Here is a 72,089-nt window from a genome sequence, read left to right on the forward strand (position 1 = left end):
CTTTTCCTCAAGAATCCTTTCGATTCTCATAAGCCTTTTATGCAAAACATGACGATCTCTGCTAGCTCAAAACTCAAAGACTATGGACCAAATTTTTCGTAAAGTTCATTTATTCCCTCCATTTATAACACTTCTAATCGGACCGCTAATCTCATTATTCTTCCCATCTCGCTCAGTCTCAAATTCCCGCAACCGCGTTCTTCATTCGAACGACTGAAATTATGTTTCTTTTCCTTGATCTTTTGACTTTGGGGTTTGATGTGAGTGATTTTAGACTCCTATTAAGAGATTCTTCACGTAAACATATAGTGGTTGTTCGGAAGATCACTCGGGAAACAGAAGGTTTAGTGATCAATCACAATTGCATTGTCTTGCACTTAAACCCTAATGTAATGACCTGAGCCCACCACTCGCTAGATATGTTCGCTTTGGACATACAATCCTCACGGGTTTGTTTCTCCGAGGGCCGCCCATACAATCTTCAGAAAACACGTATTGCAAGTTAAGGGGCACCCAACTTTATATAAGCTAGCCTAAGACCTTCCCCCTAAGCGATGAGGGATGAAGATCGTGCCCACCCCCTTCGTGGGATGTCACATACTCTCCTCCTTAGCGGGTACAGCGCCCCCGCTGTGCCCTCAACGGCACCAGCGAACGTCCACTACAGTCCACATCTATCGAGAGTCGGCTCTGATACCAACCGTAACGACCTAGGCCCACCACTCGCAAGATATTGTCCGCTTTGGACACATAATCCTCACGATTTTGTTTCTCCGAAAGCCGCCCATACAACCCCCCGAAAACGCGTCTTGCTAGTTAAGGAGCACCCAACTTTATATAAGCTAGCCCAAGACCTTCCCCCCAAGCGATGACGGAAGAAGAGTTTGCACACCCCCTCTATGGGATGTCACACCTAACGAGTCCATCAATAGAACAGATCGATTCATTTTGGACTAAGATGTCTCATCCACGGCTCAGTACCATGGAAAAAATGGAACCAACTCAATTTGACAACCACGACATTCAACTATGATATTATTAATAAATTACGAAAAATTTGTTCAAAAAGTCCTAAATCTATTACACTTTTGCTAATTCGGTCATAAACCTTTTAATTTTATCAATTCAATTCTAAACATTTTACATTTGAATCAATTCAATTCTAAAACCTTTTGTATTGGTACTAAATTCAATCCATCAGATTAATTTTGGCTAACTAATGCTGACGTGGGCCCGACCGGTGCTAATGGGGCAATTTTTAATAATTTTTAATTGTTATTTTATTTTTTCATTTATTGTTCATCTTCTTCCTCCTTTCTTTTTCTTTATGTTTCATTTTACTATTCATCTTCTTATGCTTTCTTCGACGACAACCTCGCCGGCCACTTGTGCCACCGCCACCGGACGAGGCCGAGCCACCCCATGGCTGGACAAGGCTAGGCCGAACCAGATCTGGGTGGGCTATTTACGGCTGCACACATTACGCAACCAATGTCGAAAGTTTCGTGCTTTCTTCATTCACGACCATCGGAGATTCAGAATTATTGTGCTTTGCTTATATTTGATGAACGATATTGCAAAAAGATTGTTCCATTTCATCATGGCCCAGCTCATGTTCATCGGACTCATCGTACCATAATATTATCGAAAAGGAAAAGAGTTGGCCCATCTTGGTTTATACCAACTTCGCTAGTTCCAAATTCCATTCGACGGAGAAACTCCTGGATACGTTGCTTGCCAAAGCCGTAAATAGCTCGCAAACTTGATGAGCAGGGAACGAACGAAGGAAGGATTCGGCAAAGTTGATGATTTCTCCGCTTAGATTTATCGGCTCTTGTTTCGCTATCCCAGGCCTGATCATTTTAACCATTGAGATTTTATTTGTTTTAGGCTTACGTTTCTTGTGGTCTCGCCCAGATCTGGGTCGATCGAGCTGAGCCCAGCCATGGGGTGGCTTAGCCTCGCCTTGCCGGCCTCGTCCAGTTACAACAGTGTCGTGGCCTCATCAACCCTTGACTCCAACCGCTCATTGAAGAAGGCATAAGAAGATGAATAGTAAAAAAAAAAAGGAGGAAGAAGATGAATAGTAAATAAAAAATAAAAAATAAAATTGAAAAATATTAAAATATTATTAATAATTGCCTCGTCGATGCCAGCCAGATCCACATCAGCATTAGCTAGCCAAAATTGGTTTGATGGACTAAATTTGCACAAGTACAAAAGGTTTTAGTATTGAATTGGCACAAATACAAAATGTTTTAAGATTAAATTGGTGCAAATGCAAAAAGTTTAGGACCAAATTGATAAAACTGCACTAGATTTAGGGCTTTTTCTACTGTGCATCCGCGCGCGAACATCATTCAATGTTCATGTGAATTTACTAATATATTAATGATTGACCGATTAACAAAATGTTTTTGAGGACGAGTAGTTGTACGGTAGAGTGGCGATTAGTCTATGCCGGTGAGTTTATTTATTTATTTTTTTGGGGTTGAACTATGAAGGAGTTTTTTTTTTGGTTTTTTTGGGTCAGCGTTCCCGGGCATGGAAACTACCCGCTTAATTATTTTCATAAGAACTCATTAAAAAAAATTTGGTCTAACATTAAAAAAAAAAATGAATGTTTCCACAATAAGTCAAAGAAATACGGTAAAAGTGCGGATTTTGGAACGATTCGGGTGATGTTTTGTCTGCCCCCTTGTATTGCCCAATGAGGATTTCCATGAAATCTATGTACTTCCTATCATGCGCACGCGAAATTTGTGCACGGAAATTACTGAATATTGATTTGAATCTCCCAATAATTATGATTGAGAAGTTAACAAAAATTGTTTAGTCAGTGACTCAGTGGGGAGCAATTGTACACGCTAGAGTGGCACTGGCCACACATCAACGCTCTAGAATTTCGGAAAAACACACAAGAGATTTCACAAATCTGAATCTTTCTTCCGATTTTGTACTCCTAAATTATACCTAATATCGCCGTTGCCTTGACTAATTATTTGGACCGATCATGGAGTTGTTACTGTCTTTGCATGTGGTGATTAAGGATCTTAATCGATCACTTATTTATTAGCAGATTAGTATGTTGGACAGGACATATTGATGTCTGCCACAATCGAGCTAACGATGGTCGCATTTTTTTTATGTCTTCTTAATTCCATTATTTTGACAAGTGTCAAGTCAAAAAATTGCGTTTGGAGCAAAAAGACACAGGAGTGAAGCTTTGATATTGGGCGCCAATCGTCAATTCAAGGTCTCAACCTGATTATCTTATTTCTCTCTTCCCATTCATTGGACCTCAACGAAAAAGTTAAATTTTTTTTTTTCTGGGTAACTTCATGAAAGTTTTTGCCTTCATAACCTTAATTAGGGTTACATGTTAGTAAGACCATCATGTAGTTGAGGCATAACTAACTAAAAATGCGTCTTTAACTTGTTTTGGTGGGCACCGGATATCTCTTCGATCCGACATTGTCCAGGTCTAAGTTATTGCACTGGGTAGATAGTCCCGCATAACTTTAAAATAGCACGACGTGCTTTAATGCCGTGTGGACACAAGTTGAGCTTGCGACGCTCTTGTTGGGACTTTTCCCTATCAAAATCAGGATTGACATGTTAGGCGTCAGACATGGCTGTACTCCCCTAACACCCAGATTTAGGTTGTTACATTAGTACGTGAATCTTGCTTAGCATTAATCAAATAAGGTTCTAAAGTGGGTCGGCCACGAGTGTCGCCCTCACTTGATCTAGTGCTTGCTCATTCCACGCAATCACCTTAGTTTGAGTATGACTTTACCTATATTAAATTAAATAAGGAAGTATTTTAGCAATACGGATTGAGTTGAGTATTGGTCACTAGATTTATATTGTGAGGAAATGGGTCAATTTAGATCGGACTATTTTCGACCCGATCCGATTCACCTGCCCGACATCTACGGATCCAATCACAATCTTATAATAAAAACAAGATATCTTTCTTGATCAATCTCGTTGCCCCTCATTCTTCGAGAATTAGAAATATATTTTTCATGTTTAAATTGGTTCATATGAAATCTGGGTTCTTCTACTTCATATTTATTTACTTATTTTTTTAATTATTTTTCCCTCTCTTTTATTTCTTTTTTAATTTTTTTTTAATTCCCTTCTATCATTCTTTAAGTCCCATAGGTTTGATCCCGTAGAATTTGACCCATTTTCTCATTGAGCCATGAGTACGAAAGATTGATTTTTCGATCAAAGTAATATGTGAGTGAAATTTTCAGTTTTTTCTTCTTTCTCCATCCCTATCTCATAAGTATAGCTTTTGAATCAATAAAAAAACCTTTTCTTCTGCATTTGTATGAATTGAACCAGTTGCGACCAAAGCGGAGAAGTCTTGGGCCTTGTGCGGCCTAGAAGTTCGAATAAATAGATGATATAATGATTAGGAGCTGGACTTCAAATTATACCCATGGCGAGTGGATGGATTTGGATCAAGACTAGAGTTGATGAACGACGCGGTTGCAGCAGAATTAAATGATGGACAAGGTGCTTGAGATGAATTATGTTTTTTAAGAGGAAAGGGAGACTAAACAAGCATTAACCCGTGTCTGAAAATTGAAATGGACTCGACCTTTTCGGGATATTATCGAGAAGCACGACTAGAGTCCATTACCTCATGTCCAAATTCATTCACACATCTAATTAGACTCAATATCACTCAAAAGCTTTAGTATTGGAGTTACGACTTATTAGTAAAGTAGATTCACAAGCTTATTCACCTGGGAAAAATGACCAAAAGTCAAGAGTTGTGTAGAACTAATTTTCCATGAAAATAACAAAAAAGTCCTAATTATATGACACTTATGTTATGTCCACAAATATATATATATATATATATATATATATATATATATATATTGCACTTATACCAATTCAGTTTTAAACCTTTCAATTGTGCCAATTGAATATTAAACATTTTCACATTTTACCAATTGAGTCTATTCGATTAATTTTGTCCGAAAAATGTTGACGTGGTGGCCGGTCAACGCCGATCATCCTATGAGGCGTACATGCTGACATGGGCAATTTTTTCAAATATCTTTGAAGTCTTTTCTTATTTTTTTTGCTTTTTTTTTACTTTCTCTAATTTTTTTCCTTTCTTTTTGCCTATGGCTGGCCACCGATGATGGTCAGAGAGGGCTAGGGGAGGATCACTCTAGCACTATCTGGGCAAGGTTGCCCTCGATGGCCACAATCGGGAGAGGGCCGCCCTAACAACCACAAATCGAGGGCTAGTCCGGCCTAGGCGAGGGTTGCTCTCGCCCCGATCTAGTGAGGCCAGCATCTCACCGACACTTGGTCAAAGAAAAAAGTAAAGAAAAAAAACCAAAAAAAAATGAATTTTAGTGTTATTTAAGAATGTCTAGGTCGGTGCCGGTCATGTCACATAGCACGGTCGGCGTCCATGTTGGCGATTTTCGACCAAAATTAGCCGAATGAACTGAACTAACAAAATATGAAAATGTTTAGAACTCAATTGTCATAATTGAAAGGATCAATACTAATTGCCAACAATAAGTTTAAGACTTTTTATGGTCATTTTCTCATTTTTTGTACCCTTATGTAGCATTTTCGATGTTTACAAACCTTGATTACTGCTTCATTTACTAATTGTCCTTTCTGAATTCACTTTGCCAGGCTATCCTTCCGAATGGGTTGGCAGAAGAAATTACAAGAGAGCTGGGTTCGGAGAATGGGGAGAACTGGATTCATTGTCCTCTCACGAATTACCTGCTTCTCTTAGCAACCACAGGAACAATTGAACCTTGAAAGACACAGGTGGTGATGGGAAAGTCAGCTACCTGAGTGTACGCGTGAAATAAACTTGTCTACGTCCACTAGAGAACTTAACTTCCGGGTTTCGATTACTCGTGGAATGGATTAGCATCCCACAATGCTTATTGGGTACAGCATTCTTTTTCGGCTATGTCTTAAATGATTTGTGTTGAAATATAACGCGTGGAAACTAACCTAGATCTCACAAATAAATCAATATGAAAAAGCCCAGAGAAATAACGATGAACAATAAAGGACACTAGAGATTACGTGGTTTGATCCGAATATCGGTACCTACATCCACGGGAGAGCCAGCAAGAACAATCCACTATAATCGGAGAATCGAAATTACAATCACTCAATACGCTCGTGTTTCCCGCACCTAAATTATACCCAAACCCTAAGTGTTCACAAATAAACAACTTAATTGAATATAATAAAACTCACGAAGCACAAATCTTCTCTCTTCGGACTTCTTCGTGCGATCGGACTTCTTCGAGTGATTTTTCTCTACTTCTTCTTTCGTGCGGCGTGTCTCGGTCTTCCTTATGGAACAGAAGAGGTCCTCCCTTTTATATTGTCCGGTTGCAGCAGGTGTCAAGGGTAAAAAACCCTTAGAATAAGTGAAACTCTTTTGTCTTGTAGTGGCTATCATCACTTTTCTTGAAGACGTCCACTACATATGCCCATCTTTCGGTCAACCGGTCAACTCTTGTATATATCCAAGATTTTTCTTTAAATTAATTTAACTAACCGATTTATATCCGCAAACAATTTAAACTTGAGACATAAATTAACAATTCTCCACATTTGCTCAATATTTAAAGCCAAGTCAATAATGCTCATCATCCATGCTGCTCTCCATCGCCCCAATGGGCGATCACTCTCTACAGACGCCAATAGTACTCAAGCAAAGCTTGAGCTTTACCAAAGGAACAAACTTAGTCATCATATCCGCAGGGTTCTCCGTTGTCGCTATCTTTTTCACAACAACCTTACCCTTCACTAAGACATCTCGGATGAAGTGGTACCCGATATTGATGTGCTTCGTTCGTTCGTGATAAACCGGATTATACGCTAGATAAATCGCACCTTGGTTATCACAGTGTATATCAACACTTTTCTGTTCTAACCCAAAGTCCATGAGCAAACCTTGCAACCATATCGCCTCTTTCGCTATAAAGGTCGGTGCCATGTACTTCGCCTCAGCCGACGACAAGGCTACGTGGTCCTGTAAGGACGCCTTCCAACTAACCGCACCACCCGCAAGCGTAAATACATACCCGGCTAAAGACCCGCACTCATCCAAGTCACCCGCATGATCGGAATCCACAAAACCAGTGGTCTCACTGCCATCACTGTCCCTCCGGTATACTACACCAACGTCTGCTGTCCCCTTCAAATATCCGAGGATCCATTTCACGCCTTTCCAATGAGTTTTACCTGGACGCTTCATATAACGACTAACTACACCGACAGCTTGTGAAATATCAGGCCTAGTGCATACCATAGCATACATAATACTACCCACGGCACTAGAATAAGGAACACGAGACATATGCTCCACCTCCTCCTCGGTCTGCGGTGATATCTTAACTGAAAGTTTAAAATGCTTTGCTAATGGAGTACTCACAGACTTCATTGATCGCATATTAAAACGTGCTACAATCTTCTCAATATATTTCTTTTGAGACAGACGTAATAATCCCGCAGTCCTGTCACGCAAAATCTCCATACCCAATATTTTCTTTGTAGCACCTAAATCTTTCACCTCAAACTCAGCACTTAACTACCTCTTCAGCACATCAATATCGGACATATTTTTTTTCGCTATCAACATATCATCAACATATAATAGCGGATATATCGTAGACCCGTCCTCCAATCTCCTAAAATAAACATAGCTATCAATCTAACTCTTTGAATAGTTTTGACTAGCCATGAAAGCATCAAAACGCTTATACCATTGCCTAGGAGATTGTTTCAGCCCATATAATGATTTCTTTAACAAGCAAACATGGTCTTCCTTACTCGGAATAGCAAATCCCTCCGTTTGCTTTATGTAAATCTGCTCCTCCAACTCACCATGAAGAAACGCCCTTTTTACATCAAGTTGCTCCAACTCGAGATCCCGTGCAACAACTAAGGCAAGTAAAATACGAATAGAAGTATGTCTTACCACGGGAGAGAACACCTCGTTGTAGTCAATGCCCTCCCCTTGGGTATACCCCTTCGCAACAAATCTCGCCTTACATCTCGCTGCCTCGACACCAGGAATGCCCTCTTTTCGTTTGTAGACCCATTTACTTCCGACAATTTTCTGGCTCTTGGGTACTTTAACTAACTCCCATGTCTGATTTCGATGGAGTGATTCCATCTTTTCACTCATAGCCCCTAGCCACCGCGATGACTCGTAACTAGCTATCGCCTCGCAGTAAGACGAAGGCTCATCTGTTTCCACCTCGTCACCTACGATCAAAGCATACGCAATATCCGTACAACCATAACGTATCGGTGGTTTAATTTGCCTTTGTTGCCCGCTGAGTCAAAGCTTTCAACGACAAAGGTAAGGCAAGTGAATGTTAAGACTAGTTTTCTTTAAATTTCTCCCCAGCAGAGTCGATTAAGGACTCAAGTGTCACCTTGTCTTTGAAAGCAACCTCTAACCGAGATTACTTTCAAAGAGGGGCAGATGTTGACACACGATTTTTAATCAATTTACTTTAGTTTTATTTTTTAAAAATTCCCAAAAATTCACAAAAAATCAAAAAATTAAAAAATCAACATTGGAAGCCTTGGCCAAGCATAAGGAACCAATTTTGAACAAAAAATAATTTTTCATATTTTTCACATTTTTTAATATTTTCGGAAAATAGAAAAATATTAGAAAATTCATAAAAAAATACTTTTCGAGGTCACAAAAATACACAAAAATGTCCAATATTTTTCATTTAATTCCCTTTTTATATTGACCTCAATAAAAATCTAAAATTGAGTTCAATTTTAGGTGTTTCTTCACAATACCTAAAGTCGAATTTGCATAAAAAATACCAATTGAGTCTTTTTATTTTTAATTTTTGCACATTTTAGGTCTTGACATTCAATTGCAGTCCCTTTGAACTTTAATTTGATCAAATGTACCCTCAATTGTACGGATTGCATGAATTGGACAAAATTTCTAAAGAATCTTGCAATTTAGTCCTTCAATTTCTCAATTTTTGAAATTACTTTTAATTGAGGGACTATCATGGTAAAATTGGACTGTCCCCCTATGTTTTCATGCATTTCAAATCGATTGGCATAGGTCTCATAGTCCAATTTAATCAAATTAACACTCAATTGAAAATTTCCCCAATTTGGGATTTTAGAAAATTTTGGGGCTTTCATGGAAATTGAAGTGAACTTTTGGGAAAAATTGCATTTTTAGATAATATCCAGGCCCCTAAGTTCAATTTTGAGATTTAATTGCAAAAATTCCCAATCAATTTGGATTAATTTTGAAATTTTGCAAAAATCCACTGTCTGAACCGGTTCAGCAGGTGTCATCTTCTTCGCGAGCACGTGCCATTTTGCAGATTCGAGAGTTGGATTTCAATGGCCAAATTGAAGGTCAATTCGTGTATAATTGAGCCAATTGATTTAGGGTTTTTGTCATGCAGGTCAAGCTCCGTCGATTGCCACCGGCGGCACGTCCAATGGCCGCTGGAGCGCGGCGGAATCAACGGTCAAAGCCCCCGGCGTCCGAAAGTCAACATTTTCAAGTTTAAGTGCAATTCATGCTCATTCCGGCTCGACGGAAGCTCTAACAGACTTGAACGGAATCCTAGTGATTCCGTCACCGTTCGGCGACCTATTAGCACGTGACTACACGTGAGGACAGATCCGTGGCCGCTCGCTCGTGCGCGCGAGATTTCAAAAACTTGATATAAAAGGGGAAGAAGATTCCAGAGAAGAGGGAGGCTCATTCGTGCTCGTCCACCAACGGAATAGAGAGAGAAAGAGAGAGAAGTAGAGAGAGAGACTACGAGCGACACCTTCGCCGGAGCTTCGAACCGGAGCTTCGAACCGTAGCCGTCCGACTTCAGCCCGGCCAATCTAGACCAAACCGGAGCACCGGACCACCGCCGGAAGCTTCCTTGGACTTCCGTAAAGCGATCGCGCCAAGCCAATCGGCCCGAGACCTCCAAAAGTGGTGAGTTGAGCTTTCGATTATCCTACTATGCATCTATGGCATCTCACTTGTACAGGCACGATTCTTAAAATTGTTGTGTGCATTTTACCTCTTGAATGTCCCCGATCACGATCGTATTTGATTTTTGCATCGATCTTACTTGATTACCTCGAGTCGAACCTTCAACATCTCACGGTCTGACCGAGTGCCGGTCGGACCATTCCAACCCCCGCGAGCTCAATCTGAGCTCAAGGTAAGTCTCCTGGACCTTCTATGATGCTCGTATATTTATTAATTGCTTTGATTTGGTGAGATTATACTTGTTTGAACTCGGCGACCGCCGACTGTGTATGGTTCGATTCTCACAATTTAGCCGTTGAACTTGTTTGATCTTTGAATATGTTAATCTGGATGTGAAAACGAGTAGATTGGCGTTGGTTTGGGGTCGATCGGCCGAGGTTTCACCGTTGGATCTTGCCGAGAAACCTCGGCCATCCGTCGCGTCGTCGCAAGGTTGAAGACGACGAGCCGAGGTGGCGGTCAACGTGGTCGGCGAGCTTAGGTGTCATGCAAGGATAGGTCCAGCTCATCGTCGACTCGGGTCGACCGTTGGCGCGACGAGCCGAGTCAGATTTGAGTCCGGATAAATAGATAGGTTTGATTCTGGACCATCGGATCTGCATTTTTGTATTTTTAGATATTAGATAATTAGATAGAAAATACGAAAAATATAAAACGGTGTCGTTCAGTGTAAGCAATGCGGCGTCGTTTTGGCATTAGATGGAATGGACGGCCGAGATTGAGTCCAGTTTAGATCCCGGCCGTGCGTGCACTTAATTGACGCGGCGTCGTTTTGGTAGAGAATAGGTCAACGGCTCGGATTTGATCCAAGTTAGATCGTAGCCGTCCGTGTACATATTTGATACGGTGTCGTTTTGGCTTAGGTGCAATAAACGGCCTAGATTAGATCAAGGTTAGATCTCAACCGTTCGTTCAACTAGGCGATGCGGCGCCGTTTTATAGCCGAGCGAGTCGACGGCCTAGATCGCACCCGGTTTAGATCGTGGCCGTCCGTTTTAATGCAAGACACGGAGTCGTTTTGAATTAGGCGAGTCGACGGCTGAGATTGATTCTAAGATTGATCTCGGCCGTCCGTTCCTTTATATATATTTCCGAATATTAGGAAAAATGTTTAGAAAATCAAAAATAAATAGAAAAATAGGAAACGGCGCCGTTTTTGTGTCGCGAGTGGTTTGAGGGCGGTCTGACCAGGTTGATCGGCCGTTCACCGGGTTGACCCGGTCCGGAAAATTAATAAAATAAAAAATAAAAAAAATAGATAAAAATTTCCAAAAAATCCAAAAAAAAATTGTAAAAATACTTAGAAAATTCATAAAAATACCCGGATTTTCCTAAAAATTTTCTAAAAATTTTTAGATCGATTCGGGACTCTTATAGTCCGAATCGAAAATTTTTGAGATTTTGAGGGTCGAATCACATCGACCCGGAAAATTTCCAACATTTTTTAGAAAATAAATAAAAAATCCAAAAAAATTACAAAAATTAGAAAATATTCCATAAAATCACAAAAAATGGGAAATGGCCACCTTCAACTAGGCCGACCCCGATTTTGTGATTTTCGGGTCCCAAACCCCAAAAATGACCATTCTACCTTTCTGAGCCTTTCGCCTCAAATTTTCCCGAACCATTCCCGGAACTCAAATTTGACATTTCTGTGGGCCAATAGGGCCATATTAGACTCGTTTATTTGATTGATTTGATTGTGTGCGATTATGTTGATTGCGCTCTTAATTTTCTGATTGTGACTATTAGGATAGTAAAATTCCCATCCGTATGAATACTTAGAACCGTTAGGGCCTACCTCACCCGAAAGTCCGTCCGCATGAATTCATAGGTTAGAAAATCACTTGACATCGGTAACCGAAAGGGCGTTGATGAAAATCTCGACGTAACCAAGTCTCCGGACCCAAAAATCTCTAGTTTTCACGAAACCGAACGGTTTCTCCCGATCGCTTGGTAGGGTTTTCCGATCATACCCTCCAATAAATTGATCGGTAGCGACTCCAAAATGCATGTACACTATGCACATGCCACTCGACCACACTAAGGTCGACTTCGATAAAATTTTTCCCGACATCGCGATTCGAGTAATGGGTCTTGGGAGAGACCCGCGATCCTAAAACCCCGCCGACAACCAGGGTCATACATATAAAAGGATCGGCTCGTTAACTCTCACCAAAAGAAAAAAAAATTTCGGAGGATCGAGACAGATCGGCGACTCCACTGGGGACTCGAATGGTTGCTAAACCATTAAGAGGACTTAAGCCGATAAAAATGTTGAGTGCTTTCTAACCTCGTTTTCCGCAGATGCTCTTGAAGGTGAGGTATGTCCGCTAACCAAAGTGTTAAATGTTGATGCGGATGGGAGTTATAAGGGGTGGCGTCTGTGCTAACCTTTTTCGATGCAGATCCGGTGTTTTGGGTTGTGTGTTTATTTATGCACATATTGAAGCGGTGTTTTGAATATGAATTGTTGTGCATATCTTGCATATTTTGATGATCACGATACTGCACACACAAGCGCCTAAACCCATGCCGCGAATCACCCTTATAGGTCGCCATAGATAGGGATCGATATGCGAACCTCCCGTGTTTGATTGCACTTAGGTTGACCATATTTGATCCCGCTCGCTATGCGAGATTGATGATCCTACCCACTTGTTGTTTGATTGCGCTTGTGGGTGGCTTATCGATTAGTATAGCGAGAGCCTTTTTAGGTCCATACTCGAGCCTTTTTGATTTCTTTAGAGTTGAACCTCACTTGTCTCATGCGCATGTGAAAAGGACGGTTGGTATACCTAAAACTAAAAACCCAAAAAAAAGAGTAACATCGGTTGGTAAGGCTTTTTACCCTCTTTATTTTGAACTTGTAAATTTAAATTTCGCATATCATGCATTTTCACGACATATCATCACAATTTGTAAGATCGTTTAAGTGATTGGGGTGGAAGGTTGATTTTCCTTTTTAGGATAGATGGCGCCCCGAAGTCATATTGATGTCCCCGATGTATTCACATGGGAGTGGAGAACCATTCGACGCAAGGACCGAGTACCCGCTACTTTCGAGTCTTTGGATTTGTCCATGGACGGGAGCTTAACGGACGGAACCGTATTCGTAGTGAGAGTTGTAACTATGCATGATGTGCACTCCATTTGGAGCATAATTGAGGAAAAGAGAGAATTCAAGAGCTATGCGCGAGATTGATGAGGAAGCCTCGTGCAATCAAGACGACCCCAAGGCATTCCCCGATGAAGAAGAAGGAAATTATCACCATATCCTCCGATGATGAAGAAGATGTCAAGTTTCCCGAGATAGTGGAGATCTCATCCGATGAGGACACTACTTCTACTATCTAGTTTAGTGCGACTTTGGGGCATTTCTAGGGTTCATTACATGTTGAGTCGATTATGTACTTTCATTTACATCTGTTGTCCGAACATCTTTTAGATGCTATCATTGTTCTATCTCTTTCGACTTTATTGTACTAGATTTGTGAATTTCGTGGGTTGTCAGATTTTGAGTTGTAAAAATGACTTTCTACCCCAATTACACTTAAACGATCTTAATCAATTACATGCCATCTTTGGGTGAAATTTGGTCCATGATTACCCTATTTGGCTTATTTGGGTCAAATGGGAGTAGTTGACCCTCATGTTACCAAAAGATGACATGGAATTTGGTTAGTACATTTGCATCACATTTCATGCATATTCATATTAAATCCGTGGTAATTGACTTTAGGATCATCATTTTGCATTTTTAGATCATGGGGAATGGAGATATCAAAGTCATCCCGGTACCGTGCAAGGAGATTTCACTATGGTGGGATCGTCTCGACATAATCAACAAAGCATACGTTGAAGGGCGTTTAGGACGATTAGTGGACTTGATCAAAGTTGAATATCAACCGACCCTCATTCAAGCATTAGCCAAGGCATGGGATATGCGTACAATGACGTTTAATTTCCAATGTCTCGAGTTAACCCCTACACTTGAGGAGTACACTGCTATCATTGGGGCCAAGTTTGACGACCATATAGCTCAAGCCCCTCTGGACATGGATTCTACTCGTTCTTTATCGAGCTTTCTTCGTCTTAAAACTTCTGAAATAGAAAAAGTGTATAAGTCCAACTCCGGCAAATTCACATTCTCCTTCCTTTTTGACAACTATTCTTCCCTACCCACCGAAACCGATCATAAATCTGGAAAGGTGTTCATTTTAACCTTCTTTGCATTCGTCCTATTCCTAACCTCTAGGGCCACTTTTGACCCTTCTATAGTCCATATAGCTAGACAAGCATGCTGTCGTTGGAATTATTCGTACATGATTTTAGCTGAGACCTTTCTCTCCCTAAACCGTTCCAAAACTTCCAAAAAAGCCATTTTTCAAGCATATAATGGATTACTCCACATGTGGTTCACTTCTCATATAAAGACCTTCCAACTTCGAGTGGGGTGTTATGAAATCAATGAGCACGTCCACCCTCTTAAATCCTTCCTTAAATGTCAATCCCTCATACCCAAAAACTCTTTTAAGAAGTGGGTTGAGCTATTGGAGAATTTGAAGCTTGAGCATATTAGATGGCGTTTGACTTGGCCTAAGATCATCGAGGCTCGCATCATTGGTATTGAAGATAGCCCTATCCCCTTATTGGGATGTCTTGGCGCCGTGGCGTATTACCCCATTCAAGTGGTGAGGCAATTTGGAGTTTTGTAAGAGGTGCCGCCGGATGTTTGTTTTGGGATTTTCTCATTCGACATGACACGGGGAAAGCTCACAAAAGAAGCAAAGAAGTTGTATCGAGCTCGAATCAAGCTTATACTTCATGCTTTGAAGAATTCCCCGTTACAACAAGTTGAATGGCCGGATTATTTGGATGACGAGATGAACATTCATAGAGCTTCCAAGGAGTACATTCAGAAGTTTAAGGAGTATCGCTAATCATTGGTTGAGCCATACGTACCTGAGTACGTATCTCCTCGGATTGAAGAGGTGGAGTCCTACGAACCCGAGTACATAGTACCGTATGTCCCGGGAGTGGAGCCGTACATTCCCGAAGATCCGGAGCGGTGGGTGTCAGAAGAAGGAGAAGACCCATACCTGTGGGATTCCGATGGATCAGAAGAGCAAGAAGAGTGGAAGCGTCCTCGACTTGGATAGATTCATTCCCCCATTTAGATTTTACATATTTGCTATCTTTTAGATACTTTTGAACAATTTGGTCTGTAATGAATACATATTATTCCTTTTTATGAGCATTTCATGCATACATATAGAAAATACAATTACCACGGATCAACATTCCCGAATTTACGAAAATTCTCAATACCGATTTGATGTTCCGAAAAACAGGTGAGTGATAAACACGAGGACTCGTAGCAAGACGCGCAAATTAAGAATGGAAAAGGAAGAACTCGCACCTCGTGTGGGTAACTTGGAGAACCAAATGAATATGATCGCCACAATGGTAGCGGAAATGAAAGCGATGATGATTGTAAATCAAGGGAGATATCCTGTTGATCCGAATCCCCAAGCTCCTGCGGGCTCGTTTGATGGAACAAACACTAATCCGGCACCCGCCGCTAATCCTACTTTGAATCCGAGCGACCACCTAAGGATTCTCCCGTTGTGATTGATCTGGAAAAGAATGAGAAGCAAGTCCTCAAAATGGAGGAAGAAATTAAAAGGCTTGCTAAGATTGAAGAATGCCCGGCAAGCCAGGGATATGAACTCTCGAGGTTTGATAAGGTCGCGCCATTTGAGAAGATAGAAGTTCCTGCTAATTATAAGGAACCGGACTTTGTGAGGAAATATAATGGGACCGGGTGTCCCAAGGCGCACCTGAAATATTATTTGCGCCGAATGTCGCAATTCTCGGACAACATTCCGCTATCGGTCAACACCTTCCGGGAAAGCCTATCTGGGGCAGCCCCGGCGTGGTTTATCGAGCTTGAGCCAAAGAGGCTCGCCGATTGGGACAAGCGGGCAGACGAGTTCCTTCGGCAATACAAGTTTAACACCCCGATTACCCTCACTAAAGAGAACCTTCTGAGAACCGTAAAAGGAAAGAATGAGGCCGTTCACGCCTACGCTCGTAGATGGAGAGCGTTGGCTGTGTAGATAAAACCGCCCGTCCCCGAAGAAGAACCGATAGACCTTTTCCTCAAGGCACTTCCCTTTGAGTTTTTCGACAAGCTGAACACCTCCGGGTGTCAAACGTTTGCACACCCGATCAAGGTGGCGTAACGTCACGAATGGGCACTAAGAGAGAAGAAGATACCCAAAGCACCTTTCGGACGCCAATACCCCTTGAGAAGGGACAATAGGGAGCAAACTGGAGAAGTGGCATTTGTCCCAAACCCGCTTAAGCCCAAAAATTTCTCACCTTCCACTCCTATCCAAGGAACACCTTCCTGGATTACTTCCAAATCACCCGAACCTAGAAGAAGAAACCAACCTGTTTTCACCCCTTTACCCCGACCCTTATCCAAACTACTATCCATGTTGTTGGAGAATCGACTAGTTGCAAAAGAGCCGCCTAGAGCTCATCCTCCAAGATTTCCCGGGTTTGATGAAACCCGGACATGTGTCTACCATATGGGAGAAAGGGGCACAACGTGGACAATTGTCTCGCTCTCAAGTTTAAGGTACAAGCGTTGATTGATGGAAAAGTCCTAGAGTTTGATAAGGCCGAGCCGAATGTGCAACGAAACCCGCTACCCGAGCATCGCGAGGTGAACGCGATTTTTGGAGACGAAGAGGAAGAGGTTCTGGAATTTATAGTGGATATGAGTAAAATGCGGGATATCTTAACATTGGCTTCACAATACCAGGACGGAGAGAGTATTTCCCCGGAGTAAAAGGAGGCTTGTTTGGAAAAATTAATCAAATTGGGCGTCATAGGAAGAATGGAGAACGTCGCTTTTAAAGGAACGTATGTGACCGTAGACATGGTATCCGAGGAGTTCACGATGAAGGCTATGAGGGGAGGTATCTGGAAAATACCCTCGGGATATTTGATGAGCGTTAAAGATGATAAGGAAATCGAAGAGCTAGACGAATATGAAATCCGCCTGGACAAGGCCCGTAGAGGAGATAGAAGGTTTTTATAAAAAGCTCTTGAGAGAGGAGAAATAGTTGATAACCTTGGAGAAGATAGTGGCGGTTACAACTTTAAGGTTTTGTATTCGGTACCCCCAAACTTTTTCGTCGATTCTGGAGATATAGTTCCCGATGGGTGGGGTGGCATGGATGATCCCGAAAGTGAAGAATTTGTGGGAACGATTGATGAAGCTAAGAATCAAGAGGCTCCTCAAAATGAATAGGAGAATCGGGAGGTCGATATACGGGTTTCTAATCTGGAGACGCATATACGTCATTTGATGACTTTGGTAGCAGAGCTATCACTGTTGGTGGCTAAGAATAACACCACGGCGGTAGAAGAGAACATGCAGATTCTAGAGATACGGCGGACCATGGAGACGCAAAATCGGAAAATAGCTCTATTGCAAGAGCAAGGTGATGACGTGTCAAGGAAGATGGATGAGCTAAAAGAGCTGATTACTCCACTCACCCAAGCTAGAAATATTACGCCCCAAGGTGTGAATCCAAGGGTGAATTTCCGCATGAAGTATAATGGCGCCGGGTGCCCTCTGGCGCATATCTCATACTATCTCCGCCAAATGGTTGGCCATCATGAAGATGACGAAACGCTAATCCGGAATTTCGGACATAGCTTGACGAGTCCCGCACTTGTATGGTTCCAATCGGTTGATCTGGATTGGGTCCCAAGTTGGGAAGATCTATCAGAGAACTTTATACGGCACTTTGAAGCTGGAATTAGAGGGTACTTCACTAAAGCCAATTTGCTGAATATTAGAAAAGGAGAAGATGAGAGTTTTGAACTTTTTGCTAGAAGATGGAAGAAACATGCTGAGATGGTGCAACCACCGCTGTCAGAAAGGGAGATGCTGGAGTTCGTGCTCAAGTCACTTCCGGCGGAATATTTTGATCGTATGTATGCATACACGTATTCTTCATTCCAACATATGGTGGAAATCGGCATAAGGATTGAGGGAATAATCCCGAGAGTTAGAAGAGAAAAACAAAGGCGTCTGGATGAAGAAAACGCCACGCCGGTAAGGCCATGTCCGGAACACAACTCTGACGAAATTCATGAAGATGAGATGATCGGAATGGTAGATACTCCGATTCGCTTTGTTATTGATCCGAATAAGGTGGATAATTGGGAAGCATCCTCCTCGGAAAAACCGTCAACGTCCGAATCTCCACCGGAGGAAATCGGACCAGTAAAGATTAAGTTACCGCTTGTGGAAGAGTATAACTCGAGGGCAGTTCATTGGGATTATGGAACGGGCGAGATTGATGCCATAATGAGATCGGGAAGATGTTATCCACCAAGAGAAGCGGATCCCGAAAAGAAAGTCCCAACTGCAGAAGAAGTTGAGAAATTGCAATCGATCGTGAGAACCGGTGAATATGAGGTCGTTGACCAATTACGGAAAATGCCGGCGCAGATCTCTTTGCTTGATCTCTTCAAGAATTCTGAAAAGCACAAGAATGCCCTCCCGAAGGTATTAGACGAGGTCCATGTTCCGGAAACCATTAACGAAGTTCAACTAGGGGACTTCGTAGGTGCTATCCTTTTGAACGACCGGATATCCTTTTCGGATGAAGATTTCCCAAAGGAAGGGCGTGTGCATAATAGAGCTCTCTATATCGCCGTGAAGTGCCACGGAAAGGAGGTTCCTCATGTCCTAATTGACAATGGTTCGGCCTTTAATCTCTGTCCTCTGAGCACTTTAAGAAGCTTGGGGATAAACGAAGATTTTGTGAAGACATCCAAGGCCACTATTCGGTCATTTGACTGAGTCTCCAAGAATGTGGTAGGGGAAATTGAACTAGACATCTCCATTGGACCGGTGACCTTCTCTGTACCGTTTCAAGTGCTGGATATCCATAGCGCCTTCACCTTACTTCTTGGAAGACCATGGATCCATGTTTCGGGAGCGGTACCTTCCTCCCCGCATCAGAAGGTAAAATTTGTAGTCAGGGGTCAGCTGCTCACCGTCCATGGCGAAACGGCGCATCGGGCTTCTTTAAAAGGGATGGTCCCATACATCGAACCCTCAAAGGAGGAAGAGCTGAGTTATCATACTTTTGATATCGTATCTGTCATGCATGTATCGCCGGATACAAAGATAGCTACACCGGAGCTCTCAAAACCTGCGACCATGGCGGGAAGAGTGCTACTCTCGAACGGTTTTATTCTAGGTGCCGGACTAGGGAAACACGGTCGGGGAATCCTTAACCCTTTGAATTTGGGCTCGAATGACCACAAGGTTGGTCTGGGCTATAATGGAATAATGAAGAATGATACGGGTCGGGGCCGAGGTCGAAACAAGTGTTATGGAGACCGTGGACGCCGTGGACACCAAGGTGGCCGTTTTGTAGGCACCGATGTGTGGAAAGCTAGAGGGAAAATGTTCCTAAACCCCTTATTTGAGGTGTTTTCCAAAGGGGGCAAATGGCTGGAAGATGAGGATATCTCGGAAGATACTGAGCCGGACTTGTTCAACCCGTTCCTGGATAATCGGGTGCACGTGATCATTGAGTGGCTGGACGATGATTTCTCCACCCCGGAGTAAAAGGCTCTTTCTAAACTTTACCTTTTAATGCATTTTGATTACTGCATTTGTTTTTAAAGATTCTCGTTGTTTTAGCACCCTTTGGGTCTCATGCTGTGATCCAAGAAGTGCAATCTTGTATTACCTTTAGTTGCATCTATTAATGAAAACCATCTCAAGTTTTATTACGGACATGTGGAACAACAGATTGGTCCGATGATGACAATTGCTTATACCATGGAACTTGAGGCCCGATCCGCCATGTGATCTTGAGTTTTAAAAGTGGCCTTTTGAGAACAAGGATGTCCGGAAGATTGTGGACTAGTTCTCTTTCCTTTTTCTTCAAAAATTGAATTCAAAAAATGTCTTCGGATCATGCATTCTTTAGTTTTGTCATCTTTGAATACTAACCTTTCATGATGCATTTCGGGCATGTCATCCCACCCATGCATAACAGGTTAATAGGTGACTCGGATCAGCTCGATAATCATGCATATGAAATCGATATAGAAGAGGTTGATGTGAGCAATATCAAGAGGGAATGAGATTGTTTTGAAGAGTCCAAGCCTCCCATCTCTAAAGAACCCATCACTATTAATCTTGGAGATTCTACTTGCGTCAAAGAAGTGAAAGTGGGCGGACATCTATCTGCTGCAGATGTTTTAAGAATGACTGCATTGCTCAAAGAATATCGGGATACTTTCGCCTGGTCATACGCTGACATGTCAGGTTTAGATCGTGAAATAGTAGAGCATGCTTTGCCCACCGATCCTACTTGCACACCAGTTAATCAGCCATCTAGAAGAATGAACCCCGAATCGCGAGATAAGATTAAAGAGGAAGTGATGAAGCTCCTCAAAGTTGGATTTATTGAAGCTGTCCCATATGCTGATTGGGTCACCAACATCGTGCCAGTTAAGAAGAAAGACGAGAGAATTAGAATATGCGTGGATTATCGGGACTTGAACAAAGCCAGTCCGAAAGATGATTTTCCCCTATCGCACATTGATGTGCTCGTCGATAGCACTACGGGTTTTGAACTATTCTCCTTCATGGATGGATTCTCGTGGTACAACCGGATCATGTTGAAAGAAGAAGATAAGATAAAGACCTCATTCACTACACAATGGGGGATCTTCCGTTATAAGGTCATGCCCTTCGGATTGAAAAACGCAGGGGCAACGTATCAAAGGGCTATGGTAACCCTCTTTCATGATATGATACATAAAGAGATGGAGGTCTATGTAGATGATATGATCGCCAAATCCAGACCTGGAGAAGATCATATCCAAGTGCTGAGGAAATTATTTGATCAATTGAGAAAATATAAGCTCAAGCTGAATCTCGCGAAATGCGTATTCGGCGCAAGATCTGGAAAACTGCTCGGATTTGTCGTAAGCGGTCATGGAATCGAAATTGACCCCTCCAAAATCAAAGCCATATGGGAAATAGGGACTCCCTCTACTGTTAAAGAAGTGAGGGGTCTACTTGGAAGATTGAACTATATATCCAGATTCATATCGCAGTTGTCAGAAACGGCGAAACCCTTTTTCAAGCTTCTGAAGAAAGGCGCGAAAGTAAAATGGGATTCAGAGTGTCAACAAGCGTTCGAGAAGATCAAGGAATACTTGGTACAACCCCGAGTACTAGAACCTCCTATCCCTAACGTTCCTTTAACTCTATATCTGACGGTTTATGATGAGTCCTTGGGAGCTTTATTAGCTCAAACTAACCCCAAGGATCGAAAGGAACGGGCCATCTATTATTTGAGCAAAAAGTTCACTGTATCTGAAGCTAAATACTCGTCAGTGGAAAGGACTTGCGAAGCATTGGTTTGGGTCCTCCACGGATTGAGGCGGTATACCTTGCACTATCATATCCAGTTGGTTACTGAGAATGACCCCATCAAGTACCTCTTGGAGAAACCGGCTTTATTAGGAAAGATGGTCAAATGGCAGGTATTGCTTTCGGAATTTGACATCAGAACCTCTCCCTAAAAATCTGTCAAGAGAAGAGCAATTGCTGATATGCTAGCTGAAAATCCTTCTAAAGATGTTTCAGAGCAAAACAAGGGAGGTCAAATTTTGAATATATCTGAAGACAAGTGGACAATGTACTTTGATAGCGCAGTGAATCTCACTGGATCAGGTATCGGGGCAGTCTTAATATCCCCCGAAGATCAACATTATCCAGTCTCGGCCAAGTTGGTATTCCCATGCACCAACAACATTTCTGAATATGAGGCCTGCATCTTGGGATTACAATTGGCCATCTCATTAAAGGTGAAGAAGCTATTGGTATACGGAGATTCTATGTTAATCATCTTACAAACTCGGGGAGAGTAGAAGACGAAGGATCCCAAACTTATCCCTTATCATAAATTCCTCGAAGACCCGATCCAACATTTTGAGGAGATTACTTTCGAGTATCTACCAAGAACTCAGAATCATTTTGCTAATGCTTTGGCCACATTATCAGCCATGTTACAAGTACAAGATGGCCTTGAGATAGAGCCGTTAAGGATCGATATCCTTGATCAACCCGTATACTGCATGGTTGTTGAAGAAGAACTTGATGAAGAACCATGGTATCATGACATCAAGAATTACCTGCTGAAGGGTGAATTCCCGCAAGACAGCCAACTAGAAGATAAGAAGTACATTAGCAAGATGGCTTCTAAATTTTTCCTCAGCGGATAGATCTTATACAAGAGATCCTTTGACTCTGTCTTACTGAGGTGCGTAAACGCCAAAGAAGCAAATCTCATTATGAAAGAGATTCATGAAGGAGAATGCGAGCCGCATATGAATGGTCACCTCTTCGCCAAGAAGATCATGAAACTTGGATACTACTGGATGACTATCGAGTCAGATTACAATCAGCACGTCAGATCCCGCCATCAATGCCAAGTATACGGCGACAAGATAAATGCGCCGCTAATCGAATCGCATCAAATGTCAGAACCCTGGCCATTTTCTATGTGAGGAATTGATATGATTGGCCCTATTAACCCAAAGGCCTCCAACGAACATCGCTTTATTCTGGTGGCTATTGACTACTTCACCAAATGGATTGAAGCTAGCTCATATGCCAACGTCACCGCAAACAGTGTGGCTAAATTCATCAAGCGGGATATCATCTCAAGATATGGAGTTCCAAGAGCCATAATTACCGACAATGGCTCCAATTTGAACAACAAGGTAGTCGATTACCTATTGGATCAATTTAAGGTACGACACCTTAATTCTTCACCATACCGCCCACAAATGAATGGAGCTGTGGAAGCGGCAAACAAGAATATCAAGAAGATATTGGCCAAAACTGTTGAGAAATATCGAGATTGGCACGAAAGGTTGCCATATGCTCTTATGGCCTATCGAACTTCGATTCATACTTCAACCGGGGCAACTCCCTACTCTTTAGTATACGGTATGGAAGCAGTCCTACCAGTAGAGGTGGAAATCCCCTCTTTAAGGGTCTTGGCTCGAGTAGAGCTCACGGAGGATGAGTGAAACCGGCAGAGACACGAACAGTTGAATTTGATTGATGAAAAACAATTGAAGGCTATCTGCCATGGTCAAAGCTACCGGAAGAAAGTAGCCGGGGCTTTTAACAAGAAAGTCAAGCCCGTAAACTTTGAAGCGGGGATGCTGATTGTGAAGAAAATGCTCCTAAATGCCCAACACCCAGGAGGCAAGTTTATGCCAAATTATGAAGGCCCCTACGTAATTCGGAAAGTCTTATCCGGGGGAGCTCTTATACTTGTAAACATGGATGGAGAAGAATTGGCAAGTCCAGTAAATGCGGACGCCATGAAGAGATATTATCCTTGAAAAAAAATCAAGCTTCAAAGCGATTGATGAGCATATCTGAGTCATATAAAATTTTGCATTCACATGACATTTGCATACGTTTGTATTTTGCAGGTGGATCGGGAATCACGAAAAATCCTGCAGAGCAATGGATCAAACAAGGAAGTCACTTCTAGAATTCAAAATTTTGAACATCTTTGATTGATTGTTTCCTTTTATTTTTACGGGAAACAGGAATCGATACCCAAAGGAGACAAGAGAAAATCGCTTCGGGATTTGAAACTTTGAACGTCTTTGAACCGATTGTTTCCTTTTATTTTTATAGGAAACAGGAATCGACACCCAAAGGAGACAAGAGAAAATCGCTTCGGGATTTAAAATTTTGAATATCTTTAACTGATTGTTTCCTTTTGTTTATGCGAGAAACAGGAATCAACATCCGAAGGAGATAGGAGGAAGTCGCTTCGGGATTTGAAACTTTGAACGACTTTGAACCGATTGTTTCCTTTTGTTTTTACAAGAAGCAAAGGCCAGCATTTGAATAAGACAGGTTTGAGGTTCTTCTCTTTTATGAAGTATGTTCATGCACTGTCATGCGTGAAATTGAAAAACTTGGATTTGTAAAGCCACAAGACCCTTTCAAAGAAACATTTCTTTTAAGACACGACAACATCTTTTGAATACATCTTTTGATAAAAACTTTTGCAAATGATGAATTTTGGTGAAATGCCCCGAGTTTTTATAAAATGGTATGTTTTGAAAGCTTTTCAAAAGAATGATCCTTCGGATGAAAAGAGGCAAACATTATCCTCAAGTACGTCCCCGATACACTTAAGTGATGAGTGAGAGTGATAGAGCGAAAAAGCTTAATCTCGGGATGTATGGATCATTCGCGGTGATTACATGGATTGAAGTGATGAAAGGTATTTTCATTTCAAAATTATCCATACACATTTATATCCTTTGATAACCACTCCGAGCCAAAAGGGAGAAATTTTCTGAATACAACCCTGTCAAGAACCACCTCATATTGGGGACATATTTGGAAGTTCATTGGATGATTCCTTGGAGAAAAGATCGGGGTAAGACTTTATTGCGCTAACCTGCATCAATCTTTTTGTGATAGCTTCAGGTGATTTCTGGCATAAGCTTGGAACACCTCAAAGTGAAGAAAAGCATTTCATTTATATATCCCCAAACACTTGACCTTTGAAGAGCCAATTCGAGCTTTTAAATGTTCATTTCTAAACCCTTGTTGGTGATCACCTCCCTACACTGGGGCAAAGCAAAGGAATTACTAGCAATAAGTCAAAATGCATAATTTGAAAAATTCTTGATACTGGTCTCAAAAGAGCCGGTCAATGCAAAAAATGGCAAGAAGCAAAAGAGCTAGAAAAAGCAAAGCGCCTGGTAAAAGCAAGGCCAAAGCCCATGAAAAAGCGTCTTGAAAAGGGTAAAGTTTGAAAAAAATTCAGATGAAAAGAGGAAAATCCTCAAAACAAGCTAAAGAAAGCCGATCATGAAAATTCCTCGAAAGCAAATGATTGCTGGTAAAATGTCAAGGTGATCACCCAAGTTCACCCCTCTTTTGAAATATGGCCATTCTTAAAAAGCCTACCCTAAACCAAGATACGACCTGTCACCCAAAATTTTTCTAATCTAGAGGTGTCTCAGGTTGATGCAAGAGATCACACGGGAAGCTACCGCTTAAAGAGGTAAGTATAATCCTGTCTTATCATGACTTCAGAGTTCTTGACTTGTAGACCCGAAGAAGCTATTTCTGATCAAAATTCGTTTCTAAGCCTCAAAATGAATATCCTTTGATAAGCCTTTGACCCGGCCTAAATTACGGTCCCTTTTAAAATACCTTTTCTGATCAGGCCGATTGTAAGCATCTCGAATGATCCCGAAACCTCAAGGTTAGGTTTCCTGTAAGCGGATTTGAATTTTAAGAAAAGCCTTCCCAAAATGGTGAGAAGTCCTCTTGGATGAAGGAAAATCTTTTTGAAAGACTTTTAAAATAACCTTTTTATAGAACACTCGGGATGTGTCATTCAAAATCCATCCCAAGTGAAAAGTTGAACTTGTGATTAGATATGTTTCTTTCACAAATACACTTTGAAAATTTGCTTGGAATTCTTAAGTTTCTCCCTAGAACTTAAAATTGTCATTCTAATGATGTTTGATTGAACTTTCTGCGGGTTCCCTGGTGACCCCAAATCCTCGGAAAAGTTACGTTTTAAAGAGTTGACTAACTTTGATTCTCTGCAGGTCTTCCGGCGCCCCCAGGTCCTCGGATCCTTTCCTTTAAAATTTTAAAATAGGGTTTGAGCTTCTGTAGGTACACTAGTAGACCTAGGTCCTCGGATGGCACCCTCTCCCTTTGAAAATTTGAAATAGGGTTTGAGCTTCTGTAGGTACACTAGTAAACCTAGGTCCTCGGATGGCACCCTCTCTTTTGAAAAATTTGAAAATAGGGTTTGAGCTTCTATAGGTACACTAGTAAACCTAGGTCCTCGGATGGCACCCTCTCATTTGAAAATTTGAAAATATGGTTTGAGCTTCTATAGGCACACTAGTAAACCTAGGTCCTTAGATGGCACCCTCTCCTTTGAAAATTTGAAAATAGGGTTTGAGCTTCTGTAGGCACACTAGTAAACCTAGGTCCTCGGATGGCACCCTCTCCTTTGAAAATTTGAAAATAGGGTTTGAGCTTCTGTAGGTATACTAGTAAACCTAGGTCCTCGGATGGCACCCTCTCCTTTGAAAATTTGAAAATTGGATTTGAGCTTCTGTAGGTACACTAGTAAACCTAGGTCCTCATATTAGACTCGTTCATTTGATTGATTTGATTGTGTGCGATTATGTTGATTGCGCTCTTAATTTTCTGATTGTGACTGTTAGGATAGTAAAATTCCCATCTATATGAATACTTAGAACCGTTAGGGCCTACCTCACCCGAAAGTCCGTCCGCATGAATTCATAGGTTAGAAAATCACTCGACATCGGTAACCGAAAGGGCGTTGATGAAAATCTCGACGTAACTAAGTCCCCGGATCCAAAAATCTCTGGTTTTCGCGGAACCGAACGGTTTCTCCCGATCGCTCGGTAGGGTTTTCCGATCATACCCTCCAATAAATTGATCGGTGGCGACTCCAAAATGCATGTACACTATGCACATGCCACTCAACCACACTAAGGTCGACTTCGATAAAATTTTTCCCGACATCGCGATTCGGGTAATGGGTCTTAGGAGAGACCCGCGATCCTAAAACCCCGCCGACAACCAGGGTCATACATATAAAAGGATCGGCTCGTTAACTCTCACCAAAAAAAAAAAAAATTCCGAAGGGTCGCGACAACCTTCTTTGTCTGTCTGCGGCTATACTATGCTGCGGCCGTACTCGTTGTTCACTATCACCGTCTTCGAGAACTGCGGCCTCATTTGCAATCTTAACATCTGTTACCTCCGAGGTCTCCGGAGTCTCCACCTGAAGCTCCACCTCACTACTAACACCATGATCCGTCCGCTCTGCTGGTTGTGTCTTAGAACTCCTTTGTTGAAGCATTGCGGTCTCGTCGAAGATCACATCTCTGCTGATTAGAAAACCGGGTGATCTAGGATCGGTGCACCACAGCCGGTAACCTTTCACCCCATGTGCATAACCCAGAAATATGCACCTCTTCGACCTCGACTCAAGTTTACCATCACTCGTATGAGCATATGCGGGACATCCGAATATTCGTAATCCGGAGTAATTAACGGGTTTCCCCGACCATACTTCCTCTAGAGTCTTCCACTCGATAGCAGATGATGGAAATCGATTAATCGGGTAACATGCCATGTTCACCGCTTCGGCCCAAAATTCCTTGCTTATTCCAGCATGCGAAAGCATGCTCCGAGCCCGCTCAAGTAAAGTTCTGTTCTTTCGTTCTGCCACACCATTCTACTGTGGTGTCCCAGTGCTTGTGCGGTGTCTCACAATCCCTTCTCTCTCGCAGAACTCGGTAAAATCTTTACCACGTAACTCCATGCCGTTATCGGTTCTCGTGCATTTTATCTGTTTATCCGATCGCTTCTCAATCAATGCCTTAAATTTCTTGAACCGATCAAACACATCAGATTTGTGCTTCGTAAAGTATACCCATGCCTTCCTGGAATAGTCGTCGATAAATGTCAGCATATAACGATCACCTCCTTTAGAAGGAAGCGGAGACGGGCTCCAAACATCTGAATGAATATATTCTACAGGTTGCTTGGTCGAATGAATACCTGTAGTAAACTTAATCCTACGATGCTTCCCAAAGATGCAGTGCTCACATAAGTATAACTTACTTGTCTTCTGATCCTTTAACAACCCTCTATCACTCAGCATCGTCATACCTGCCTCACTCATGTGCCCTAGACACATATGCCATAAACGGGTTAAATCGGAATCTGACTCACATGATGAAACCGCAGCGGCTCCTGTCACAGTCTCTCCCAGTAGTTGATAGAGAGAACTCACTTTCTTCCCTTTCATCACTGTCATGGCACCTCGAGAGATCTTCAGCACTCCACCTTCAGTGGTGTACTTACACTCGATATCATCGAGTGTCCCCGAAGAAATAAGGTTCTTCTTGAGCTCTGGTACATGCCTCACGTCCGTCAATGTGCGCACCACGCCATCGTGCATCCGAATCCGAATTGTCCCTATCCCCACAACCTTACGGGATGCGTTATTCTCCAACAAAACTCTACCAACATCTGCAGTCCGGTAAGTAGTAAACCGGTTCCTATGAGGCGTCATATGATAAGAACACCCCGAATCTAACACCCATTCATCTCCTGACGAACCCGCAATCACACACAAGACAGCTACGCATCACTAGTGCTCTCTTCAAGAACGTTCGCCACACTGGTTGTAGCTTTCTGCTTATCACCTATGTTTCTCAACTTAAGAAAATCTCTCCCGATGTGTCCCTCCTCGTGACACTCAAAGCACTTCACGCGTCCCTTAAACTTTCTATGGCGTGACTTAGATCCGCTTTTACTTCTCACATTCTTGGACCCTTGTTGTTGCTCTCTACCCCAAATCACCGGTCCTCGCGCTACATCCTGTGCTAGGCTGTCATCTCGCAACTTTCTTTGCCACTCTTTAGAAAATAAGGCGGACTTTACCTCTTCCGAGGTAATCGTAGTACGCCCCTGCAATGATGAATCAGCAAAGTGCTCCCATGACTCTGGTAGGGAAGCTAACAACATCATGCCCCGCTCTTCATCATCAAGTGTCTTACCGACATTCTTCAAATCCATCATGAGTTTATTAAATTCATCTAGGTGGGTTCTGATAGACGTACCTTCGGTATATCCGAACCGGAACATCCTCTTCAACATATATAAGCGATTGTTCAAACCCTTCGTTACATAGAGCGCCCGAAGTTTTGTCCACAATGCTGCGATATCCTTCTCCTCGCCTACCTCTATTAACACTTCATCCGATAAATTCAACGAGATTAAACTTCTAGCTTTCCTCATTACCACGTCCTTTTCAGCATCTGTCATCGTTTCGGGCAACTCACCCTTGCCCTCTAATGCTTTTGCTAAACCTTGAGTTGTCAATAACGCCTCCATCTTGAGGCTCCATAACCCAAAGTTGTTCCTCCCGTTAAAATTCTCAATTTTAGCTTTCACTCCAGACATAATTGCAATCACAGGATATCCAGATAATAATTAGACAAGCAAAAAGCCCCAAATCACAATCTAGAATATCCGAACCCGGCTCTGATACCAATTGTTAAAATATAACGCGCGGAAACTAACCCGGATCTTGCAAATAAATCAATATGAAAAAGCCCAGAAAAATAACGATGAACAATAAAGGACACCAGAGATTACGTGGTTCGGTCCGAATATCGGTACCTACATCCACGAGAGAGCCAGCAAAAACAATCTACTATAATCGGAGAATCGGAATTACAATCGTTCAATACGCTCATGTTTCCCGCACCTAAATTATACCCAAACCCTAAGTGTTCATAAATAAACAACTTAATTGGATATAATAAAACTCACGAAGCACAAATCTTCTCTCTTCAGTCTTCTTCGCGCGATCGGACTTCTTCGAGTGATTTTTCTCTGCTTCTTCTTTTGTGCGGCGTGTCTCGGTCTTCCTTTTGGAACAGAAGAGGTCCTCCCTTTTATATTGTACGGTTGCAGCAGGTGTCAAGGGTAAAAAACCCTTATGTTTTACTTTTTCATGTATTCTCTCTGACTTAAAAGAAACAACCTTGGGCCCCACAAGCAAATATAATTACAATAAGTGAAACTCTTTTGTCTTGTAGTGGCTATCATCACTTTTCTTGAAGACGTCCACTGCGTATACCCATCTTTCGGTCAACCGGTCAAATCTTGTATATATCCAAGATTTTTCTTTAAATTAATTTAACTAACCGATTTATATCCCCAAACAATTTAAACTTGAGACATAAATTAACAATTTGTCACCTAATTTGTTGAGCATGATCTTTTCTTGAAATTCAATAACACCGGCAAAACAAGTGAACTCATTATTAATTGACAAGGCCATTTCCTCTTGTGACATGCCGTGACTCGGTTGGCCTCCATCATTAATCGTTGATACCTCTATCCTCATGATTTCTTTCGAGCTAAAAACAGTCATTTCATGTGTGGTCCATAAACTCCCTCACGAGGTCCTCTAATCGAAGCAATGTCGTAAACAAATGGGCCTTATAGTCATATGGATACGCAACCAGCCCTAGCAACTACAGGAACGGATGGACCTGGAAAGACACAGGTGATGATGGGGAAAGTCAGCTACCTGAGTCTACCAGTGAAAGAAACTAGTCTACATCAACTAGAGATCTGAACTTCCGGGTTTGATTACGCGTGGAACGGATTAGCATCCCACAATGTTTATCAGGTGTAGCATTCTTACTTTCAGCTATGTCTTAAATGATTCGTCACCTAATTTGGTAAGCATGATCTTTTGCTTGAAAATAAATAACACCGCCAAACCCAAGTCAACTTATTATTATTATTTGTTTGTTGAAATTCGTTATTAATTAACAAGGCCATTTTCTCTTGTGTAGTGCCGTGACTCGGTTGGCCTCCATCGTTAATCGTTGATATCTCATTCTCATGATTTTTTTGGGGACTAAAAATGGTTCTTTCATGTGTGGTCCACAAACTCTCTCACGAGGTCCTCTAATCGAAGCAATGTCTTAATCAAAATGGCCTTATAGTCATACGGATATGCAATCAAATCAAACTGTTTTTGAGTCGAGATAATGTTGGTGCGGAAGGATAGTTGGATTAAGGAGGAATAGACCTAATGCAAATGACTCACATGTCAGATGAGATTTATGAAGGTGCACGATTGTTTAAGTTTTTAGGTTAAAGTATATTTAACTGGATAAGTTGACGGGTTTGGACTTAAGTTCTCCCTTAGCAACTACCCGGCGAGCGTCCTCCCAACAACTCAAATATTTTGAAAATAGGGAGTCCTCTAGATAACTCAAAAGGATTAAGCACTATAGTTTGCCCTAGAGTATGAGGCATGCGTTGTTGCCCTTTGTCCAGAACAGAAGTAAAATTCAGCGACAGTGAGCTGGACGGCAAAAAATTCAATGACGTTGAGCTGTCCGCAGTTTCTAGACTAGTCAATGAACTCTGTTACCCATCTATTTGTTAATTAAGTTCTGTTATCTCGTCAATAATACCAAGTATTTATGGTAATTTAAAATCACCAAATTCATTGAATGTTGGTTATGAATGCGGTTTTTTAAGGGAACATTAGTCTTGCAAATTTCAAATTGGCTGTGTAAATACCCATTCAGAGTGCCAAAAAGGGCATTGCTCCAATGCTACTGCAAGTATATGCGAAGAGACGATCAAAACGGACTTTACTTGCTAGAGAGGTTCGAGTGTTCTTAGACATTCCATCTTGAAAATCCGTGTTTTGGTTATCTATGAGTGCGCAATAAACAAGACCATTCGATTGTAATACCTATTTCGACGTAGTATGTGCTATGTGGCCATGTCGTATAACCAGACTTGTCAAAATGGATCCGAAACCTATTTAATAACGCACACGTATTTAAATGGGTCATAACAAATTTAGAAAAGCCATCATAATGGGTCTAAAAAATAAAGAGACCAAAATAAGTAGGTTACAAATGGATCTATCGTGAACTTTTTTATAGCCCACTTAAGACAATCCATTTAAGAGGTCCGTATCCTTTTACTATCAGGTGTACTCAACCCACATAAGAGACCCAACAGTAAACATGATTTTTATTATTTTTTGAGTGGCGCTATTTCCACTCCCATTTTGGCTAAAACACTCTTTTTGGTAGTTAACTTACTAAAATACCATCCCTTTTATTCAATTAAATGTTTTTTTTATCATGCTTATCCACAAATCTACCTTTATTTTTAGTTGATCTTGACAAAAACGGAAAAGTAATATTGATGACCAAATGGAAATGATTAATTTGTTAAAAGGATAATAAAATGTCGAACATATTTTGTATTTAGATATGTATTAACAAATGATAAACATATAGAGAAAAAAACATGAAATTTCGTCTTGTTCAACCCTTGATACAAAGAAAGGAATTTATATCGATTGTAAATTCAATCTCATAGCAAGTGGATCAACTTATGCAAATTTTAAAAAGCAGAATGTGTAAAAAAAATTTCAACCCCATCTTGCAACTCATATTAAAATGTGAAATCTAAAAAAAATAGTACAAATAAGCAATTTGTAACTTTAGAAACCTACAAGTCCACTCAAAAATTACCCACAAGATCAAAATATGCTTGATAGTTGCATTGAATTTTAAATTTCAACTTTGAAATAAATTCCCTCAAACTATTTCATAAAAAAAAAAATAGATAGTTAATTGTGTGTGCTCATAATCCATTATAACTAGAAATTTCTAACATTTTATATAGCTTTTCTAATTAAAAGCATGTGATCATAAATTAAGAATAACAAACTTCTCTAGGAAAGTGATAACATGATGCATTATAGAATGATTTTTTATTAGGTGTAATTTGACATTTATATTGTGAATTTGATATTTAAAAGGAAAATAGAAATAAAGGTAGTTATATTGGTTAGGTTCATAAAAAGGAAATAGTAACCTGAAGAGGGAAGAGAGAGAAGGGTTTTTTAGTCTATTGATTGAAAAGAGGAGTGTCTTAGCCAAAATGGAAATGGAAATAGCGTTGCCCTATTTTTTTTTAATATATTTGAATTTTCTGAATTTCTATATAAATTATACTATATTATATTTATTTTATTTTTAATTTGTTGAAGTTCGACGAGGGCTTCGCAGCCCTCGTCCAATGGCCGACGAGGGTCGTCGGACTTCAAAAAATAATTAGGAAAGAAAGATAATAAAATTAATAAAAATTCATTTTTAAAAAATAAAAATGTTGTCTAGAAATTTGTATTGCTTGGAAGTGCTTTAGCAATATAATTTAAAAAAAAATTATATAGATTGGGGTAAATATGGAAGTGTACTAACAATATGTGTTGGGTTGAGTATGGATAAATAACTTTTCATTACGAATAAATGGTTCAATGTGGGTCGGACCTTTTAGGACCTGATCCACCCATTTGATTGGTGTACGTATAACATATATAGGTCGAAAATCAAGGGTAACCCCTCTAAGCCTTTTGAGCAATTTCCAACAACCAGAGCAACGCACCATTTGAAGTGGGAAAAACCATGTCGCTCCAAATTTTGAGCAAAAGCAAGAGTCACCTCAATCAACCATAATTGAATTACGATTCTATAACTTAGATAAAGTAGGTTTCTTATGACAAACAAGAAACACTATTTTCTCCTTGCACATTTATTGTAAAACTTAGTAGACAATTTCCATCGGCAAATAAATGCAAGAGTGGAAAGAGAAATCTCAACCAATGAATCTCTCTGCTATGACTTCACTATGGAAGAAACAGATCAATATTTTTATTGTTGCTTTAACTTTCAGTTGCTTGACTAAAAATGAGACAAATAAAAAAAAAATTGATTGGACTCCGAGTAGACCCTAGAAGAACTCGGAACCACAAGTTCAGTTCCAAGGTGTACAAAGTAAGTTCACGTTCTAAAAAATGCAAATCCATCCCGAAAGGGTTGATTCCCTAGAACTTGGCCAACTTTGGAATTGTTCACCCCAAAAAAACTTGCGATTATACCTCGACGGGGAGAATGCTTTTTTATGTTGCAAAGTATCTTAATATTGTAATTTGTGGTCGAAGCAATAACTATCGGTAAAGTCTTTTTCTAGTAAGAAAAAAATTTAGGAGAATGGGAGGCTACCCCATGCAAAGGCTAGGTATTTTTTACTAAGTTATATGAAAAAATATGCCATCAATTTATTGTTTTTTTAATCTTGAAAATGGTACTTACTGAAATCTTTCACTAAATTATACTTACTAAATTACTTGAAGTTTTATTACATTTATTAACTCTTTTCCCATCATTGAACGTGGCCTAGAAAAACTTGATGTCTTAGGAAAGGGCTTCATCAAAGATGGCCCAAAAAATTTGATGTATTGGAAATCTCTCTCTCCGGCGTTTGACTATCGTCATATAAAGTATTGCTTCGTTCCGACCAAAAAGAAAAAAAAAACAAGTATTGCTTCGTAAGTGTCTTTGGGGCACTCATTGACAAGACCTTAATTCTTCATGTCAAATCACTTGAAAAATCAGCCCATAAAAAAAAAAAAAAAGTATCTGACTTCCATTTCAACTTTTGGTAAAAAATTCATATGGACATGGTGAGGAGCTATTCTTCCTTTGAGTATCAATTTACCAAACTTGGGTTCCATCGTGTTCATTAGATGGAAAAAGAACTGAAGGTCAAACATTGATGCGAATAGCTAGCATTGACATGGTGTGGAGCTATTCTTCCATTGAGTACCAATTTACCAAACTTGGGTTCCATCCTATTCATTAAATGGGAAAAGAACTGAAGGTCCAACATTGGTGTGAATAGCTAGCACGGACATGGTCCATGCGGCCACAACGCGTGCACGATGTCCCAGTGGTGCTTTCCTACTATTCTAAAGGTTGGTACATAAACATGAAGCAAATTGGTAAGTAATCTACCTTGATCAACCCCCACTACTGAAAGCGGGTTCATGGGGGCCCAGACATCTATGATTACACCTCTTTCTTGCGAATGATTTTCGTGGGAAAAAGCATCTATTCAGAGTCATTTCCGTGGAAAATACGCCTCAAGTTGCAGTTAGCAACTGTTAATTTTCGGGCTCGTGTGAATATGGTGATCTTGTATCTGAAAGATTTGACAGCAACGCGTGGTTTACGGAAGATACGAGTCGAAGACGGGATTTTCCCAAACTTGCAAGTTTCCGCAGCAGTAATTAAGTTGGTGCTCCCCAACAAAAATAGAAATTGGACCCAAAGATAAAAAAAATAAAATAAAAGAAAATAAAAGCCAAATAGAATAATAGAGGTCGCTCTCACTCGACCCCCTATAAAAACCAGATGCCTGTGCACTAACTCATCACTTCCCTCGAAGCTCACAGAAGCACGCACTCTCAACAGGCTTTTTTTAGAGAGAGAGAGAGAGAGAGAGAGAGAGAATGTGGAAGCTCAAGATAGCGGAGGGCGGGCCGTGGCTGACTAGCATGAACAACCACGTCGGGCGGCAGCACTGGGAGTTCGACCCCGCAGCCGGGACGCTGGAGGAGAGGGCGGAGGTCGAGAGGGTCAGGGATGAGTTCACGAGGAACCGGTTTCGGATCAAGCAGAGCTCCGATCTCCTCATGAGGATGCAGGCACGCATGAACTAAACTTTCTCTCTCTCCCACTCTTTAAAAAGCCTCTTGAAAAAGTACACAAATTATGAAATTTTTCTCTACACGTAGATAAGTCTTGGTGCTGGTAAATAAATTCCTTTTGCTATTTGATGAAAATTTCCATCTAGTGGAAAAACTAATTTATATGAACCTGGGCATGGAAAGAACAAACTTCGCGAGCAGTGTGTCGAGCGATGGAGGAATTTGTACACATGTCGTTCCGATCACTATTTCATGGACACTTGTCTTAGGTGGCAGAAACTTGTCTTCGGATCGGCCAAGAACCAACATCGAGGTGGCGAACTTCCCATCGTGTCTTGAAATATAGCCATGTATATTATGAAACAAATCAACCAACAACGTATCAAAATGGGATTTTAAAAAAAAAAATTAAAATGAGATTTGAGAAGCTGATAATTTACTAATATAATAATACAATCTTAACCGCAAGTGTTATGATGTCAAAAAATATATAGCAATCATGGCGAGACCCACCTCTGATCTTATGCCTAGTATTCTACCGTTATATTGTCATACTGGCGAGACCCTATCAAAATTAAAAATAGGGTTCCCAAATATATTACAAAATTTATTTTGTAGGTTGCGGTAGACGACGTCGCATTGGGGACTACTAGCGGAACCCTATCAATTGTCGTGTCAAATTAATTTAGCAAGTCACTTTGAATAATCATCTAGCCTTGCTAAAATCACAAGGTACGGAGCAAGCAGATTTACATCTAATTATCTAGAATAAACCCATTTTTTTTAGTTAAACAAATTTCCCGCTTCATCCTTTTGAGTTCATGTTATTGCGATCTCCTATGGTTTGATGGGAGATCCGATTTCAATTTTGATGTGGTAATATGTGGTTTTCCCAATCACTGATATGTGGTGCCATTTTGACCAAGTAATAATAATAATAATATGTGGCGTTGACAAGGCCTCCAATTTGACTTTCTTACATGGCACATGTTGTATCTTACTCGTCAACTGTGCCACGTGATAATGACACCATCTCCGTGATCCGACAGACACGCAAGTGTTTTTTTCACTTTCAAGGAAAATTTGAAAAATCCTCCTCGCTTTTCACCTCAAATTTTTGTTTCCATTCTCTGTTTTCTATAAGCCCTAGTTTGCATTTTGAGCTTTGGTACTAGAGTTGACTCCGATGCTTGAATCTGCAGCTCACTAAGGAGAACCCAAGTCGGCCGATTCCACCGCCGGTGAAGTTGCAGGAGGCTGAAGAAATGACGGAGGAAGCAGTGACCACCGCGCTGCAGAGGGCCATCAGCTTCCACTCATCCATTCAGGCCCACGATGGCCATTGGCCCTCAGAGAACGCTGGGCCCTTGTTCTTCTTTCCTCCCATGGTAAGCCCCGCTTTTCCTAGGTCCGACGTACAACAGAATCTTAGACTTAGGAAGCACTGACACTCTCCATAGGTCTCCGTGTCATACTGATACTCCGACACTCTCTGACATGCGATCCATACGTGATCAGTATTCTAGACACTTTAGCGACACGCAAGTCATATCTCCAGCCACCCACGGCAATATATTTAAGTCATATATCCAACCACCCAAACTTTATATACCCAGTTAACCCAAATAAAAATCTAATCATGAATTCCTAACATAAGAAGAAGAAGAAGAAGAAGAAGATCAATGATATTTTTATATAATCATGTATATATAAAAATATGCATCTAATATACAACGTGTTTCAACATACAAAATTCTTTATTTCTTTAGAAATGACGTGTCGTAGTGTCGTGTGGCGTTTCACGTATCGATGTAAATGCTACTTCGCCCTAGACCCACTTACAATTTTTTCTTAGGTCCAACGTTAAATAGATGACAAGACCCACCAAAGATCTTTGTATGATGAGGAAGAGCGGTTACAACAGTCTTTATGTTTGCCTGGTTATTCTGGTTGATAATACGAAATAAGCATTGAGAACATGCGTTGCAGGTCTTTGCACTGTACATTACGGGAGCGATGAATGCAATATTTTCTCCGGAGCACAGGAAGGAAATCAAACGTTACATATACAACCACCAGGTGCACTTTGCTCGTTCATGCAAGCGCTTACTTCATTTTCATTTGATGTGATGATGACAATGTATCTGTACTTGTTTGCCGACAAATTAAAAGAACGAAGATGGAGGTTGGGGATTTCATATAGAAGGGCATAGCACCATGTTTGGCTCTGCACTCAGCTACATCACACTGAGATTGCTTGGAGAAGGGCTTGAAGATGGCGAGGATGGAGCCATGGCCAGAGGAAGGAAATGGATTCTTGATCACGGTGGTCTTGTGGGGACTCCATCTTGGGGAAAATTTTGGCTCACGGTATATGATTAAATATGTCTGCTTTTGTTTTCATCAGAACAAAGATAGGTTTAACCTGTTAATCTAGGCTTTGAATTCATCCGAACATGAGACTGTTCAAGAAAGACAAAAGTCCTATGCGATGATCCTAATTAAGTAAGAGAAACTGATATGATAATGACTTCCATTGACCTTACTGAGAAAAAGGAAATGGGTAAAAAATGTTCTATTTAAACAACAATGCATTATGCAATTTTCGTGCCCAACTCGAGAATTATGTTTAGATGCTAAAACTTACAACGTTGTTGCAGGTACTAGGTGTTTATGAATGGGCAGGGTGCAATCCACTGCCCCCAGAATTTTGGCTTCTTCCAAGGAAACTTTTCATCCACCCTGGTATGCTTAAGTTGATATCCTCTCATTGAAAGGAAATTACTTTTCTTTCCATGGCTTCGATCGCATGTTGGATATGATTTTAGTGGATAGACATCTTAACTAATGATCAATTTCAGGTAACATGCTGTGCTATTGTCGTCTCGTTTACATGCCCATGTCATACTTGTATGGGAGGAGGTTCGTCGGTCCCATCACCGGACTGATCTTATCATTGAGACAAGAGCTCTACACCGAGCCCTATCATGAAATAAGTTGGAACAAAGCAAGGAATACTGTTGCAAAGGTGTGGCCTGTGTATCCTGTTTTCTTTTCTTTAAAATCTTTACTGACTACTTATTTGTTGCTTCATGATCTAATTATGATCTTTGTTGATGTGATAAATCCAAAATTGAAGTTCAGAAATTGTCTCAATTGATGAATGATTTAAAACCAACCCTAGTCCTGGAAAAGCTATTGATATTTTGAAAGCCATACAGATGTGACTTCTCTCCGAAATGCAACCACTCTTCTCCTGGTAGAAAGGAAGTCTTTTTTACCTTATGTCTAATGTTCAAGAAATGAGATAAAATTGAAGTATGTTTGATGAACTAGGGAACGCTTGTTGACATGTCTGAAAATTATTTAAAATGCTCTAGCTAAGTCAATGAATATGTGAAGCTTAACCAAGTACCGATCTTCAGGAGGATTTATACTACCCTCATCCTCTAGTACAAGATATGCTATGGGGATTCCTTCACCACGTCGCAGAGCCAGCTTTGAAGCGCTGGCCGTTTTCCATGATAAGAGAGATGGCTCTGAAAGTGGCGATCAAGCACGTACATTATGAGGACGAGAACAGCAGATATCTGACCATTGGATGTGTGGAAAAGGTTCAAAAAAGAACACAAGAAGTAGCTTTCATTAAGATGCTAACAAAGCGTGTCGAAGACAGAGCAATCTTAACGTGTGAATATGAAAAATTTGTAGGTTTTATGTTTGATTGCTTGTTGGGTGGAAGATCCGAATTCAGAAGCCTACAAACGTCATCTTGCCAGAATTCCAGACTACTATTGGATAGCTGAAGATGGACTTAAAATGCAGGTTACAACTTCATATCTTGACCTTTCTATCTTGTGAAATGTGTGTCTCTCGATGACCGAAGATCTACAGAATCATTTCTTCGTAATCCCAATTGGCTTATGGGTAATTTTTTCATCAACTAAATTTGGCATTTTGGGAGGCAAGCATTTTAAACAAAATTAGCATCGGTGTTATCAAATTCTCTAAGCACAAAAAACTTCACTTCGGTTTCCAGACCTTCGGCAGTCAAATGTGGGATGCGGCTTTTGCCATCCAAGCGATCATGTCAAGTAACCTAACAGAAGAGTATGCAACTACACTACGAAAAGGGCACAATTTTGTGAAAGCTTCTCAGGTGAAGTCTAATCCGAACCATCTAAAGGGCTTGGTCACTTGGTGTACTTTATACATTCAACTAAAACATGTTCGGTTGAAGGTCCGAGACAACCCATCTGGTGACTTTGAAGCAATGTACAGACACATATCTAAAGGAGCATGGACATTTGCTATGCAAGATCATGGTTGGCAAGTTTCTGATTGTACAGCTGAAGGGCTAAAGGTAATAATCTCGGTCACATGCATTTGATGGGGTCTTGGAAGTTTCCTTTCAAAGGGTAACTGTATCTTTAACACGCAACAATGTTATGTCTTTTACAGACAGCGCTTTTGTTTTCGCAAATGTCACCTGACCTGGTGGGTGAGAAGATGGAAACAGAGCGATTCTACGATGCTGTGAATGTTATTCTTTCCCTACAAGTAATTAAGAACTATATTGCTTTTTCATTTCCTTTCACAGTCAATAAGATAACTTTAGACACTAGAATGACGTTGCACAATTTATTACATCACAAAAACTATTGCAGAGTAGCAATGGCGGTTTTCCTGCTTGGGAGCCACAAAGAGCGTATGCATGGTTGGAGGTAAATTTTGAGTATTATGTAGTCACCAAGTTTACTTTCTAATGTTCTTTGAAATAGCTTTTACGAATAAACACATGCAAAAGAATCTCTCACTACACTTAAAACCCTTCTTTTCTCTTTTCCAGAAGTTCAATCCTACAGAATTCTTTGAGGACACCCTTATTGAAAGAGAGTAAGCCCCAAAAACCATCAACCCTACTGATAAACCTGAACATAATAGTCACGCGTTCAACACTAACTCATTTTTGCTAACATAGATACGTGGAGTGCACTTCGTCAGCAGTCCAAGGCCTCGCGCTCTTTAAAAAGTTGCACCCCAAGCATCGCCGAAAGGAAATCGACAGCTGCGTCACAAGAGCAATAGACTACATCGAAAACACTCAGTTGCCGGATGGTTCATGGTGAGATACCGAAGGAGAAACCCGGACATGTTACCTTCTTCTGATTGAACGTAATGTAGATGTACTTAGTATGAGATTGTGTTATGAACTCAGGTATGGATGCTGGGGAGTTTGCTACACCTATGGCACATGGTTTGCAGTAGAAGGGCTTGCGGCTTGTGGGAAGAACCACCGCAACAGTCCAACCCTGAGAAAAGCTTGTGAGTTCTTGCTGTCAAAACAGTTGCCTTGTGGCGGATGGGGGGAGAGTTATTTGTCTAGCCAGAATAAGGTTTGCAAGTCATTATATAATTTATTTTTACATACTATAGAGTTAAAAATATATATATATATAGTTCTTTTGTCGTAATTGACGATAATAATTTTACATAACCTTGTAAATGTAGGTTTACACAAATTTGGAAGGAAACCGACCAAACTTGGTTCAGACAGCATGGGCTTTGTTGTCCCTTATTGATGCAGGACAGGTCAGTGTTTAGCACGTACATATGACATAATACATCGGCTATGATGCCATTTCGTCGCAGCAATTATCGGGGAGCGCCGAATTCGTGTGAGCCGCCTAACTGCACGAGGTGCGGGTAGGCACACAGATAATGTTTGATAAGTGATAAGTTACAATGAATTATGGGCATTCGAATGTAACCAGCACACCTGATCAAGATTAGCAAAGAAAATGTAGCATAAAAATAGAAATAGGATCGTCTATTTTGATGATAATGATATAAGCACGTACTTTCTACCAGCTCAATCTTACTTACGTTTATTTATTTGCTTGTTTGCTTATCTTAATTCTAGGCCGAGATAGATCCAACACCCATCCATCGTGGAGTCAAAGTGCTAATCAATTCACAGATGGACGATGGTGATTTTCCTCAACAGGTAATTGTTAGTGTTTTCTACGGCCGTTACCAGTTAATTATTATTTTAATGCAATGTGCTTAAATTAATTATTATTTTCTTTATTTACTTTCATTGCCTACAGGAAATCACCGGAGTATTCATGAGAAATTGTACATTGAACTACTCATCATATAGGAACATCTTCCCAATTTGGGCTCTTGGAGAATACCGTCGGCGGGTTTTGTTCGCATAAAGCTTTGGACATGAGGACGGGTCGTGATGTAATAAATCGTCATTTAGAAACTCCATGTTTGTCAGTTTAAATAATGCATTTAATTTATATGCTTTGTATTACTTAGTTACGTCAAATAATTGTACAAATCTCGAGTGTACGGCTTAGCAAAGCTAATACCGTTTGGAGAACACTATATGCAATGATGATCGTTTCTTTTTGGATTTTTCTTGTTTAACAAACCATTAAACAACATGCAATGCAATTTAATTTAATTTTAGGTCATGTCTATGTGATGCTAATCTAACTAATGAAATGTGAGAATTTATCTAATATGACATGCAATCTAATTCCCATGATCTTATGGAAATGATCACAGGATGATGCAACTATTTCTATATGACATATGCAGGTATCTTTTATGACTTTTTCTTAAAGTTAAAAGAGGAAACTACGTAATAAGGAAATTTAACTCTCATATTTCCGACTTTTGCTATGTTTCTTTGCGGAGCGTGAGAATCGAACCTCGCACTTGTAATACTAGCGTCCCTATCCTCCAATCCCTTTATCGGTAAAGCCGTATGTCTATTGACAGCAAAATGCAATAAAACAAGCCCATATCACAAAATTTTCATCATGTCCAAAATAGGAAACAAGATGTAGTCGGGGATCCAATGATCAAAACCTCGACTAGATGCTCAACCCAAACAAAGAAATTTCCAATTTAGGAATCGACTAAAATCTCAAAACAAACCAACTTAGAATCAAAACAATCTAGATTAGGCGATTATATACTCAAATTAGGCGTAGATTAAGATAATTCGAGAAATTTTGATTGAATTATGATCAAAAGAGGAAAAAGAACATGAGTTGTCTTGCAATAAAACCCGTTGTTGCCCGAGATGACCGGCAATTGTGGACTCATGTCGACCGGCAAAGGGAACAATGGACACGGTCGGGGCGGCGATGCTATGGTGTGACCGGTAACGGGGTGCCGGGTGGCAACGGTGGACACTTTGACCAAGCAATCTCCTTTGAGATCCCTCGTTGACTGAGCAAGCTCCCTTCTGTAAATGTGTGTTCGTGTGTGTACTTCTCAAATCGTGTGCCCCTTAAACTTGTTTATATAAGATCAAATCTAGGGTTTTCTTTTAAGATCAGAATCCCTTTCTTTCAATATCTTAAACTTTAAAAGATATATCCTAATTTCAACGGTAGAAAACTATGCTATTATCTTGTATGTTTTGAGTCGCGGTAATTTCAAGTTTAATTGCTCTTCAAGTATGGCTTCATTGAATTAATATTTTTTAACTTGAATATCCACATGTGCAAAGCACATAGGAATCTCGGCCACGGGGGAGAAACAATTGGCTCAGTCCAGTTAATTCAATTAATCTCAGAGCCTCCCTCACCTAAATCCCTTAGCTCCAGTCCAATGCGGTTATATGGGATTAATGAAAAAAATGCTCCTAAGATGCATATGCAATTTTTTTTTGTTTAAAAGTTGGGATCAACTCATAATTATTTATGCAATGAATGACTAAATATGTCGCCAAATTCCAGTTGTCACTAAAGCTAACCTTGGTTCACCTCTTTAGAATATTAAGCATGTTCTATGAGATGTTTTGATCTATTGCACCTCCCTGAGCACAAGAAGCATGAGAATCTATATGAGAACAAGCACAGTTCTTTTTGGCTAGATCTCGTTGAATTTTAGGTTACATTTTCTAGAGGCAGAGGCACCCTAGGCAGTGAAGCATTATTTTTGAAAGAGCTGAACTTTTTTCGTGGGTAAGTTCTGTACAATCATGAGTTTATATGCAAGAAGATCATAAGCACATTCAACATACAAAATGGCTATTGTGGATGACCATTTGAGTTTGAGCTTAAATCTAAGTTGTTGCTACTTTCTTGGAGGACATATATAGAGAAATGAGTTTTTGTCAGCTCCATCACTCACTTTTACTGAGTGATGGAGCTGTCTCCACTTGTCGATCTCCCCTTGAAAGTGGCTAACTTGATTATCTGATTCAAGGGAAAATCAAATTTTATGTATGCCAAATATTGGAGGATGAACTTTCACTCAAAAAATTAAGAAAACTTAGTGGGGTTTCTAAAGGGAAAGATATAAGATAAGTACAATTAATCAGTGAGCCAACAGCTTATATTATTTAAGTTATTCTACAAGATTGGATGTCTACCGTTTTCATACTCCTAGATTAATGACATTTGAGTGTCGATAGCTCACATTCCCATTTAAGATAGTCAATTGTAACTCTATAGTAAACTAGGGGAAAATTGTGCAAAAAGTACTAAATATTTTTTACTTTTGCCAATTCAATTCTAAACCTTATCTATTTGTCAATTCAATCCTAAGCATTTTGAATTTGTGAAAATTCAATTTTTCCAGCCAATTTTGAATGAAAATCACCGACATGGCGTTACCGGGGCTAATGTCATGTGACCGTGGCCAATTTTTAATAATATTTTTTTGTCTTTTTTTAATTTTATCTTCATCGTAGCCAAGCATATAATGTTTTAAAATATAAGTTTTTAACTTTATAACATTGTAAAGGTGTAACACAAACCGTCTTAAAACCATTTATGTATGATGTTCAACGTTTAGCTGTTTGACAATATTTTACAAAGGTAAGTAGAAAGCATTTACTCCATAAGCAAGTGCAAAACCATGTAACATGTTCTTTTCAATGATTCATGACGTCATGACATTTCGTAATAGAAAATGCATTAATTTTTCAATTATAGGATTGCCATTCTTTGAAAACGGTTTTGTGGCCCAATTACATCATTTTTTTATTGGGAATAGCAGTATCGGTCTTCCTCACGAGGTTCTTACATATATCTCATTACTTCTTGTTGGGTTTTACAGGTGGAATGGTGGGCCGCCTATGTTGGGCTAACCCAGCCCATTAGCTCCAAGAGTTAATTGCCGAAGACAGTTACTACTCTTGAGACTTCGTTTGAAGATATTCTTAACACACAGAAAACAAAAAGAACAAGGAAAAGAAAGACAATGTTGCCACCTGCTCGTCTCCCAAGTGTGAGATTGTAGACATATTCTCTCTCAAGGCTATATCGAACATTTAATCTGTGGAAATCAAGGTACATTCCGTTGAGTGAAGTACTTTTTTCAATAAGTGATTCAAGAGATTCTGGGCATGTTTTTCGTGTTATCTGCCGTGTCGAGTTTGGAATAAATTTCCTTCACTTCTAGTAGGAGATGACCTAATTTATTTTCAATTGAGCATTTCAAAGGGAAGTCTTTAAAGAGTGAAATATAGTTACCTAAATACTCTTTGAAAAAAGAAGAAGAAGAAGCTAAACGACTGGGATATGAACATGGACTCTTTTTATTAGAAAGGGAAGAGTACAAATAAATAAGAAAGTCTTTTACGAATGAATCATTCCTTTTTCAGCCAAATCTCATTCTTTTTCTTTTATAGTTGCTGTTCGCACATCCTTTTACTAGTGGGTCATTTTAGGAGGTATTTTCAATGTCTTGGGGTTGCTTTGCTTTTCCTTGGCCTAGAATCTGTAGGCATTGACTCATTGAGAAGAATCTTCATTTGTATATATATGCCTATAAAATGTTACAGATTAACTATGTTATTTATTGCGACAAATAATAAATCTGACAATAAAATAAACAACAAAAGAAAAGAACTCAAACAGTGAATTTACATAATTTGATTGTCATGACCAAGCGGGTTTAATGGCAATGTCAAGTTGGGGACCACCGGTCGTCAATTAGAGCGTGTTCTCCTAAACAAGGAAAAAATACCAAAAAAATTACTAAATATATTGCATTGATACTAATTCAGCCCTAAACATTTTAATTTTTCCTTAGTTTAATTGAGTCCATCCAGCCAATTTTGATTGGAAGTCGTTGCCGTCCTCCGTGACACAACCGACACCGACTTAGACAAATCTTATATTTTGTTAACATTTTTATGAAAGTATTTATTTTATCTTTATCTTTATCTTATTCTTTTTGGCCAGCGAGGGTCACCAATGACCCTTTGTAGCCCGACCGCCAAGACCTTGCTTGGCCATGAGGGTCAAGCCCTTGCTAGAGGCCGCATGGGCTCAACCCTCACCCAAGCTACAAGGGCTCAACCATCCCATAGGCCGCAAGGGCCAAGCCCTCCCCGTAACCTTGTGCTATGTAAAACAACCGATGTTCATGTAAGCGATTTTCAAAAAAAAAAAAAAAATTAACGGGATAAACTCAATTAGTACCAAAATAATAGATTTATGACTAAATTAGTTCTATTTAAAACTTTATCGCTAAATTGGTACCAAGATAATAGATTTAAGACTTTTTTGGTATTTTCACCCCAAACAATTACCTCACACGGCGTTGGAGGTTTCATTTTAGTTCGATTTAATGTAAAAAGGTTCTATCATGTGAGTGAGACACCACTAGCGTGTCGAGGTCGGCTAGGAGCCAAGTGTGATGGTAGGATATATCGCACTTCATATTGCAACCAAAGATTTAAGTACAAGGGTTTGATTACCCTAATTATTTAACTAATGTCATTTCGGTACTTAGACTTGATCACTCTTTCCTAATTGATTCCTACGGTCCTTACCCATTTTATGACCCTATTCCGCTAAAGGATCTCCATGCACGAATGCGTAAACAAATGAAAGTAGACAACCACAATCCGTATGATAAAACTAAAGCATATAGAAGTAAATTCAATGAAGTGTCGAACAATTTATATACACGGTTTTGCTATTAAGCCCCAGGACAGAAACCCCACCAGTCATGTTCAAATTGAGTCTGATTTCTTGCCTAAAAGATTGACCTACCAAAAAATTCAATTATGCCAAAGGCATTTTGCTAAAATGTCTAAACTACATACACTTCTTTTTTTGGTCGAAAAAACTATATATACTGACCAAAATGAAACTAAGCTAAATCTAATGCTAAAATCTAACAACCTAATCAATGCCTGCTTCTAAACTATTTTCTGATTTTTTTAATTTTAAGATTTTAGTTTAATTTTTTTTTTCTGAAAAAAGTCTAATTCTGGTAGATGGGGACCCGGGTTGGGCCCTTGGGCCCTGTCCAAATATGGGCTGTTGTGGACTCTTGGGTCTGGGCCATGGACACAAGTGGGCCTTGTTACATCAAGCTCTCTTTCACTGATAAAATCTTAAAAACCCATTTTTAAAAATAACCCAACTAAAGACAGTTTCTATCAAGACCGAACTAAGCCGTAAGCCCAACTTCTGTTATAATCGAATGTAGCCCTAAGTGCGTTAACTCTCCTGGAAGGACGGAAGCACGTGCGAGAAAGAGGAAGTGAAATCTTTGAGTTTGAGTTAGATAGCTAGGAAGTGGTGCACACCAAAAATAGCTTAGATCAGATTTTGTGGGAAGTTAACGCACTTATCTTGGAGGCCCCAGCTTACTGGGCTGGCTCCCTAAGGCGGCTGTAGCCCATGTAGGTAGAAATGCCAACTGAGCAGCAGACTGGGTGGCTAAAGCACAAAGACAAAATGTTCTTTCCTTAAGGTAGACAACCCCCTCATGACCTTGGAATTACTTTGTTTGGAAGCCCCTTCGTCGGGCCCACCCTTTAATTAAATAAAATTAGTTTTTTCTCGACCAAAAAACATTAAGCCCACAATAAATACATGCTAAACCCCTTTTCCAACATAACAAGCCCATTATTTCTTATTTTCTTCTTTCTTTTTCCTTCGTTCCTTATCCAAAATTTACCTACCGACTAAAGAGCATCAAAGCTCTAGGAATAACCCACGTATGCTATCTCTATGTAAATACAGACACCGCCCACCGTCCACCGCCTCTGGTTACCGAACCACCACCAGCAATCGCGATTGTCCCAATCATTGGCATCGGCAACTCACCATTCATAATCAAAGCATTGCAGTAGTTTAAAATAGGGATAAGGGAAACTAACCGACACGGATATTATCGGAAACCATCACTCGGACTATCAAATTCTGATCGTCTCTCACCGGCTTTCACCTTCGTGTCCATAGAATCATGAAATGGAAAAACAGATTTTGATCGATGGATCGATGGATGGATGGATCGAGAGAGAGAGAGTGTCATCCCCCGATTCCCGGGCTCGCAACAAACCCTACCAAAACGCCTCGGGTTATAAAAGGATAACGTCCCAGGCACATCATCGACCCATTATTTTTATCTTTTTCTTAAATGTATGCAGAACGTACAACTCCCAAACAGTTACAAAATCAACAGAGATAGAAAGCGGGAAATCACACCGGATACAATCCTTTTTATTTATTTACTGGTAACCTTAGAAAGTACATATATACAAGCCCTACATCAAGGCCACTTCCTACAACCCTCCAAAAATACCACTTCCTACAACCCTCCAAAAATACTAGATCAGAGTTATGGGTTAAGACTACTCCGTGCTACTCAAAAAGAATCTGCGAACACTTCCAGCTTTCATAGCTAAGGGCCCGAAAAATAGTTAACAATAACGGAGTGAGATATAAAATCTCGGTGAGTCAACAGCTAAATCCGAGCATGACTTTGACTCGCTTAAAGTATCCTAAGCATGTAATACAATAACGATGGTAAACTAATATCGTGCAATCCTCGCAACGCTTTACCTATCACAGAATCAAATCCAAAGTCCACAGTTCCCCATCAAATACACGCAAGCTTACCCCGCCTTGGTCTACACATTAAACAGTTCATTTATAATACAAATGCATATGAGCAATGCACATAACCAGAACACTCATCATAAATTGCATGCACAATGCACCACACGTGTTCCAGTTATTAACGAGTATTCCTGGTCTTAGCAAAACCATGCTCTTCTGGCGGACCTGACAGCGTTCCATTTCTTCGGCAACGACAACCGACAAACCATGTGATTCCAAGTACTCTCGGCATGGATTAACGATCGGGCATTCCTATAGGGAGCGTTGGTCCATCATAAACTGCGATCGGTATCTAATAAGTCGTGTGGTTCCAAGTACCCTCGGCACGAACTTACCGGGCTCAAACCCTCGTACCCGGAGGTCGGCTTTTCCTCACGTATCCGAGAAGACGGTTTCCATTATACGACCACACAAGCACGACATGCAACCAGCTAATTTATATCTTTACATGTAATTCAACGAATCCACAAACAATCGTGCTCAAAACTTGGCTTGAAGCCATTTTTGTGCTTAAAACTTTGGTTCACATGCGATCACATATACACGTATATTATCCACTAAACTTTGCATCTATATTCAGGATAATCACCCATCAAATGCACATTAGTTGTGACATTCCACAGTCATCAAAAAATCAGCTAATATTAATAATCCACTAATGAATTAACAATTAAATAATTATTGCGGTCCTAATTAATTGATTTAATTACAACTTAATTAGCAATTAATAAATCTCATATATACATAATTAAATCTATCTTAATTAATTAACCCGACTTGAGTTAATTAATCCATCTCGATCAATTAATCCATGATTCGATTAATTGTCACCTTAATATTCAATCGACCCGACTTCGGACAAATAATTTGATTAAAAAGTTAAATAAATAACCGGCACTTGTCAATTATTTCAATCACAATCAATATCAATTATTCTAATCCTCAAAAGCGGTTAACGCCCTAATCAGAGTTTAGGGGTCGACTCACTACTCCGGTGTTCGATGTAGAGTCGAGCGCGGCGGTGACAAAAATGGCGGGGCTTGCGAAACGGTGGCGACATAGGTCGAGGTTGGTTCGGGCGCGATATAGTTATAGTTAGGCTTCGGGTTGGGTCACTGTTCGAGTCGGGTTAGAGTCGTGTTTCGGGCCGCGGGTCTCTAGGTCGAGTCGCCCTACTGAAGAACTTTGGGTCGTGTCGCGAGGGGCTCTGGGTTGGATTCTTCGAGTTCACGGTTGAGGCTTGGGTGGCTGGCCTAGCAGTGGTCGGGACGATTGGACACGGCGTCGGGGCTGGTCGTGGTGTGGCTGGAGCTTGAGTGGGTTGCGAGCGGCTAGTGTGGGAGATGGATAGAGGCGTTAGGACTGTCGGGCTTGGGTGAGGTGCAGCCGGGGCTCGCGGATCCGGCGGGCCGAGGTTCTCAAATCTCAAGGCTTGGGCTTGGGTGGGCGGCATTGGGGGTTTCAACGGTTGGGCGGCTCGGATCCGAGTCGCGGGCTGGACTTTTGGCGATGACGAGACTAGTGGTGCGGCGCGACGACAACCTGGGCTGGGACAACCATAGGCGGTGGTCGGGCGAGTGGTGGCCGGCGGCACGTGAGCCAGATCGACGGCTGGATAGTGCAAGTGGCGGTGGTAATCGAGCAGCCGGGCAACCGGGGTGGCCGGGGGTAAAAGGGTGGACTGTCGCACAAAACCAAAAAAGAAAAGAAGAAGGAAAGAAGAGGAAGAAGATGAGGACGCTTGGTTTGGGGGGGGGTTCTGGTCGTAGAGAGAGAGAGAGAGAGAGAGAGAGAGAGAGAGATGGGGATGAGGTGACGGGGAGGGTGACGTGAGGTAGTTGGGATAAAAAAGAAAATGGGGCCCACAAGTCCTTTCACAATTAAATTTTTTTGTCCTATATGAATAAAATCTAGGGACAAATTGGTAATTGGTAAGATGGGTACCAGTAGTAATTTGGCTCAATTGATTGAGGGTAAATTAGGATTTTCACATTTAGGGTTCGGTTAAGGCTAGGTTCAAACGCGAAGGGTCTCGGTAACACAAGTTGACATTTGACTATTCTAATTCGACTTTTTCTGATAGACGTCCCGAAACAATCAATCATCATCTCTTAAATTCTTCCAATCCAAATTTTATTTTTCATGCCGGAATTTATAATTTTTGTTACAGATGCCAAATTTCCATGATGTCACAACTCTTCCCTCCTTAGGAAATTTCCTCCTCGAAATTAAAACACTGTTACATTTCTTCAAAAAGAAAAGGGTACAAATTCTTCATGATTTCCTCGTTTTCCCATGTTGCACCTTTAGTTCCATGATGTTGCCAAATTACCTTGACCATTGGGATAAACTTTCTCCGAAGCACTTGTTCTTTCCTATCCACAATTTTCAACGAACGCTCTGTGTACGATACTCGCTCGTCCACTTCAATTTCCTCGAAACTCTACACATGAGCTGGATCGGGCTCATATTTCCTTAACATCGACACATGAAAGACGTCATGCACTTGAGCAAGTCTCGACTGCAATGCCAAACGATATGCCAGACTTCCAATTCACTCCAAAATTTTAAATGGTCCCACATATCTCGGGCTTAGCTTTCCTTTATTGCCAAACCGAGATGTTTCATGCATCGGCGACACTTTCAAAAATACATGATCTCCTACCCGAAACTCCAAAGGTCGGCGCCTCTTATCTGCATAGCTTTTCGGGTGGCTCTGAGTGGTCTTGAGTCTTTCTTGACAGTTTCCAATAACTGTTCTACCAACTCGGGGCCGGTGATACTTCTTTCACCAATTTCGTTCCAACACATCGGCGTCCTACAAGCTCTACCATATAATGCCTCAAAAGGTGCCATTTTGGTACTCCGCCGAAAGCTGTTATTATAGGCAAACTCAACCAAATAAAGCTGTTCCTCCCAATTGTCTTTAAAATCCAAAACGCAAGCTCTCAGCATGTCCTACGGTGTTTGAATTGTCCTTTCGGACTTACCATCCATCTGTGGATGATAGGCCGTACTAAACGGCAGTTTTTTCCCTAATGCATTATGCAGGCTTTTCCAAAATGTGGCAGTGAACTTGGGATCACGATATGAAGTGATCGTCACTAGCACTCTATGCGATCGTACTATATATCTCACATACAAGTAAGCATATCTGTCCAAAGTGAAATCCTTTCGCACAGCAATAAAATGAGCAGACTTCGTTAATCTGTCTACCACAACCTAAATAGAATCATTGCCTCTTTGATTCCTTGGCAGCCCCATCACAAAGTCTATTGTGATATACTCCCATTTCCACTCTAGAATTTCCAATGGCTGCAACAATCCACCAGGTTTTGATCTTTGTGCCTTAACTTGCTTGCACATCTAGCACTTCGCCACGTACTTGGCTATATCAGCTTTCATACCATTCCACTAAAAATGTTGTCTCAAATTCTTATACATCTTCGTACTACCAGGATGACTACCGTAGCTGCTCTGAAGTGCTCCCGATAAAATTTCCTCCCTTAAACCTTCATCAATAGGCACACACGGACGTTCTCGAAACCTTAGTATTCCATCCTCGGTCACTTGGAAGTCAACTTTTCGCTTAACTAAGCCATCTTGAAGGATCTTTTGAATGGCGGGGTTCGTCGACTACAAGGCCTTAACTCTCGCCCGCACTTACGGCTCAATTCTCAACGTAACTACGAGGTTCGATAGGCGATTTACTTTCAATTTAAAATCCAAATCTCTCACTTCTTCAAGAAGATGCCATTCTTGGACCGATAATTGAGCAATCACTAATTTTCTACTTAGAGCATCTGCGACCTTGTTAGCCTTACCTGGATGATACAAGATGTCGCAGTCATAGTTCTTAAGCAACTCCATCCAACATCGTTATCTCATGTTCAACTCCTTCTAAGAGAATAGATACTTCGGACTCTGATGATCCGTATACCCCCGAAATCTTTCACTAATCAAATAGTGCCTCCAAATCTTAAGAGCAAAAACAACGGCTGCTAATTCCATATCATGCATTGGATAATTCAATTCATGAGGCCTTAATCGACGAGATGAATAGGCAACTACCCTTCCATGTTGCATTAGCACACATCCCAATTCTTTGTGTGACGCATAACTGTAAATCTCAAATCCTCATGGACCAGACGGTATTGTTAAGACATGAGTCGTAGTTAGCTTATACTTTAGCTCTTGAAAACTATGCTCGCACTTATTTGTCCATCCAAACTTCACGTCCTTTTTAAACAATCGTGTCGGCGGCATGGTTATGGCAAAAAACCTTTCCACGAATAGTCCGTAGTAACTTGTCAATCCCAAAAAACTTCGAATCTCTGTTGTTGTCGTAGGCCTCGGCCAATCGGTAACCGCTTCAATCTTAGCTGGATCCACATAAATTTGTTCACCGGATACCACATGGCCTAAGAATGCCACACGAGTAAGTTAAAAATCACATTTACTAAACTTGGCGTATAGCTGTTGGTCTCGAAGAGCCTATAATATCGTCCTCAAATGCTGCTCATAATCCTCATAACTCCTCGAATACACTAAGATATCGTCAATAAACATTATGATGAATCTATCCAAATACTCCTTGACACCATGTTCATTAGGTCCATAAAAGCAACAGGTACATTTGTTAGACCAACCGGCATTACGGTGAACTCATAATGACCATAACGCATCGTAAATGCCGTTTTCGGTATATCTTCCTTTGGAATCCTCAACCGATGGTATCCTGTCCGTATGTCGATCTTGGAAAATACTAAAGCTCCTTAAAGTTGGTCGAAAAAATCGTCAATCTTTGGCAACAGGTACTTATTCTTGATCGTTACCTAATTAAGTTGTCTCTAGTCTATACACGGGCGCAATGATCCATCCTTTCTCCTAACAAACAACACGGGTGCTCCCCATGGTGACGACCTGGGGCGGATAAATCCTTTATCCAGCAATTCCTGTAGCAGCACTTTTAGTTCCTTTAACTCTGACAATGCCATTCCATATGAGGCTTTGGAAATCGGCTTCGTTCTAGGGATTAGCTCAATCACGAACTCGATCTCCCTATTTGGTGGCAAACCTGGTAATTCCTAGGGAAACACATTAGAAAACTCGCACACAATTGCGATGTCTTCCATCCTTGGCTCCTCAACGGATGTGTTAACTACGGTCGCCAGATATCCTTGACAGCCACTTTCCAAATGACAAGTCGCTCCTAAGGACGAAACCAATAGGGTCGACGTTCCATCTCGACTTCCAACAAACTCAAAACTAATCCCATCTAGCGGGTTAAACCGAATTGCCTTATGATAGCAATCAATCGTGGCTCTTTGCTTTGTAAGCCAATCCGTACCGATAATCACATCAAAATCATACATTTTCAGCACAATCATATTTATCATTTCTTCGTGATCACCTATTGTCAACTTACAATCGGGACAACTTACGGCAGATATTACACTATCTTTTAGCGGCGTGGATATCTTAAAGACCGTCCCCAGCGGTTTTAGACTCAACCCTACTATTTTAACAAACCGCTCAGCAACAAAGGAGTGCGTGGCTCTAGGGTTAAACAACGCATACGCTACATGATCATACAAGCGGACAGTACTTATAATGGTCGGCGAATCCTTCGCCTCTTCCCCGGTGACCGTAAAAACTCTTCCTTACGCTGGGGGTCGGTTCTGATAATTCTACGACATATTTCCATGTGGCTGTCCTCCTTGCTGTGATGGTACCGGAACTCCTCTTTGCCTCTGTAGGCAATCTATCACCCGGTGGCCCACCCGACCACAACCAAAGTAGGCTCCATTTACGAAGGGATACAGGGCAATCCCATGCCTCCGATTGCAAAATCGGCATATTCCACCATTACCAAGAGCTGGCTTTCCCATAGCATTCCTCCGGTTAGGTGGGATGGTCAACCTTTCTCCCGACATTGGTCTCTTGCCAAATCTGCGTTCATTCCTACCAGAGAGCACAAACCGTGATTCATATGTAGCAGCCATTTCCATCATATTTCTCTCGATTAGCTGGGCCCTTTCGTACAGCTCATTATAGTCTTTCGGGTTCAACGACACTAACCGATCCTTCGGCTCGGTTTCAACCCATCTCTAAACATTATTGCCCCGCCCACATAGTCTTCCACCATTCTAGGCGCATACATAGATAACTTAGAAAACTTGGCCTCATATTGGTCTACAAACATCTAGTTACGGTGTAGGCGCATGAACTCTGCCATCTTCTGCTCTCGGACACACTCGGAGAAATATTTATTGTAAAAAGTTTCCACGAAGGCATCCCACATAGGAACCGTACCCTCGGGGAAGATTCTACCTCGCGTAGTTTGCCACCGGATACTGGCATTCCCTTGCAACCGATAGACCGCCAATGTTACCTTATCCTCCTCGTTGCACCTCAATAGTGCAAAAGCTTTCTCCAATTCCTTAATCCGGTGAGTGGCAGCCTCGGGATCGCCAACTCCGGAAAACTTTGATGGCTTTAACTTCAAGAATTGCTCTACCAACTTTTGAATCCGTTGAGCTCCATTCCCATTTCCAGCTAATGGGTCCTCGGGCGGAGTGGAAGCAGCAGCAACTTGATTCATCACTTGCTAACCAACTATATCACCGAAAGCTTCCAATGCTTGCAGGATCCCATCCACTTTGGGATCCCCTTGAGCTACTCCTCCTTTAGGGACTATGGGATTACGGTTACTCATCTTCTAAGACGGTTACTGAGCCCCGTTCACTCCCAAGCAACATTTAATAAGAACTCGGGCTTACAGCCTTAAAATCTTAAGTAACAAACACATGCACGAGATTTCAATCCAACTAACTATCCCAAAAACCCAATGCTCCTAATTACTTCAAGCTATGATCAAGTAGTTCAGGCTGACCTTGCTCTAATACCATCTTGGGAGGGGTTGTCACGCCTCGATCCTCGGGCTCGCAATGACCCTACCAAAACGCCTCGGTTCATAAAAAGATAACGTCCTAGGCACGTCATCGACCCATTATTTTTATCTTTTTATTAAACGCATGCGAAAATTACAACTCCCAAACAGTTATAAAATCAATAAGGATAGAAAAGCGGGAAATCACAACAAACACAACACTTTTTATTTACTTATTGTTAACCCTGGGAAGTATGCATATACAAGCCTTACCTCAAGACTACTTCCTACAACCCTCCAAAAATACCAAATAAGGGTTATAGGTTAACACTACTCCGTGCTACTAAAAAAGAATCTGCGAACACTTCCGGCTTCCATAGCTAAGGGCCCGAAAAATAGTTAACAACAACAGAGTGAGATATAAAATCTCGGTGAGTCAACGGCTAAGCCCGAGCGGGACGTTGACTCGCTCAAAGCATCCTAAACATGTAATACAATAACGATGGTAAACTAATAGTGTGCGATCCTCGCAACGCTTTACCCCGTCTTGGTCCACACATTAAACAGTTCATATATAACACAAATCCATACAACCAATGCATATAATCAGAACACTCATCATAAATTGCATGCACAATGCACCACATGTGTTCCAGTTATTAACGACCGTTCCCAATCTTAGCAAAACCATGCTCTTCTGGCGGACCGGACATCATTCCATTTCTTCGGCAACGACAATTAACAAACCATGTGGTTCTAAGTGCCCTCGGCATGGACTAACAATCAGGCATTCCTATAGGGAGCGTCGGTCCATCACAAGCTACGGCTGGCATCTCATAAGTCGTGTGGTTCCAAATACCATCGGCACGAACTTACTAGGGTCAAACCATTGTACTCGGGGGTCAGCTTCGTCCTCATATACCCGAGAATATGGTATCAATTATATGAATACACAAGCATGATAAGTAACCAGCCAATTTATATCTTTGCATTTAATTCAACGAATCCACAAACAGTTATGCTCAAAACTTGGCTCAAAGCCATTTTTATGCTCAAAACTTTGGTTCACATGCGATCACATATACACGAATATTATCCACTAAACTTTGCATTTATATTCAGTACAATCACTCATCAAATGCACATCGGTTGTGACATTCCACGATCGTCAGACAATCACCCAATATTAATAGTCCACTAATGAATTAACAATTAAATAATTATTGCGGTCCTAATTAATTGATTTAATTACAACTTAATTAGCAATTAATAAATCTCAAATATAAATAATTAAATGTTTCTTAATTAATTAACCCGGCTTTAGTTTATTAATCCGTCTCGATCAATTAATCCATGATTCGATTAATAGCCACCTTAATATTCAACCGACTCGACTTTAAACAAATAATTAGATTAAAAAGTTAAATAAATAACTGGTACTAGTCAATTATTTCAATCACGATCGATATCCGTTATTCTAATCCTCAAATGCGGTTAGCGCCCTAATCAGAGTTTAGGGGTTGACTCACTACTCCGATGTTCGATATAGAGTCGGGCGCCGCGGTGACGAAAATGGCGGGGCTTGCGAAACATCGAAGGCATGGGTCGGATTGGTTCGAGCGTAATACGGTTTTGGTCGGGCTTCGGGTCGGTTCACTATTCGGGTCGGGTTAGAGTCGGGTTTCGGGCCGTGGGTCTTCGGGCCGGGTCAACTTACCGCAGAACTTTGGGTCAGGCCGCGAGGGGCTACGAGTTGTGGTTCTTCGGGTTTACGGCAGATGCTTAGGTGCCCGGCCGAGCAGCGGCCGGAATGGCCGGACACGGCGTCGGGGCTGGCCGGGGCGCGGCTAGAGCTCGAGTAGGTTGTGAGCGGCTAGTGTGGACGACGAGCAGAGGCGTCGGGACTGTCGAGCTCGGGTGAGGTACAGTGGGGCTTGCGAGATATGGCGGGTTAGGGTTGTCGGATCTCACGGCTTGGGCTCGGGTGGTTGGTGTTGGGGGTTTCGACGGTTGGGCGGCTCGGTTGGGGCTCGGATATAAGTCATGGGATGGGGTTTTGGCAATGATGAGACCGGTGGTGCGGCGTGGATCGGCGGCCGACGAACGATGCAGAAGGGAGGGCAGATTTGGAGGAGAGGTGGTCGGGGGTCCGTCAAGGCTCAAGTGAGGCAAGACGATGATAACCCGGGCTGGGATAGTGACGGGCGGTGGTCGGGCGAGTGGTGGTCGGCGGTACATGAACCGACGGGATGGGTAGCAACAACTAGGTGGTGCGGGTGGATATGGTGGTTGGGCAGTTGGGGTGGTCGGGCATGGAAGGGTGGACCGTTGTACAAAACCAAAAAAGAAAAGAAGAAGGAAAGAAGAGGAAAAAGATAAGGACACACAGTTGGGGAGGGGGATCTGGTCGTAGAGAGAGAGAGAGAGAGAGAGAGAGAGAGAGAGAGAGAGAGAGAGAGAGAGATGGGATGGGGATGAGGTGATAGGGAGGGTGACATGGGGTAGTTGGGAAAATGAAGAAAATGGGCCCACAAGTCCTTTCACAATTAAATTTTTTTGTCCTATATGAATAAAATCTAGGGACAAATTGGTAATTGGTAAAATGAGTACCGGTAGTCATTTGGCTCAATCGATTAAGGGTTGGTAAAATTAGGATTTTCACATTTAGAGTTCGGTTAAGGCTAGGTTCAAATGCGAAGGGTCTCGATGACACAAGTCGACATTTGGCTAGTCTAACTCGACTTTTTTTTTACGTACGTCCCGGAACAACCAATCATCATCTCTTAAATCCTCCCAATCCAAATTTTATTTTCTGTGCTGCAATTTATAATTTTTCTTACAGACACCAAATTTCCGGGACGAGAGAGAGAGAGAGAGAGAGAGAGAGAGAGAGAGAGATTCATCCGGTGAGAACACTTGGGCTTATGCTTATTGACGCAAGAATCAATTGATATCGCTAAATCTCTATCAATATATATTTCGATTAAATAATTACAAGACTAATTCGCAATGAAATTGTGAGAATGAGCTGTAAAATATGTGTATGAATTGTAATTAGCTAAAGTAAAGGTTATGCCTTTTAGGAGTGTGTGTGTGTGTGTGTGTGTGTGTGTGTGTGTGTGTGTGTGTGTGTGTGTGTGTGTGTGTGTGTGTGTGTGTGTGTGTGTGTGTGTGTGTGTGTGATTGTCATTGTAACAGATATGAAGAAGTTACACAAAAATTGAGGAATAACCTTTTTTTTCCTTGAAATCTCTCTATGTTAACATGGTATCAGAGCCTAAGGTTTGCTCCTTGTGAGTAGTGTACGTTAATCCCCAATTACGACGGTCCTACTCGCCCTCTTTATTGCTCCTTCATCTTGCGCTGGTCACCCAAGACTTCGTCTAGCCCCATCTTCTTAATCTTTCTCGCGATTGACCTCGGACCCATGGCGGATCAGAATCCTATGGGAGCAATGATTCCCCACCAAAATTAAGGTGGGAATTCGACCACGTAAACATTTTTGGAGAATATGACCCCCAAATTGACTCGAACCGAGACTCCTCCTCCGGCACCAACACTGCATAATAATTCATCTTCATCACCTATTGCAATTAAATTGGATGAAATCAACTATGGCTTATGGTATCATATTGTTGAGATGTACATCACGGGAAAGACAAGCTGGGATACATCAATTGAGACCTCCCTCGGCCTCAACCTACAGACCCTAAATTTTGGAAGTGGAAAACCGAAAACTCAACTGTCAAAGGGTGGCTAATCAATTCAATGAACCCGGTCTTAATTGGCAATTTCATTCGCTTCCTAACAGCGAAGTTTGTCTGGGATTTAGTTGCAACAACCTTCTTCAATGGAACATATGCCTCTCGGGTTTATGAATTAAAGAGGGGTGTGGCTTGGATGAGACAAGCAAGAGGGTTAATTGAGGCGTACTACAGCAACCTTCAAGGTCTGTGGAGGGAGATCGAATTACGTCGCCCGAACCCGATGAGGTGTCCTGAAGATATTGAAAAACACAATATGGCTATACAAGAAGATCGGGTATACATCTTTCTTGATGGGTTGGGCAATCGTCTTGATAAGGTCCGAGCAGATGTCTTACGGATGCGATCGTTTCCTATGGTTGAACAAGCTTATGCGCGTGTCCGAAGGGAAGACATGAGACAAACCGTAATCTTGAATAACAATAATGCTATCCATGATTCAGCAACCATGATATCGTGGGGGAATAAGACGAATGTCAAAGCAAACCAAGAATTGTTGTCTCTTGCAGCTAATCTAGACTAGTCATTACACCAATATAATGTCAAGAATTCATTTCTTCACGGTGATCTCGAAAAAGATATTTATATGGATATTCCACCTAGGTACAATTCACCCTTACAACTTGAGGCGGTGTGTAAGCTAGAGAGATCGTTGTATGGTCTGAAGCAATCTCCACGAGCATGGTTAGGCGGGTTCAATTTGACGATGAGGAGGAGATATGGATATTCCTAGAGTGATTCGGATCACACATTATTCTTGAAACGAAATCAAGGGAAGGTAAGTCCGTTGATTATCTATGTTGATGATATTATTATCACTTGGAATGATTCAACGAAATATCTAAACTCCAAGCGAAACTTTTCGAGGAGTTTGAGATGAAAAACCTTGGGGCTAAAATACTTCTTAGGTATTGAGGTAGCGAGATCGACATGATGAAATATTTCTCTCATAAAGAAAGTATGCACTAAACTTTTTGGCAAAGATGGGAATGTTGGACTGCAAACCTACGGACATACTAATTGTTTAAAACTATAGGATTAGGGAGTACCCAAGTCAAGTGCTAACAAACAAAAAAAAGATTAGTTGGCAAACTAATTTATCTATTGCATACTTGTCCCGACATCGCATATGTGGTGAGTATTGTTAGCCAATTCATGCATGCCCCGAGTGAAGATCATATGAATGCAGTATTGCGTATACTTTGCTACTTGAAGACCTCTTCAGGGCGAGGATTGAGATTCTTAAAAAAAGGTCATCTTGAGATTGAAGGGTTTATTGATGCAAACTGGGTCGGGAGTATTTATCACATGAGATCAACACCAGGATACTTCATCTTCGTGGGAGGAAACTTAGTTACTTGGAGGAGCAAGAAGCAGAAAGTGGTGGCATTATCAAGTACGGATGCCGAATTTAAAGGATGGCCAAAGGGTTGTGCGAGCTTCTGTGGCTTATGAAGTTGATGTTGGAGATTGGGTTCGCTCTTAAAGCTGAGATGAAGTTGTTTTGTGATAACAAAGCAGCAATTGACATCTCTCAAAATGAGTTCAGCATGACCGTACCTAACATGTTGAAGTGGACCGTCATTTCATCAAGTAAAACTTGAACACCAAAGTGATTTGATTTCCATTTGAGCGATCTGAAGACTAGTTAGCATATATTTTGACAAAAGCTGTATCAAACGGGGTCTTCCACATCTCACTTGACAAATTAGGCGTTCACGATATCTATGCACAAACTTGAGGAGGAGTGCGGGAATGAGCTGTAAAATACGTGTATAAGTTGTAATACAGAAGATTGAGGAATAATGTTTTTTTCCTCGAAATCTCTTTGTGTTAACAGAAACTTTCAAGCCATTTCATCGAACGGGTAATAAGCATCTAAAAATGACAATCATATTATGCAGTATTAAGGGATCATTTTGATTGGAATTTGTTTCATCACCATAAATCCGGTTCGTGTCAACTTAAAACGCCTCTATTTCGAATTGCTTTACAAACACTAACACAAACCACGCGGCATCCCCTCACCTTCTTTTTGGAACGTACAAAAAATATCCCTTTGTGGTTAAAGAAAGGTCTTCTGCCTCCAGTCCCCCCCTTCTAAAAGGGCAAAAAAGAATTAGTTTTTTTTTTTATTTGAGAGATTTGTATGTTCATGTCAAGTAACATGATCTTGAGGAGTATGAGCTTATGTAACTCAAGTTTTAGGATGCCAAATATAATACCGGTTGATTTTTGAGGATCCATAGATTCAAACTTCTTTAATTGGATTCAATGTCTCTAAATTTCATTATCCTCAAAGCAAATGTCTAAAAAAGATTAGAAGTTAAAATTTTTAATCCTTGATCAAAAATCAAATTATTCAATTTGACCAAACCGTGTCTATTTTTTTTTTTTTTTTGAAAATTTTGCAACTTTTGACTTGGAGTTGATTTTTCTCTTGTTTTTTGATTTGATGAAAAAGTCAACCTAAAAATGATGCCTAATTACTCATGAAATGCAGTACTCCTAATTTCTATGGGGAGGAGAGTTTCGACCCAGGGGGAAAACTCTCGAAATTTTCTGAACAAATATTGCGCTCCCTTTTAAACCCGACTTAAGGTTGTTTATTATAGACAATAGGTTTGCAAGTCAGGGGCTTAAATTTTCCTAATTTTAACAAAATAGCCTTAAGACTAAAATTTTGATTTAAAATAAGTCTTGAAGGGCTGAATTGCATCAAATAAATTTAGAATCCATTCAAGAATTTCGGCCAGGCCTAGTGTAAGGGTCAGCCGAAATTGCCACGCCGGTTATGGGCTCTATTGCGCATTCTTGGACTTAATTTAGGCTTCATTCAAATAATCGGACAATTAATTAAACATGAACGGACTGAATTAAGTTCAAAATAGACCCAATGACCTCTTAAATTTCAGCATATGTTCCCCATGTTGGCCGAATTTTTCCTGATGAGTCCTGGTCCAATCGCTTGCCAATTTAAGCTCAATTTTCTACCGCCGGTTCAAATTAATGCAATTGCAAATGCGATGCATGAATACTCAAAATTAATATGAAATCTGACTTAATTATTTTTTGGTAGGGGCTAAGATTAATTCCTGATTTTTTATGCAACATAAATGACTGAAAATATTAGCCAATATAGGTGTCAACATAATAAATTTTTAGCACTAAAATGGTCATCATATAATAAATTTAGGATTTTTTTGAATATTGTATTACTAAAATGGCCCCGCTGTAAAACCACATCTCTCCCAGACGCTGTTCAGACTCCTTCGTGCTTTGGACTCCCATGTGCTGACCATGTCATTAGAATTCTCTCTCTTTATTTTAATTGTTAATTGTTCCTCTGATATTCACTGTACTATGTTGAAAGTACTATTCAGAATCAATCAATGTTTCATTCACGTGGCGATTTACATTTAAGTGGCGACCCATATTGCACATTTGGTTTTTCTTTCTTCTTTTGTTTTGGTTTTTTTTTTGTCATGGTGCAGAAGCATCTTCTGAATTTGAATGCCTCATAATCATCAACAAATGTACCTTTAGATTCTTTCTTTTTAGTGGTCTCTGACCCTTTTTCTCAGTCTCATTTCGAATATATTCGGACTCTTTTTGCTTGATCTAGTTGTTGAGACAATTTAAGAAAAAAAAAAATATTTCCTTGCTCCAAAATATTTTATCTTTGCCTAGAATCATTGGGTTTGATATTACTTCGATGATTTTTAATCGTTTAAAAATGGCAACAACATATCCCTTTTTTTTGATTTATTTTATCAAAGAATTATAAATGGTTGATTCCCACACGGTACACTTTGGATCAAAATAATTTCACTAATTCCAATAAATTTTCCTTTTTTGGATTTGAAACTTGCTTGAATTGGACCGTTTCGATTCCCCTCAAGTTGATTCAAATTTAAAAGAAATGTGCAAGCATCATCTATTCACGTGATTTTCTCTGCATATATAATGGCTTGGGAAAATTACTGTATATTATTTCACATTTAGGAAAATTTATTCGTGATACCTATTCAAAAGTATTAAAGAAGTCATTTGTGGTTAGATTAGAGGGGAATATAGGTATGCCGTTTCTAATTCACTGCTTATTCTCCATCAGGGCCTGGTTTTCAACTTCTATTTACATGTTGCACTTGATCCTAGAATTTACAGCTTAAGATATACCTTTTTGCTATTACAACGTAACTTGCTAAAGCCTATAAGAACATGCTCCTAATTTTGGTGACAGAAGGTTTACACTCTGTCATGGTCGACATAAGCAAGGGATGGTTGTGTGCACCCTTGGCGGAGGTGACATCATGCGGCATCAAAGTTATCCTCAAAAAAAAAAAAAAAAAAAAGCTGTAAAGCTCTGTTGATTTGACGAAAAGCAAATGATTTAAAAATTATTTTTTAAAATAATTATTTATGTCGTTTTAAATAATTAATCAATAAAAATTATTTTCGTTATGGATAATAATTTATATTCTAAACATTTCGTAAATAATAAGTATATCATATATTCATTTATTTTACTAAGAGATACAACCCATCATTTTTAGAGGATATTTTTTAAATCATTCATTTTCATGACTTAAACGAAATCGTAGTTTTTGTTGTTTTACAGCATAGCCATTTTGGCAATTAACCTTGTCAGTTTGATATTTCGGTTGCCAAAATCCTATGCTTGACATGTGTTGCTACTGTCCTCTTGTAGTGATATAGAGAAGTCACAAAATGAAAATCTTCAGCTGCAAAATTAATTAAAAGGTTTTGCTATCATAACGATATTTGGGTGACTATGAAAGTAACAACATGTTGCAAGCTACAAATTTTTAAAAAATTATATCCCACAATAATTTTTAATTACTTAATATTCATTTTTTTGTAAATCAAAATAGCATGTTAATCTCACAGTGGACCCCTGTAATGTTTGTCGATCAAAGGAAACGGATTCCTAAATCTATTCATACGAATTGGGAAATTAACACATGCCCAAATATCAACTTGGATAATTGATCGATATTATGCACGACACATGAATGGAGTGTACCTTATTTGCCACAGATTAAGAGTTCCTCCTAGTAGTTGAGACAGAGAGGGCGTCTTCGTCGCATTCGGGAGAATGAGAGAAAAACGATATCTGTTTCTCTTGTTCATAGTCAGTGAGAAAAAGAGTTGTTCTTCTTCAACGTAACGGCCTCGGCAGTTACTTTACCTTTTTGAAACTCAAGTAACTACCAGGGAATTACTTGTGCAAGCTATGGGCTGGGTTAGCGCACTCCTGGGCGGCCCATCCATAACCCATCAATAAAATCCATCAATGTCGATATCTTCGGGTCGTCTGGCAATTTCTCCCCACGTCTCTGGGAGTTGTTTTCATTGTTTGCGGTAATCGTCAATCATGGTCCTGCGAGTGAGTTTCCAAACAGCAATTGTTCCCTCTAAAATATGCATTCTTGACCCCAGTTGCCTTTGATGGTTTTCAAGTTTTCAATATCATTTCAATGGCTATTTATCGCCAATTTTTACAATGGTGGTCTCCATAATTCTTCGTCGTATTTCGACAACTGAATATGTAGCATTGCAGGACTTCATCGTCGTTCAACACATGTCCATCCTCGTGTTCGTAATTGACGTGTGAATGACAATGCTTATGTTTTAGAGACACGTACATCGATGACTGGGTGAAGTTATTTTTTTGGTGTCAACAGTCCTGTTTCTCTTTAGGTTGTGTTCTCTTGTCTATTTTTCTTCTGACTCCCTTTCGACTTTTATGTTGAATCGGTGAAGTTCAGAGAGAGAGAGAGACGGAGAAAGACCGAGAAGAAGGCAGCCCCTTCCCTGTTGGACCTTTCTCTGGGCGGCGTCAATTTTACGTTCTTTTGCGGAGGAGCGTCTCTGAATTGTGTGGCCGCTTTCTTTTCTCAGTTTCGGTATGTCCAGAGCTTGCAAAGTTGACCGAACCCTTTTCTTTGAGAAGAATTCCTCGCATTGGCTATGTATTTGTCTTTTTCGGTAGATGAAGGCGTGAACCTCTCTCTTTTCAGCCTCTCTCTCTTTTTCTATTGTGGCCAAATGCCGATGAGAGAGTCTCTTCTCCTTTGTTCTATTGTGTGTAGCCCCCTTCCAAGGGTGATAACAAGCCTCCTCTCTATAGTGCTAGGTTGAAGTTTTCTCACCAAGGGCGCGTTTGTTTCGCGGGAAGCTCAAAATTTAGAAGACATTTTCTGAAAAATAATTGGATGTATCACTTGAAAAAATGAATAAGAAAAAAATATTTTCATTACTCACGAAATATTTAGGCATAAAATATTATCGATAACTAAAATATTTAGGGTTGGCTAATTTTTCTAAGCGAGATAATCAATCATTTTCCTAAAAATATTTTCCAAATCTCAAGTTGTCCTTGAAATAAATACACCCTAATTAAGAAACCTAAAATCTAATGCAAGGTCTCCCCAAAATTTCTCTTAATAAATCAATTTTCCACCTTGGTATTGGCTTATTGAAATTTTTGGGCCCTTATAAACCTCAATGGGCTTGGCCAATTTTGAGCTCTTGTGAGCTCAGTCTAGATAATTCAATTAAGCTCAGGACCTTAAATCACCGCAGGTCCAATTTTAATGCTATTTTTTGAACTTATTTACCAATGAATATGCTCCTAACAACTATATGTAATTTAAATGAATTTTTTTTTGGCAAGTGACCTTGTCAATTTGATATTCCGGCTGCCAAAGTCCTACGATTGACATGTGGTGGCTAGGAGGTCTCTGTCACTTTGACGATACCATCCTCTTTTTTAATTGGAACGCCGGACAACAATCTGCTTCTAGTGATAGAGGGAGCTCAAAAAATGAAAATCTTCAGTTGCAAAATTAATTAAAGGGCTTTGCTATCCTTAAGGTTTTTTTTTTTCCTGTGAAAGTAACAACATATTGTAAGTTACAAATTTTTGAAGGATTAGATCCCACAATTATTTTTAATTATTTATTATTTATATTTTTACGGCCCAAAATAACATGTTAATCTCATTGTGAATTAAAGACAGTCGCATAATCATTTCTCGTGATTAAAAGGAGGAATCTTCTGCTATTTGTAAAAATTGCGTATTCGCCATCTGTGGGGGAAGTTGTGAGAGATCCCAAACAAGAATTGGACGCATTCGATCTCCCACGTGACTAAACCTGTGCTAAGAATCCAAAGGCAATCCCTTCACGTGAATTCCTTTCTGACATATTCCCAACATATAACCAAACACAAGGTTGCGACACAAATGGGGAGAATTAATTAAGTCGACTAATGACATATGGAAGAACATCCATCCATCCAACCAAGGCTGGGAAAGCACATGGACCAGATGGTGAGGGAAAAAGTAAAGAAAAGAAAAAAAAGAAAAATTGTAAGAGAAATTCAAAATGTTATTAACCTTTGTCCACCTCAGCATCGACCGTTCCACGTAGGACGGCCGGCGTTCATATCAGCTTTTCCAGCTAAAATTGATCGAACGGACTAAAATGGTCAAGATAGTAAATTCCTCTTTTCGCTTGATATGTGTGAGGGAATCGAACTTGTGACGTGCTTCTGATCCACCAACCCTCAGCCTTTGGAACTTTCGGGATCGTTATGCTGTGATTTCCTTACTACCGGATCATACAATTGTTTTGCTATCTCACCTACCAAATGCAACACATATGATCTAAAGACTTATCGTTTAGTAACGAAGATATATGTACTCGTCAAGCATATATAAACATAAACCTAGGATATGCATCGCCAAAAACAATATTATCTTCCCGGACCAAGCCCCACCAGCACATTATTTGTTGTCCTTTATAACTTGACTGTATATGGATCCATTTCCCTTGCAAAAAACTCAACCAGAGTCGTCAAAACGAAGAAGGTAAATCTTTCTCTTCTGTATATGTGGTTAAGTACTAGAATTTCTATTGTGGTTTCGCTTTTTTTTTCCACTCCGTTTTAACGCTAACTAATTGCGACATGTTTCCGTCTTCGTTCCTAAATTCAATGGCGCGAAATGCAGTAAGATCAGTTTGGTGAGTAGAGAAGAAGAAGATAAGATAGTGAGGATGTGGAAGCTAAAGCTGTCTCAAGGCAACGAGGCATGGGTCACAAGCGTGAACGGTAACATCGGAAGACAATATTGGGAGTTCGACCCGAATCCCGGAGCGTCCGAGGAAGAGCTTGCTCTAGTCGAGGAAGCTCGGAACCGTTTCTGGACGAACCGGTTTCAAGCCAAGCATAGCTCTGATCTTCTCATGAGACTTCAGGTTGGATCTCACTGTTCCTTCTGCATCCTTTAAAAAGTTGATGACTATACGTGTATAATCGAGAGGAACGTATAACAGATTCATGGTTGTTTCCTTGGTTACACAAACCATCTTCAGTACAGTTTACTTGATTCCTAATGCCAAACCCTAAAATTACTATTATCCTTTGCAATGGTCCCGCGAGAAAACTCCATTAACTTCGTAACTAGGGTGATTCCCTCTAGGTTTTCTGGTTACGAAGTACCTAGAGATCATTGCAACTTGAGGTTGGTTCTGTTTGTTTCCCAATGAAACGGGCTACAAACTTGAGAATTATTTTGTGGATCAGAAGCCGACCCTCAAGCCCTCAAATTCAAATTCCTAACAAATTATTTTTTCTTTCCCTAGCAGGAACGAAATACTAGAAAGGCTTACGAAAGCTTAGCTTTTAGCTTTCCGTTAAGTCTTTTAAGGACATGCTCATGTCCAAAATTATTGTCCACATTACGTCCTAGCGAATATTATGCAAAACCTGAGACCATAAAAATTTACAAGATGAAAACCAAAATCAGGGTCCAAAAATTATCTTTTGGTATTATCTTGTTTGTATTCATATTACCGTTGTTATTATACCAATAAATAATCCGCTTTGTTTTTAATTTAACTTAATGAGTTTGTATCCTTTTGTTCCTATCTTGTTGTCCTCTTCCTCCTTTCTTCTATAAATTTAGCTTAAGTTTGGTAAACAAATTAGGTTACTTTTCAATCTTTTCAAGATCCTTCTCTTGACGACACACTTCAGTAACGAGACTACTAGAGGAACAACAAAATCAATGACTTGGCTGGATTACTAAGAATAAACTTAAGGAACAAGCTCACCACACTGTGGGTAGAGTGTTATTGCTCGATACATATAGACGGGACGATATAGTGACATCGTCCGGATCAGTCAATCTGAAAAGACAAAGGTCCCCAAAAAAGACGTTGGCCATCTTAATCTTGAGAGTGAAAAGTAGAATTGTTTTTCAACAAAACGGGGTCCTCTCAAAGAGGAAGCAATACAACTGTGCCCTAACGCTTTGTGATAGCAAGGCTATAAGAACGATAAGTACAAAGGCATAAGTGTAAAGAAATGGAAACTTGAGAGCCGCTTTTGAATTACTCCGGCCAATGTTTTGTCATAGAGACAAATCAACCGCTAGAAAATTAGAGCATACGCTGCCCGTGTAAGTCTCACCGGTGGAATAGAGTTAAGTATGTGCGATCTTCTCGAAAACCGGTTGGCAAATGAGAAATGTAAAACAGTTTGCGAAGGAGAGCCGGACGGAGGAGTTGCAACCCGGACAAGTCGAAGAGGAAGAGGAAATGGACGAAGCGATGGTGATCGAGAAAACAGTGAGAAGAGGTTTGAGATATTACGCAAGCTTGCAGGCGGAGGATGGCTTTTGGCCTGGAGACTACGGAGGTCCCTTGTTCCTTTTGCCTGGCTTGGTAGGCATTTCCCCCTTCTTTTATTATTTTTCTTTCTACCTATACTTCCAAATTGAGCTTATAAAAACCCTAGGATTTCATTTTTATTTTCTTTTTCCTTTCTCTGTCAAATAATCGATCAACCCTCTGCTTGCTCTCTAGATCGCAGCACATACTTGGCTAGACTCGATCTATCATGAATTGAATAATCTTTGTTGTAGGTGTGATACGGACCCAACGTTGAAATCCACATCAATTGTGGATTGAGATTTAATTTGTCTATAGTGTACCCATTGAATCGTGATTTGTGGGTCCAATTCCCATTCATGATTCAAAAAATAGTTTCTTGAAAGTGATTGTTTATGCCACATAAAGAATTTAGGGGAAATGCTTCCATCATCACCAATGGTATATGCCCGGACATTTTTTTCATTGACGATGAGAATATTCTTTCTTTTCCTGTGTCTTTTAAGCCATACAGGCGATCGCTTTCACAAAATTTCTTTTCAAGTCGGATTGGGACTAAATGCACCCAAAATAATAGATGAGGCTGATGTTACGAGGGATTCCCTTCTTTACTTAATACATTGTTTGTTATTTGTGTAGGTGATTTCATTACATGTAACTGGAGCCTTGACAATGATTCTCTCGTCCGAGCACCAACGAGAGATACGCCGCTATCTATACAACCACCAGGTACTTTTCGCACGCCAACTCCGACAGCATGACCAAATAACATCGATCCAATTGTTTGGTCCAATAATTGCAGGCATAGAAATCTAGACTACATGCGTATCTACTTATACCTCGAGGCCAAAATGATCCGAACCTTGAGGGGATTTACACAACCGCAATGGCTAATTAAAGGATCTATAACACAACTCACATGAATTATCCCGTCCAATGCATGTAGAACGGGGATGGTGGCTGGGGATTGCACATCGAAGGGCACAGCACGATGTTTTGCACGGCGCTCTCCTACGTCACTCTGAGGTTGCTTGGGGAAGGCGCGAGCGACGGGCACGGCCCGATGGACAAAGCCAGGAAGTGGATCCTCGATCACGGCGGGGCCACCTACATCCCTTCCTGGGGCAAGATGTGGCTTTCCGTGAGCAATTCAATTTCCATTTTTTGCTTCATTGCTTGAACAATAGAGAAGTAAGATACATAGCTTCCTTCATCTTTGATTATTTGAAATCTTTATTTGGGCTTGTTTCTTGGGCAAATCTTGCAGGTACTTGGTGTGTATGAGTGGAGTGGCAACAATCCACTTCCTCCAGAAATATGGCTACTTCCACATTTTCTCCCAATACACCCAGGTATCCTCTAGTTGATCATGAACCCTCCATGCACTTTACTTAAATACTTGTGCTGCTTCTCAACTTTAGACTCTTTTATATGATTCGGTAAGTGGATCTTTGGCTTTTATGTGACCCGAATTCTTGAAGCCTTTAAAATATTTGATTTGTTTCATTGTCTTCTGAAAGTTAAATATCATCTTTGCTATTTTTAAAAAATTTAGAGGAAATTTCATGAGAAGAATCCAGGAAGTCGATCGAGTTAACCGCATACCATCGTAAGAGGTGATCGACTGGGTCAACGCCGTTGAAGTGAAAGAAGGGTCATCCTGTGAACTCTTAATATAAAGAGAGCGATTCATTAAATGATTATTAAAGTAGATACGTAGATATATAGATTTGATTCTCCTAAAAGTTGGATCGCAAGAGATTTTAACTCAGTTATGCATGTCCAATGATAGTGAACGTGTAATCTTACTAATCTGTGATCATCTTTGAGATCCTGTTTGAGCTGGAATATGCCTTTTGAAAGTGCCTTCTGGACTACCTTTTTCATTTGCTAAATGACGTTTGGTACTTTTGTTTGCATTGTTTGTTATCTGTTACTTTCGATACTTATATTTTGCTAATCCATAGTGAAAGAGCCACACGTTTGCCAGATCCTCTCATCATATCAGCACTGGAAATAAAACTGTTTTGAATATCATAGGATCGATTCATGTGATGACCTGATGGTGCAGGAAGATTTTGGTGTCATTGTCGGATGGTGTACCTACCGATGTCGTATTTATATGCAAAAAGGTTTGTGGGTCGCATCAACTCGACAGTTTTGTCCCTTAGAAGAGAGCTGTACACAACATATTACCATGAAATCGATTGGGACAAGGCAAGGAAACTTTGTGCCGAGGTAGTTATTCTTCTTGAGATCTTTCATACGACCAAAAAATAAATTTGATTCATAGATTCATATGATGGCCCCCATTCGTGATTTCCAAGTATTATTTAGATTTGTATCAATGATGACGCTTGATCATGAAATGAGAGAAAAAAGGTTTCTGTATGCGAATATGTTTATCGATAGGATAATTGAAAGTATGAGCTTTAAAAATAAAGGGAAGTACCTTACCCAAAAATAAAATAAAATAAAGGGAAGTATAGTGTGCATGATGAAAAAATATCAATGAGATCTCTCACTAATACCATAGTCACACCATGAATAATCAAAAATGAAATTTTGAATGGCATAATCACGTCTCACTCTATTTGTATTCATGAAAGAATAACGTCAAATTTAATACGGGAGTGAGACAAAATAATAAAGAGTATTATCGGAAGTTCAAGTTTTGTTGTGATTATCATGAAAATTTTATGTTCGTTCGCATGTTTATTAATCTGTTTGAGTACAATTTTTGTAGGAAGATCTATACTATCCACATCCTTGGGTACAAGATGTGCTTTGGAGTGGTCTTCACAAGATAGGGGAGCCTCTTCTCATGCAATGGCCCCTCTCCAAACTAAGAAAGAAGGCACTCGATCATGTGATGCAACATATCCACTATGAGGATGAGAACACCAGTTACATTTGCCTCGGACCTGTCAATAAGGTAATTGGTGTGTCTATATTTATATATATTCCGATTGTAAGAGTCATTTTTCTGTCACGTATCTTCACAAGAAACAAAGAAAAATTAATGAAGAATCTTAAGTCTATTGCAATTGTATCAATTTAGTCGTTTACCTTCCTTTTTTTTTTGTCAATTCAATCTTAAATATTTTCTCGTTTTACCAATTGAGTCCGTCTGGTCAATTTTGGATGGAAATCGTTGATGTGGAAGCCGGCCGTCCTACGTGGCACAACTCGCCGGCCCTATGTCAAGAAAAAAGGTAAAGAAAAAGAAAAACATAAAAGATTTTAATTTTTTTTTAAAAGTATTAAAATATGATTAATATTTGTCTACATTAACGTCGTACATCCTACGTGACATGAATGGCTCACACATTAGCGGTTTTCAATCAAAATTGACCGGATGGAATGAATTGGCACAAATACAAAAGGTTTAGGAGTGAATTGACAAAAAAAAAAAAAAATTTATAACTGAATTGACACAATTACAATAGGTGGATGTTTTTGGTAATTTTCCCCTAGA

The 72,089-nt window shown here is 40.4% G+C and overlaps 2 protein-coding genes across 5 annotated transcripts in view; both read left to right on the plus strand.

The window, feature by feature from the left end:
* Positions 1–19,134: 19,134 nt before the first annotated feature.
* LOC115749643 (lupeol synthase-like) lies at positions 19,135–41,796 on the plus strand. 3 transcript variants are annotated; one of them, XM_030686548.2, is made up of 19 exons: positions 19,135–19,139; positions 35,142–35,355; positions 36,561–36,746; positions 37,348–37,437; positions 37,531–37,728; positions 38,019–38,103; positions 38,220–38,386; positions 38,784–38,972; positions 39,070–39,183; positions 39,398–39,517; positions 39,599–39,721; positions 39,820–39,918; positions 40,026–40,082; positions 40,208–40,254; positions 40,340–40,483; positions 40,577–40,754; positions 40,870–40,950; positions 41,282–41,365; positions 41,469–41,796. In XM_030686548.2, exons 2-19 carry the CDS (start codon positions 35,161–35,163, stop codon positions 41,577–41,579), a joined length of 2,268 nt encoding a protein of 755 aa, XP_030542408.2. In that variant the 5' UTR covers positions 19,135–19,139; positions 35,142–35,160; the 3' UTR covers positions 41,580–41,796. The 3 variants fall into 3 exon arrangements, with proteins under 3 accessions (XP_030542408.2, XP_048133906.1, XP_030542409.2); XM_048277949.1 differs by having other exon boundaries at positions 39,820–39,894; XM_030686549.2 differs by lacking the exons at positions 19,135–19,139; positions 39,398–39,517.
* Positions 41,797–66,952: 25,156 nt separating this feature from the next.
* LOC115749632 (cycloartenol synthase-like) overlaps positions 66,953–72,089 on the plus strand; it is an 8,696-nt gene continuing 3,559 nt past the window's right edge. Inside the window, exons 1-7 of one of the 2 annotated variants that reach the window (XM_030686531.2) lie at positions 66,953–67,195; positions 68,480–68,665; positions 69,251–69,340; positions 69,558–69,752; positions 69,879–69,963; positions 70,683–70,849; positions 71,358–71,546. In XM_030686531.2, coding sequence (XP_030542391.1) covers positions 66,995–67,195; positions 68,480–68,665; positions 69,251–69,340; positions 69,558–69,752; positions 69,879–69,963; positions 70,683–70,849; positions 71,358–71,546 — 1,113 coding nt within the window. In that variant the 5' untranslated portion in view covers positions 66,953–66,994. The remainder of the gene's footprint in view (positions 67,196–68,479; positions 68,666–69,250; positions 69,341–69,557; positions 69,753–69,878; positions 69,964–70,682; positions 70,850–71,357; positions 71,547–72,089) is intronic. The other variant, XM_030686533.2, reaches the window with a different exon arrangement.

The sequence above is a fragment of the Rhodamnia argentea genome, chromosome 4 (assembly GCF_020921035.1).
Source record: "Rhodamnia argentea isolate NSW1041297 chromosome 4, ASM2092103v1, whole genome shotgun sequence".
Classification (NCBI taxonomy): Eukaryota; Viridiplantae; Streptophyta; class Magnoliopsida; order Myrtales; family Myrtaceae; genus Rhodamnia; species Rhodamnia argentea.

What these genes read in the sequence shown, in the direction of transcription:
- LOC115749643 (XM_030686548.2), top strand. Translation starts at nt 35,161, where the DNA reads ATGTGGAAGCTCAAGATAGCGGAGGGCGGGCCGTGGCTGACTAGCATG. An exon ending in TGTTCTTCTTTCCTCCCATG is followed by an intron (nt 36,747 to 37,347) that starts GTAAGCCCCGCT and finishes CATGCGTTGCAG; the next exon opens with GTCTTTGCACTGTACATTAC. An exon ending in GAGCGTATGCATGGTTGGAG is followed by an intron (nt 40,083 to 40,207) that starts GTAAATTTTGAG and finishes TCTCTTTTCCAG; the next exon opens with AAGTTCAATCCTACAGAATT.